The sequence below is a fragment of the Silurus aristotelis genome (genome assembly GCF_946808225.1).
Source record: "Silurus aristotelis genome assembly, chromosome: 22".
Classification (NCBI taxonomy): Eukaryota; Metazoa; Chordata; class Actinopteri; order Siluriformes; family Siluridae; genus Silurus; species Silurus aristotelis.
In genome coordinates this window covers 5,368,677-5,440,765 of record NC_139595.1, presented here as the reverse complement: position 1 = coordinate 5,440,765, position 72,089 = coordinate 5,368,677, and the positions used below count along the sequence as shown (strand labels likewise).

Genomic DNA, 72,089 nt, shown 5'->3' with positions numbered 1-72,089 from the left:
GTTACCCCAAGGTTGCGAGCAGTGGCTGAAGGGGTGAGCAGAGTGTTAAGAGTTATTCTGAGATCCTGACCTGGAGATGAATCACTTGGGATGACCAGCAGTTCTGTTTTGCAATCGATATATATATATATATATATATATATATATATATATATATATATATATATATATATATATATATATATATATATTAATATATATATATATATATATATATATATATATATATATATATATATATATATATATATATATATATATATATATATATATAGCGAACACTTGATTTTTTTCCTGCCATATGTGGTTCTTCTCTTAACTTTTACCACAAAGCTGGAGGCACACAATTGTACAGGACATCTTTTCCAGCATGAATTAGAATACTGATTGCACCCCAGGCCTCCTCACATAACCTACATCAGTGACCTGACTTTACTAACACCCTTGTGGATGATGAATACAAATGTCCACAAGCCCACTCCAAAATGTAGTGGAACATCTTCCCTGAAGAGTGAATGGAATTATAAGAGCAAATTGGGACTGAATGTGAAATGTGATGCTCAAAAAACACATACCATAACTTATGACCAGGTGTCTGCAAACGTGTGTGTGTGAGTGTGTGTGTGTGTGTGAGTTCCATCTTTACTAGAAAGAAGCCCAAGATAACTAGCAATACTTGACTGGGAGGCAAAATAAAAACAAATAAAATAAAAAAAATACAGTAACATATTGTAATACTGCACTAGAGCAAGGATCATGGAAGGTGTTCAATGGTGCAACAGTTATTTTTTTTATTTTTTTTTTAGGTTGTTTTTCTTGGTTTAGAAATGTTTTATAATGGGACTCAAACATTATATAAGAGTCTGGTCATTTCTCATGGTGAAATTGTGGTCAAAAACTTAACAACCTGTAAAAAAAATGTTTTTATGTTGAAGATATCCTGGACCTGCCACTAACTCAAGAATTAGTAGATTCTTGTTAAATGATTCAAATACTGGTGTTTGATGGAGTCCACCAGGCATATTTCAATTAGACCATGAGAGTGAATTTATTTTAATTTAATTTAATTTAATTTAATTTAATTTAATTTAATTTAATTTAATTGTATTGTATTGTATTGTATTGTATTGTATTGTATTATATTGTATTGTATTGTATTGTATTGTATTGTATTGTATTTAATTTTATTTAATTTTATTTTATTCTTATCTTTAGTAGGAATATCAAAGACAGTAGATATGCATAGTCAAAGTAGGAAGTAATTAATTATTATTTTTACATTATTTTTACAATGAATGATTTCATAAATAACGACTGAATTACCACTGAGGATCTTCGGCTGGATGGTGCAGTCACACAAACCTGCCATCTCACTCTGGTCTGCTTTTATTTTTGCTACAGCCAGCATGCTAATTAGCTCTTAGTTACAACTGACTGTATATGATGCGTATCATGGCTTAATTTTAATTACACAGAACTATTTTGAAATTCTTATTACAGTTTCTTTACAAATCTAACATGGCTGCTTTTATAGTTTGAAGAATACATTAATTATTATTATTATTATTTTATTTATTATTATTATAATTTTTTTTTTTTGTGCATCTACATTTCTGCCATTATGTTAAATTCCACTTCAAAGCATGCCAAGGTTTCCAATACAGAAATGATGCTTGCTTTTGCCTTCAGACCTGTCATGTCCTGGAGAAATTTCTGTTTTGCCTTTTTGGCTGCTTGAAGTGAATCTCAAAGCTCATGAGTTATAAATGTGCTCTGTGAACTGTCACCTATGACACACGGGAATAAATGGTTTTATACAATAACCTTGTGAGAAAAGCCTGATAGTTCTCCATGTTAGGTGATGTATTCCTTCTTGCAAAAATTCTATTCTTCTCTGTGATGAATTTTCACACTTCACTACCTTCCCTTTCCTCCCTGTTCTCTCTGCATCAAAGACTATTTTGCCTTCCAAAGTAAATTATCATAAATCATAATTTTCTGTACTTTTTAGGTAATTCTGCTTCAAACTTTTTAACCTCTCCTGTTTTTTATGTATACAGTTTTACCTTCAGACCGTAGGCTGCAATCGATGAATTGACAGATATGAGAGGTTTGCCTTCGCATATCTGACCTCTGCTTAGCAATTTTGTGGAAGGATAACGCCACCTTTGCAATCGCTCTGGCCATCATGTCCGCCTTGCTTGTAACAGTTCTGCCTAGTTATATTCAATAAGTCTGTCTGCAATATTTTGTGCTTCATCAGAATAAAGATGATGCATCAAGGACAGATGTGGAAGCAGTTAAGTGGATGGAGGTGTCGAGATAGATGGGAATCAATTCAATCCCACACTCCCACAGGCACTCATACGATCTCATGAGCACTTTGAGGTTTTCATTCCTTTTGATGTCCTTCATGTTAAATTAATATAGTTTGATTTCATTCTGTAGAGAGGACTTGCCAGTGCGAATCACTTCCATAAGTCAAGAGACAATGAGTGATGGCTGTTAAAAATGGCTCGGTTGCAAAATATTTTAAGGTGAAATTGACTTCTCTGACGTGATTCATCGTGAAATTTCTTCATGTTTGAATCAGCTGTAGTTCTTTACTCCAGCAGTACTACTTCTAGACTTTAATATATATTTATTTATCTAAATAAGAAGGTCTGTATTATTAAAATATGGATTTTATCCCACTGGGATGAAGAGCTGTTCTCTGAAATGAATGTCTGTGAATCATTTCATTACCCTCTCTCTCTCTCTCTCTCGCTCTCGCTCTAAAAAAAAAAAAAACAACACACAGCACACGCTCTAAACCTGTATGAAGGTGTTTCGGGATGCATTATGAAACGGTTGCCATGGCTGCAACCTCATCTGTGCTAACAGCATACACCCTGAACCAAATTCAAAATGACAGGCTTGATCTCTTGCACTTCGAGCTGCTTGCGCTCCTCTGACCTGCTACATGTAAGTCTTCTTTCAATCCTGTCCATCCTCGAGATGACGTATAGCTTTTTTTCTTTATTTTATTGCAATTGAGATGGCATGAGACAAGGTGGTGACTCTTGTCTTTTCTCCATCATCGCCTGAGCCGCGCGGTTTGTTTGTGCCTCTTGACTGGCGTGACCTAAATCATAGGGGTGGTGTGATGAAAGTGACAAGCTTTCAAACATTCTTATCATAATAACAGAAATGACACAGAGTGAAGAGAGGGAGGGAAAAAGAAAGACACAGAAAGAACGACAAAGAGAGAGAGAGAGATAGAGAGAGAAAGAAAGAAAGAAAGAGAGAGAGAGAGAGAGAGAGAGAGAGAGAGAGAGAGAGAGAGAAAGAGCGAGATAGAGAGAGAAAGAAAGAAAGAGAGAGAGAGAAAGAGAGAGAGAGAGAGAGAGAGAGAGAGAGAGAGAGAGAGAGAGAGAGAGAGAGAGAGAGAGAGAAAGAAAGAAAGAGAGAGAGAGAGAGAGAAAAAAAGAAATAGAGAGAGAGAGAGAGAGAGAGAGAGAGAGAGAGAGAGAGAGCGAGAGAGAGAGAGAGAGCGAGAGAGAGAGAGAGAAAGAAAGAGAGACAGAGAGAGAGAGAGAGAGAGAGAGAGAGAGAGAGAAAGAAAGAGAGAGAGAGAGAGAGAGAGAGAGAGAGAGAGAGAGAGAGAGAGAGAGAGAGAGAGAGAGAGAGAGAGAGAGAGAGAGAGAGAGCACGCAGGGAATTTAAATAAGCTTTTATTGTTCATCATGCAAAATGCTTGACTGATAGAACTGGGAATTACAAATACCCCAGCTGTGGTAAAGAGAGTGAGAGAGAGCGAGAGAATGAAGAAAAGTTCTCCATCTGGAACTTACTGGAGTGGCATAGATTAGTCTGAGCTAAAACAACGCACATGTCCAACTAAAAGCTCTGCCATGTTCCATCTCTTGACTGAATACACAAACGACTGCTCGATGCAATAATATCACAATCATTTATACATGAACCATATGTGCTCTGCTGTCTTGACTTCAAAGCTGAAGCTGGCCACAGCAGGATAGACGGCTTGTCCAAAGCAGACTACAAACACGAGCAGGCTTTCATGCTTTATTTAGACATGCAGAGTTCAAAAGGAGGAGTATCGTCGAAAAGCGCACGGCCTGTAATCCTTTTAGGAAGGAAGAAACCCGAAAACGCCACAGCTGTACTAATAGTTATAATCATGAGTTTAATTTGCATACCAATCTCATATAGATTTGGATTGAAATACGCATAAAGTGTCGAATTGGAGAAGCAAAAGTATGAAATAAGTCCTTTTCACCGAGCTGCTACTTTTAAACATACAATTTTTGTCCTTTATTGTGTATCTTTTAACAAGATGCAAATAGATGCATACACATAAAGCATATAAAAACTCATTATAATCTATTTATATACCTGAATCATTTTTAAATATACTTATTTGAAGTACAAATTATTTAACTGCAAGGGTACCAACAGAGCAACAAGAAACCTCCAGGTGTTAAATATCACTTAGAAAAGCAAATCTTTGTGATTAAGCATTTTACTTTTAAAAGGGGATTCCTCAAGGGTAGTTTGGTTTGATAATAGTTTTAAAAAATGATGCCTTGATAGTAGGGTTCTACACAGACTCTTTCGCAATAGCAAAAATAAACATTTATAGTGTTTAAATTGAACCTTTTTCTCTAAGACTGTTATTTGAATTTGAATGGTTTACTAGTTTATGATTATTGAAATTCACGTGTGGTTCATTTAAAAATTTAATCGCTTAAGATAACCATTAGCGTTCCAGTTTTGAGGTGATATGAAGATCTAAACCAAGTTTAGATGCTTCGATCCTGAAGAAGCATACATACCTAGAAGAACCATTTTTGATTGGAGAAGTTCAAGAAATAGCACTTAGGAAGTGGTGTGAAAAGGGAAAAAGGGAAAACGTGTGAACGTCCATTTAGACGTATAAGTGAAAAGTTTGCCGTGCCTTGTACGCTATTTGAATGCAAGAGAATTATAATGAAATTTAACTAAAGAAAAGGTGCAAGTAACCAGAAGATGCCGATCATCATTCTTTGTGATCTGAGAAGACCATTTACAGAGCCTATGTTCAGGACAGAAGTTCAGAATGCAATATTTGATTTATTTTGCGGTTATCATTAAATAAAGATGGATTACCATGACATCAGGATCTCATCGGTGCTGCCCGATGGTTTTAACAAGATCATGACTTTAAACCTATCAACCCCTGAGTGCTTATCAAATGAGCTGAGATCAACACACACACATACACACACACACACACACACACAGAAGGAAGGGTAAAGAAGGTGAACATGGACAAGCTCACCAGATGTTGCCATTGCAGCAGGTGTTCTGGGTCATTAAAGGGTACGGAGTTTCGTTCTCAATCTTTCTCACTTACTAAATGCATTCTTCCATCTCATCTTTCTTTCTTGGTCCAGTTCCTATTCTTTGCACAGTGTCAGAGATGTATTATAGCTCTGCTAGAGCTTCAGAGAGGAGATCTGGTTTTCAAAATATATATGAGTCTCTACTGCTAGCAGTATTTTGTTAGTGAACAACTTCCAAATCGTTTCCTTTTGGAAGCATAATCAAAAAGGTTTAGCTTAATATTTTATTTATTACACAAAAAGCACTGTTTGTTCCTGGCATATTATAGAATGGTGGTTTCATACCAGGCACTGACATGCTTGGGCTTGTTTGTACCACTTTCTGTAATTAAAGTTTGTATGAAAAAACATCAAGTGCTGTTGGGAATCCGTCTGAAAATACCTAGAGTTCAATCCTAATAAAAATTCTGGTGAATATAATTAAGTGCTTAGTATCACAGATGCATTAAAAGAATACAAAGATTTATTTTACACTTCAACATGACTGTCATGACTGTACTTGAGTTAAAGTAAAGATACAGGAGGTCAAATATTCACCAGTAAAAATGCTCCCTTTAAACTATTATTTGATTAAAAGTACAAAAGTATTTGCTTTCAAATTTACTTAAGCATCTTAAGTATACTTTAAAAAACAATTCAGAGGATCTGTTTCAACAATTTAATAAAATGTATTTTTGCACTATAAAAATGTGCAAACGTTATTTAATGCATTACATTAACACACATTTGTTGGTAATAAGATCAACATAATAGTGTTTGCAGAACAAACTGAGATTTTTGTGTTATTTTATATTAAAACAAGTTTCAGGTTGCAGTAAATTAATAGGATTTAGTTGATAACCTAATTTTTCTACACCTGGTGTTAAATTAAAATCTCTGTGGCCTCGCCTACTGAACATGCCTGGACAAGTTCTGTTAAGACGAGGAAACGCATGGCTTGAATAATCTCGATATAAAGCATGGTTAGAGGCGAGTATGACTTTGTTTATAAGTTAAATATGTAAAAGCAATGTAATTAGTAATTATTTCAATTGTGTAACGACAATAGTGTGTAGTGGCTACAATGCAAAAACATCTATTTGAATATGTGATTGTTAGTGTTGTAAAAAAAAAAAAAAGCCAATTACTTGACTGTATTATCTAATATATGCATTTTCCTCTCCTGCCTTTTGAAAACATTTGACACATCAACTGATTATCATCTGTTACATTCTAGCATTACTGAACAATAATAACAAGCCAACCATCAATTCTTTAACAAATATTGACCTCTTTTAATCTCTCACTCCTGCCAGCGTCTGTCTGATCAGACGTCTTTAGTTGAAAATGACGAAACGACGAAAATGACGCTGGACATTTCCGACCAACTCCATCCCCTAACACAGAACTGACTGTGAATTCCTATTACAGGATTGTCAGGGTGACTCACAGCAGCACACCGTATTGTAGAGTATTTTTTGACATGTGATGCAATAATCGTGTTTTTATTTTATTTTCAACCCTATACTGTAGCCTAAACTATCCATCGATTTCTCGATGCCTGCCAGATTTTGGCAAATCCGACTGACAAGCCACGAATCGCATTCCTGTGAAGGGTCCAGAGTTTTCCTGAAAACCGATATTTATCCCATCCACCCACAGCAGAGGCTGCAGGTGAGCTGTCAGATAAAGATGAATCCTGCATGCAAAATGATGCGGCCTGAGCAACCTTGATACAGTGTCGAATGAAAAACTGCTTCGACTGGAGGACAGTCTGTGATGGAAAGGCTGCATGTAGTAGTGAAAGAGAAAAAGTTGGATTTCACAATTGGCTCCACACTACCACCGTTTTGGCAAAGTTGCATCCAGAATCATACAAGATTAAATAAAGGGCCAGTGCACTGAACTGTGATCTTTTCCGTGCCATAGTCTAATATATATGATACTTTAATATATGGAACTCTTTATGAAATATATGGTGTGAACCTTATTTAAATAAAATGACATCAGCAGGCTATATTTCACAAACAAAATGCTTTAATATCTATTGTTTGACTTATTACTACATAACAAATGAGTAGCATAGTTTTAAAGTTCGAATTAAAGTTCGAATTTTTAATCTATTCAGAACTCCTCTCCATTAAATGCAGTCGGGTCTTTCCTCATTTGCAATGACAAAATAGCAATGGTTTTTCATACTTGAATGGCTTTTATGAATAATGCAAGCTGTGGGCATTTGCTAAGCCATAAAAAAGTTTATTTTAAGTGTATATATAAATAATTAATATCCCCAAGATTTTTAAGTCCCATTACCAAAAACATTTAGGAATTATTGATAGCAATTGAAGTACAAATGTTTTTCATTGACCCTCTGTATAAGGTAATTGTATTTATTTATTTATTTATTTATAGTTTATCAATGTTTTGGATGAAAGATTTTTGGATGAAATACTCTATATGTAGCTGTGTCAGGTTCCACTTCGCAAATGTCTGTTTATATTTGGAGAACATGCTACAACTCATTATATACATGTAGGTTTTTTACAGATTACTGTAACTAGTAAAAGGTTACTGTGGTGGAATCTTTCAATTGAAAAATTAACTGTTTAGTATGTTTTTGTGGCAACATCTGTATATTTTATACTATATATTTTATACATACACATAGACCAGCTGAACTCAACATAACTGTTAGCAATAGTGAAACAGACAAATTACAAACTATTTTGGGCTGACATCTCTTTTTATCACGACTCTGAAACATTTCTGCTACCTAATTTCCTTGGTATAACAGAAGTAATGAGATTTTTTAGACTACAGGTCCAGGTGCCCTAACACCTGCTCTGTCCAATAAATGACCAGCTCTTCTATAATGGTAGAAAAGATTAGCCCATGACTCCTCTATTGCTCCCAGATTGAAAAGAATAATGAATTCTTACTTTTTTCTCTGCTTGGATATGAACACTCAACGAGGGGGAACAGGTGTGCTGTGATTTTAGCCACCAGATCCCATTTGTAAAATGTCAACTCAGGGACTGGGGGAAATCGTATGCTGGTCCCAGACCTCATTTGCAGAGGAAGAAGGTAGAAAGAGAGAGAGAGAGTCTAGACTGATTTAAGGAATATGCTGAGGTATGTAGGTTAATACCAGTTGTGCAAAATAAAGTCCTTGTATAATCAGTATGCAAGAAATTATAAAAGGAAATGGTCTCCATGAAGCCCATCAGTAATGTACAGAGAAACTGTACCTAATGAAAAGAATTTAAATATATCTACTTGAATCAAAGTAAAGAAGTATCTAAATTTAAACATATTTAATGGTTAAGATGCTGGACTTTTTAATCAAAGGGTCAGAAGTTCCAATCCCAGCACCACCAAGATCTGCTCCTGGCCCTTCAGCAAGGCCCTTAACCTTTGATTGCTCAATTGTATAACTAAGATATTAAGTCTCTGGATAAGATAATATTTGCTCTAAATGTTAATGAAATAACTAATAATCCATCATGCCCAGTGCATGCAGTCAGGTGAGTTAAAGTTTAATAATCCATTTGGAACACTAAAGGTGCATTATTAACAACAACATTTAATGAGCTAGCTAATTTAACCTATTAAATATTGTTTACAAATAAAAAAAACTAATTAGCTCATTTTAAAAACCCTAAGATAACTCACTTAGCAAGCACATTTACCAATTTTGACTTACTAATTAAAATTACAATACCGTATGAACAATCTAAATTTAGAAACTAATGTATACAATTTAACTAATTTATTTACAAAACTAATGCATAAAACGTAACTAGCAAACATACTGAGCATGTAAACTTCTTACCTAATTTTCCAAACCAAAAAGAAACCTACTTCTTTAGCTTTGATTATATATTTTTTATGTTAAAATTATATATAAAATATATTTAAAAAGTACTATTTTCACATACAAGGCATGTGAGACACCTCATTCTGAATGAATTCAGCGAAAAACTGTCTTAGCAGAAAAGAAAAATAGAAAAGAAATGGCCTGGAGTCTGTTTTGCTCAGCTAGACATATATGAAAGATTTTTCAAACATTTAGCAGTAACTTTTTGTAATTCAGTTCATTCATAAGAAACACAATAAAGCCTCCCTTGCCTGTTCCTTTCTTTTTGCCGCTACATTTTTCAGTTGACGTTCGTATGCGTATCACCCCAAATATAGTGTGTTGCACCACTAATAGCCCTCAAGTGTCTTTCCAAGTGATAGGGAGAGCAATAGAGCAGGTGCTTGGTGCTGAACCTCATGCTGTGAGCTGTCACATTGCATCCACACACCTGTAATGATCTGTCATTTGGGTCAGGTCACTGTCCTGTTAGTCTGTCAGGATCACCTTGGGAGATCGAGTCAAGTTGCGAGCGAACACTGCTGCTAGATGTTGCTTTCATTGCTGAAATAAAAAAAAAAAAGCCCAGTATAGCTCGTTACAAGCATGAGCCCTATAATCCATTCTTGCCGCAAACTAACTAGCATGATTGTGCTTATTTTCCCCAGCAAGGCCAGTGTTTCCAGTTCAACATTTGTATGATATGCTAGTGTTGATCATGCATCGTGACTGTAAAACAAGGTTGCTTTATTCTCAATGTTTTGAAAGAATGCTTGAAAAATTATTAACCTTATGTTCTAGTCGTATATCTAAATATCGTTCTTTCTGATAACAAATGCTAACGGACTAAAGACAAATTTTTAGGGATGTAATAATATTTCAGACAGTTTTTTTATGTGCAGATCAATAAAATACTGCAAACTGGCTGATGGATCAATCCCTGCAGTTCACTGAAAGAAATAACTGTCAGTCAACCGAAGGTTATTCTTAGTGATATTCTCAGCAGTCCAGCAAAAAAAAAAACTAAACAAGCCCATGTATTTCAACAATAATGGGCTGCCTGTGCTCTGTCATGGCCTTCTTGTCTGCTCAAAGTCAGAGATTATTAATATACTATTACACTCTAGTAAAAACTGCCATGCGTGATATGCATATCTGTCATTCTTCATGCTCTCAAGCTGAACCCTTACAAAGTTAGTCAAGCACATGATCAGAGAAATGCTCATTATCAGCCAAATGCTCATCAGCCAAAAATGTTAAACATACCTTTCTTTAGTAGCCTGTTCCTGTTTGGGGTATTAGCTTCTCACTATCCAAACACTATGAGACAAACTAGTCCTGGACTTCATCAGGCTTTGCAAAAAGCTTTAGAACAGCCAGTGGTGGAGATGCTGTGCAATTTGTACTCCATTCTATAAATTATTACTTTTGACATTTAAATTCTAAAGTATTTATGAATCTATTGGAAAGGCAATGTGCTCTGCAGGCTCTTAAATCCAACGTTTGAGGTTTAAGGGTTGCCAGATTGCAGAGTCAGTTTGTAGCTAAGTCCCAGTTTAAAACCCCGATGAGTTCAGTTGCTTGTTTATTTCCAAACTTTAGCTACCATTCCGAATACCATTCCAGTTTTCCAGCACTGCATGATCTACTATAACAATAGAAATAAATAGCCTTTTTTTACTGCAGAGTCAGAGTCAAAGTCAGACCTGACTCCAATGTACCCATACCTTAAGCCAAATGTTTCTTAAATGCATTGGTGGGCCATGCATTTGGTACATGGGCCTTCAATGGGGACTTACACGACTTAAACCAAAAACACGATATAACAACGCATGGCATTACAGAGAGAGAGGCATTTCACATACGGAGGATGAATACAGTTTTACTAAAGCAAGCGCCAAACCTCTACATTACAACCGCAGCTGTGCCACCTATATCATCTGGAGCAGCTCAGAATCAACATTTGTCTAATAACATGACAAAAACTTAAAAAATTTAATAAAATACAACGTACTCACCAGAAATGCAGACTCATAATTTGCACCACTTCTTAGAGTCTGTAAGTCAGTGGTACCGCTTGTAGGCACTGGTCTGGAAGTGGCGATCAGCTTCGGGGTTGGCCGACTTCTCCTCACAATGTCTAGCTTTTCTTAAAAAAAATTGTCTGAGACCAAATCAATTTCTCTTCCTTCGTAGGCAAGAAAAAGTCTAACTCAGATGTATTTATGTGTGCAGGACACTACAGATGTGTTTTGCCAGTCGAACTTAGCTGTAACAGTTTCCCTCTGACCAACCAATCAAAGAATGGAAAAATGCTGACGCTATTCTGGGCCAGCTAGCTGCCCTGTGAGGCGAGTTTGAAAATCTGATTGGTTAAAGAAACAGACCTAGTGCTAATAGAAAACTATGGTAAAAAGGCCAGCAGTACTGACTTTGAAGGCCCTGGGCAGATTAGATTGACATGGCAGCACATAGAGGCTGAAATCTGATTGGACAAAAAATCTAACATCCACATACACGTACTGGAAGCAATGCAGCCAAGAGAAATGCTACGAAATGAAGAGAATAAAACTGTTGGGAATAAATTATTAAAATTTCAGGAACAAATATTTAGGCCAGAAGAGAAGGCTTTGCTGGTCCTGACTACCCACCACTGATTAACTGCTTTATTGAGTTCTGTATACGTTCAGTGCAGATGATCCAGTGTTTAAGTGTAATGTAATAGTTACATATAAGAAATAACTGTTTTTTTTCATTTTTTCAAACAATAAATTTGTATCACCACATCAAAACTCCACTTACAGAATTCATTGAATTTTAAGAGAAAGGACTATTAAAGATGTAACCGATGTGCTTCCTATGTAATTTCATAGAATTAGGAAAACCTTTTCTACGGGTTTTATTCATTCATTTATGCAATTATTTAATAAGCCAATCAAGATAGGGTGATTGCAGTGACTTTGGTTATGGCATTGGTTTGTGCCAGACACACTGTTTTACTGAAACTGATGAGCTTTTAGGATTTCCACATACAATGGTATGCATTGTTTAAACACACTGATGCAAACAAAATCTTTCAGTTCTGTCTGAGGATTAAAAAACATAAGAGGAGAATGGTCAGGTCAGTTGGAGCTGTCTGGAAAGCTACAGTAACTTAAATAATGACTCGTTTCAACAAAGGTGAGCTGAAAAGCATCTCATAAAAGAAAAACATGAGGCTACAGAACACTGTATTTGTTCAGCTGAGTCTTCAGTGAGCACAGAGGTGAAAAATGGTCTTTCATGGAGAACACTAAGATCACAATTCTTTTACTTTCATGGAGATCACTAAGATCACATTTTGCGATGATCAACATGTATTTGCATGTATTACACTGCTACCGGGCATCGCCAAGCTTCCACTCTTGGGGCCCTTTAGCAAGGCCCCTTAATCCTCTGTGCTGCAGGTGTGCTGTAACATGTCTACCCTGAGCTTCCTAACATAGCATGAATATGTGAAGAACATGTGACAACTATAACACAAGTGGTCAGTGTGTGGATGTGTGTGTGTGTGTGCTTACTAGTGATTTTACTGTAAAAACTGTGTGAGATTAAACATTTAATTATACCATGATATGGGAGGAGCTAGATCATGTGTCAACTCCACCCCTTGAAGTTGGTCTGCAGCTATAGGAACAAGAACAATTGGATCGGAAGTTGCATGATCTGGCAACACGTTTAATCAGCAGGACGCGCGTGGGTTCCACCCGCCCATTTTTGACGACTAGATCTCCAGTGTTGGTTCATTCCCGAGGCCGGTGAGGCGCACGAGCGCGAGCGATCCTCCCGCGCCATGCCTCGTTACTACTGAAGCGGACGCGCGAGAGCTCCCGAGGTAAGGTGCGCGCGCAGAACGTGGTTGCTTCGTCTTTTGATGGAAACTTGGTCCAGATGAAATCGGTGCGCACTCCGGCGCCTGTGTGCATTATGTTGCATTATTATGTTGCGTATATTTTTATTAATAGGTTAATTGAATGTATTATTGCGCGCTGACCCTTTCAGATCAAGCATCAGGCTTACATCAGGGTTGTCTCCGATACTTAAGTGAGCGCGCATAACGGCGATATTATCGCGCAGCACCGTGCAGCACGCGCTCGGTTTTATTTCTATATCACAATCATTATAATGCTATGTAATCTGTCTGGTTCGTGCCATCACATGCATCACAGTGCTTGGATTTCTATGAATCCACAGTATGATCAGCTCCATATAAAAACACAGCACTCATGCATTCTATTCTCTACCCCCTAAACTCGGACTAACTGCTCACACAGAAGTCTGGAGATGATCTGAAGCAATCAACTAAACATTTTTTTAAATAATAATTAGCTTTTTTCCTCTAGTCGTGCAACTAGGCAGTCTGTTATAAAAGGTTATTTTACTCCAGTGATGCAGGCGCACGAGTCTGGCGCAGCTCCGTCCCTCTCTAACAGAGCCTTCTATATCATAAAATACGTTTTAATATCCTCATAAATTGTTCGTGCATTCAGTGTAAACCGAATTATTCTTCCAAAGCAAATGCACTCACTTTTCTACATTATATCCGGTATTGTTTTGTAGGTATGGCTACTGCTGTAGCCCATCTGTTGCTAGGCACAGTCTGTAATCCAGATTTTATCCCATGCATCAGTGGAAAGAGATCACATTAGGACCCCTGCAGACCGGGGATTTCAGGTGGTGGACCTTTAAAAACACTGTACGATTTGTTTTTGTAGCTTATGATCTCCATGCATCAGGAAAATGTACTGTATGTGGTGCACTTGTAATGGTGTTTAAAGAGTCCTGTGAAACTGAATTATTATTAAACCCACACCACAGTCACTTTTTCCAGTTGTAAAATAACATACTAACCATATCCAGCATGTAAACGTTATGGTACAACAAAAAGAACAACAAAAGCTTTTTTATTTCCTTTCTTTTCAGTAATTATACTGAGATACTGCTGGTATGAGTGTATGTGTGTGTTATTAAACACTTCCGTAATGTTTTATCATGCACTATTTTTTGTTAATTGTCCACTGCTTGTTTATTAGAATCAGCTTTTGATCACAGAAGGTGCTTAAAATTTCCAGTAACGCTGCTGTTCCTGATGAGCTCTCATCTCCCCATTGCTCACAAAGCATGCCACTATCATGTTTGGGTCGCTGCTTGTCTGAAAACATAATAAGATCTGGTCAGCGATGGTCCTGTGGTCAGGTTTTATTAATAATCCGAGTGGATGGAACAGGCACCTGGAGGATGCTGATGAATAAATCAAAGCTCAAGGGGTAAGGCACGAACTGCTGTTTCATCATTCAAGAATGTCACATGTGTGGTTCTGTGTTTTCAAAAAAGGCCTAGGAGCTACTAACATAAAAATAGAGCTCAAAAAAGACTTGAAGAATTATTTTCTCAGTAAGCCTGTGATTTTCGATTCAAAAGCCAAAAATGTCTAATGAGGTAGAATGTGTGACTGTGTGCATGGTGTTATGCTGTGTTCATAAAACTGTACAAACCAGGCATTTTCAATCGAGTCCTCAAGGACTACAGGCAGGTACATGAGTCTCAACGTCCTTCCAGAGTTTAATTAGCCCTCCAGGTGTCTTAACAGCAGATCCTAATCCCTTGAGTATGTGTGTGTGTGATTTGGGTTTGTTTTGTGCCATTCAACAGAGCCATTTCTAATGTTTTTGCTTAAGTATACATTATAAATAATGATGGAATGATGTTCAACCATCTTAACGTTTCATTATTGCCCTATAGGTTTGGTCCAGCACTTCTAAATGAATATCCAATCATAACAGAATGCCAGATGTCCACAATGTCAGGCTGTAATGTATGTTTAAAGCAGGGTTTATGTTTATCATCAATGCAATGACTGCCAAGCATAATACATCAGCACCATGGACAGAGCAAATGTTTTTTAATTTATAAAGAAAATGTTTTTGCTGTTTATAATGATTTAGTATTTTAGTTTCTTTTTTTTCCCATCAACATGAATCTCTTTTATTAAGTGAAAATCAACTAATTATGCCTCTAAAGCAATGCATGACCCCTTGTCTTTGATTGGTGAATGTTAAACATTATATTGAAACACTGACGTTATGACTCATAACTTAGCGACCGGGTTTTGTACAAGATTAAAATCACCATTCCACAATTGTGAAATGACACTACTCAAGATACACATTCATGCAACGTTATGATGAGGTGCCAGATTTCTCATACAAGAAATGTTTTCTGTGCAACCAATACACCACAAATACCACAGTCCTGTCTCAACTTCGATTGGTCAAAACGTGATCACTATTTTTTTCTAACCCTGACAGAAATGCTGGTTGTAATTCAGATCACAGGTTTATATGAAGGTACTCTTTTAGGTTTGTTCCAATAGTCAAAAATTAATTCCTTTGTCTGACCTGTCTGGTGCACAATCTGTATACAAAAAACATTGTTTTAAGCAAATAAATACCTATAATCATTGATACTTTTAAGGTTTCCTAGATGTTTAGGAGACAGTTATTAAACCTTTATGTATGTAGTCTCCAGGGTCAGTACAGACTTCAGAAGAGAGGATTTGACTGTTTGATTTCTGTTTCTTATTAATTTGATAAGAGAGAAGAAAAGAGAGACTGTTGATGAAGTGGCTGTTTACAGTTGCTGTAACAGAACTCTGTCTTGTGGACGTTCCACAACATTAAATGTAACTATAAATGGATGAAAAGCATAGTGTTTTATCCATTTAGAATATTCAAATTTTCAGTTGTTTGGAAATTGCTATGGTATAAAAGAAATAAAACCTCACCTCATTACTAGATGAAGCCTTTGTCCATAAAAGCCAATACCTCAATCTTTAGTATTTTATCTGGCATCTTAAAATCTGGTGCATTATGTTTCTGTGCAAATAGCCTCAGTAATACATCCATATAATGAGTGGAAGTATATTTTTGTATTTCGTTCTTTGATCTTTGTGCTTTCACATGCATTAGGCCCAATGAGAGGTGTCCTTTCCAGAGAGGCTACTCTTCAGCTCTTCACACAAGGAGGTGATAATGTGTTCCCTTGAAACATCACGCTTCAATGCAGCCAACTTATAAATGGCCCATAGATGAGGACAGAGTCTTTACTGACCCTTTGAGGGAGGCATATGGCATTTTCAGGGTGTGAGTGTGGGAGTATGGATGCCTGTACAGTTTGCATTGTTCTTTCAGCTCTGCTCAGTTTAAAAAGAAGGCGAGAGAAAAAAAAGATCTTTAGACTATCACTAGCATTAGCTGCATTTAGAGCCATATCCCTGCATGTTCTAATGTACATGTGTGTGTCTGTGTGTGTGTACTATGTACATATATATTAAGGTTTATTTTATTATAATGTATGTATGTATGTATGTATGAATGTATATATAATATATTGCACCAGAGAGAAATTTAGATAAATCTAGTCCTGTGTTAAAACTGCATTCAGTCTTTAGTTTGATCTGAAATTAGCATGGATAAAAGTGGCAAAGCCATTGTCTGTACCTTGCTCAAAGCATGGTCTGAGAATTCTGTTTCTGACAACTTCATTATTCACGTTCATAATTGTTCTCGACTGCATGGACTTCGGGCTCGCATAGTTATTACTCATGTTTGTACTTGTCTGCAGTCATTTTCATCAAAATTATTTTCGAAAACCACCATGACCCTGACCAGGCAGTTACTAAGGATGAATGAATGAAGACTGTAGAATGTAAATTAATGCTATATAAAAGTAAAAAGCTTTTGTGGCTATTTTTTGTGGTTTGGTACGATTTCAGTCTGAATGCACAAATGCCCTGTGAAACTTTTTGGCCTGAATAGTGTACCTTCTAATCAAGTCTGTATGTGAAGATGATCAGTTTATTGCAAGTAATGTATTTGTATACAATACCATCTCTAATGAATAACATTACAGTCCAAAACAGTACATAGATATACCCAGTTCATGACTGTGTCTCTAAGACCTTTAAGAATAGGGTGGAATACACATTATGCTTAGGCAAACTGACTATTAAACGTTACTATTAAAAAATAAATACCTTGGATAAAAACGCTGCACATTCACTGTAATTTGCAGTTGTTTGTGTTGAGGTCTACTAGAATATACAGTATATGGCTATCATGAATACGATTGAGCTGTTGTGCTTTTTGGCATTGAGATGCATTGAATGGAATCTCACTGAAGGTCCCTGACCCTTGGGCTTTTTAAAGAGCTCCAGCAGGGGTCTCAGCCAGCACATTAAAGCTGATATTCCCAACAGGCTGCTATTCTAAAACCCTGGCATTTCCAAAAAAAACTGTGTGCCAGAACAAACATTTATGAGATGAATAATTCATAAATTCGCCCTAAGCCATACATAATTATAAATTATTAAGCAAATGGATCACCTACCGTCAAAGTCGGGGAGTGATTTGTGCATTATTCAGGGCAATTAAGCAATGGAATCTTCTCACATAAATTGGTTTATATGATAAGACAGCCTTTAGAGATATGTGTGTTTCTAGCTGTCTCAGAGCATATAGCTTTTTCAAATCTTGAATTTTCATTTCATGGGTTTTCTATCTATACATAGAATGTATACAGCATACACACACCAATTGTCTACTTACACCTGTACACACACATCTCAGACCAAAAATGACATTCATACAGATGAAGACCTTCATTTAATGTCTATGTCAAAACATCAGAATAAAGAAAAGGAATTTTTGTTGTAACTTTGTTTGTACAATGAATGTTGGCATCGGATGGGTTTGTTTAAACGGTTTCCAACTGCTAAACTCCAGAATTTAAGTTTAGACAAAATGGTGTGAATAAGAAAACAAACAAACGAAAAAAAAACATTGCCTGATTGACAGAGAAGTGCCTTGTTAATAATCGGGTCAGAGGAAAATGGATAAATAGAATAAAACTGCCAAAAAGGGTTAGGGTTATATATATATATATATATATATATATATATATATATATATATATATATATATATATATATATATATATATATATATATATAGCATCTTGAATAATCACTCTGTACAACCATGGTAAGTAGAAAAGCATCTCAACATGTATAATAAAGAGAAAATTTAGTTGGATGAGCTTCAACAGCAGAATACCACATCGGGAGCCCCAACAACAGGATCATCCTGGACAGGCTATCATGGACACAGAGTCTTTGTCTTTATCACTTGGTCTCAAAGCAACTGAAACCAGTCTGGTCATTGTTTTTTTATATTTATTGTAACACCAATAAAGTATTTCAGCCTGCAGACTCTGCACACAAGGTTCTTCACACCGTTCAGTGTAAACTCTCGAGAATGTTGTGTGTGAAACTCCCAGGACATCAGCGGAAATACTCAGACCAGCCCATCTGGTACTAACAAGCATGTCGTAGTTGAGTTCACCAGTTAATGTTTCATGTTTGTTGTCAACATTAACTTGACATGTATCTTCTGTGTTGTATGCATTGTACTGCTGCCACATGAATTGGCTGATTAGATAACTGGCTCAATGTGCGGGTGCACAGGTGTTCCTAATTTAGTGGATGGTGAGCATAACAACCAGACATGCTGCTGAATCTAAAATAAGTGAAATATTAATAGTAAAACCAATAAAAGCATTGATAAGATGTTGAGCCACCATGGACCATTAAAACATTTTAAAAACATGTGTCTATACAAGTAGTTCCACTGTACTTTAAGGATGAGCACTGTTTTTTTTTTTCTCATAAGATGTTACCTTTATTTAAATCCAAAGTTTTCATTGTGGTGTTAAAAAACACTGGTTCATATGTTGCTTTAAAAATTCCCGGGCGTGATCAATTAAAATTGAGCTCTGGTGACAGGCAAGGCATCATTTAACACCCTCATCAAACCATTCAAATGAACCATTATGCCCTCAGGATGGGGGCCAGGGCCAGCATGGGTGACAACACAACTATCAGGAGAAAGATGTTTCATTGTAGACAAAAGGTCAGTCAGAAGAGCTTGTATTGATTTGTAGTGTCCAATCTCTCTAAGAAGATTAAAAAACAATGTCTGAAAGAGGCAAGACAAAATGTATTTTACAATAAAACAGCCGTTCAGCTTGTTACTTCTCTGTATTAACTTTAAGAGGAGTGTACAAAATTGTAGAAGAATGTACCATATTCATATTTATTAATATAAATATCCAGAAAGCACCATTATAGTCTTTAAGCCTGATTAATAAGTGGTAGGTGTATAGTGCAGGTGCTTATGGGACTGTAATACTATTGTATTAAAGCATGTCTTCATGTGGTCTGTTTGTAGAGATGGCAAAAGTACACTCATTTCTCTCACTCAAGTAGAAGTACAGATACTCGTGTTAAAAGACTCGGGTGAAAGTTGAAGTATTGACTACGCTTTTTTACTCAAGTTAAAGTGAAGTTTGGGCTCTGACATGTACTTAAGTAAAAAGTAGCCATTACTACTACCTGTTTTAGTGTCACGCTGGTAACTGGACCCTACATATTATTAATATAATAATATATAAGAATTTTAATTTTGATTATCTTATAAATGTATCCTGGCTGAACAGCCACCATATAGAACACAAGCAGAGAAAAGATGATGGTGATAAGAAATGTCTCTGTTCTCAATCATGTTTACATCACTGTCTCATCCACGTTAGCCCCATACTTCTTGTTGCCTTCTGCCTTGCTTGTTGTTAGCTTCATAAACTAGTCTATGTCTGTGGTACGTGAGAGCCAGGAAATGATACACCAGGTAGGTAGGTTGAAAAAAACGTGCAATGACAAGAAATAGGTTGATGGGCGGAGAAAAGCGCGCAGTGAGAAGAACAATATTGATCATGTCACCGAATAGATTGGAACTGAAATAAAAGCGCCTGGATTGTAAGTGTAAATGTAAGAAGAAAATACAGATATTTGTGTAAAAATGTAATGAGTGAAAGTAAAAAGTCAGAAAAATAAATTACATACTGATACCAGAAAAATCTACTTAAAGTACAATAACAAAGTATTTGTACTTCTTTACTTCCCACCTCTGTCTGTTTGTATATGATTTCGGTATACCTGTTCACCGTTTCTTTTTTACTTGTCAAACTATCAGCCAGTATGCCATTGATGTGAAATACATCTACATTTCTGTGTCTCCTGCAGGATGACTGACGGATCCATTGTCTAGCAGTCAAAATGATAGCGACAGGTGGGCTCCTGAGAATCTCGCGGCGGCAGGACTCGTTGCGCACCAAGAACCGAGCAGAGAACAAGAGGAGAAGGAAAGCTAGGAAGAAGATGAAGAACAATGTGGTGGTGGTAAAGGGCAAGCTGAAACTGGTCTCTGTATCTGGAATGGTTGCAGCACTTGGAGTCTTTGTCTTAATGGTGGGAATTTCGATGGCTGTTCTGGGATACTGGCCCAAAGAGGCCGCAGCTTACACAAAAGTCTTTCCAAAAGAGAAACACTCTATAAAACAAGCAACTGATTCCAAAAAACCTATTTGGTCAGCCTCAAACTACACAGGTAATTCCAAGCTCTGGATGAAGCCGCACTGGAATAGTAGCGATGGGATGATTAATGCTACCAAGCCTAATTTCAGGCCTGATGGATTTTTTGAAGGCCTGTTTTCCACTTATCTGTATTCCGACAACCTCAAGGTTTTTGGACCACTGGTCATGGGTATTGGTATCTTCCTTTTTATTTGCGCCAATGCCGTGCTCCATGAGAACCGTGACAAAAAGACTAAAATCATTGACCTGAGGGACATTTACTCTACTGTTATAGACATCCACAGTTTGCGCTCCAAAGGCCATGTACCTCTTAATGGGCTGTTAGGCTGTACGCAATCCAAGGAAGGAGATCATCCATCAGCCACACATAAGACAGCCATGCCTTCAAGAGGTTCCTGGCCTTCTACTGTGTCATGTAAGGAAAAAGATTACAGGAGATCCTCATTCGCCAGAAAGTTTAGCTGGTCTAGAGAAAGACAATCCCTTACCGAGACAATCTACACCATTTACAGAGATCAGAACAGGCCCAAAGAGCTGACACCTGCTCCCAAGGAGTGGGAGACATGCTCTATAGTCACTTCATCAGTTAATGCTTTTACATTGCCTGTAATTAAATTGAACAACCAGGAAATGGAGGGAAGACAAGAAGAACGAGAAGAAGAGCAGGCTACATCATACAATCCGACAGAGATACTGCAGCCAGAATGCCACAGCTCTGGCTGCTCAGAAGAACTTCTCAGCACTGCCATACAAACTAAAGCTGAGGTATTGAGTGCAGGTATGTTGGTATCTCGGGATTCCAGGCTTTCAGGTGAGGTATCCAGTTTATGCCAGCAACAGCTGCAGCTGCCCAGTTCTGGGTTTAGGATCCTGGGCTCCCACCTGTCCCTGAATGCCCTTTCTGACCCGGGCACTGGACGGCATGAGGAAAGGTCACGCAGATTCAGCTGCCCGAGGCTGGACCGCTTGGGCAGTAAGGGCTATATAAAACTGGCAGCATTAGGAGGAGACTCATTTGAAGCCCCAGATGGGGCACCAGAAACAGGTGTGGAGGGACCAGAGCAGACGGAAACACAGAGTTATGCTATCAATGCACATACATTCCCCAACAATTCTCTCACTCAGCTGCACACAGAACCTATCATTTGGAACTCTCATACAAGTGATGTAGATGTGGACCAAAAGGTAAATCTCCAACAGGGAGGGCAGGTCTGAGCATGTTTGAGCAAGTCTGCATGCTCGGGCATATCAGAAAGATGTACTTGTTAATGGCTTAGGGTTCTTTGGTGGAAAGACTGTTTCTTAGTTTGTAGCATAAATAAGATAAGCTTTTGTGCTGAACACCACACACATAAAAGAACATGAAAGTATAAAAAAACTGGAGGTACAATCAAACTTTCGAGGAAACCATTACTCACTTATTTGCAGTATTTACAAACAAGTTGTTCTTGTGCCTTCCACTGATCTGTTAGGCTTATATACTGTTCTTGTCCTGCATTGTGTCACCTGTTAATTAGCTCTCCTTGTAAAAAAAAATAAAAAATAAAAATAAAAAAGAGCAAACAATTATGTTATTGATGTATTTTCTCCCGATTTATTAACTTTCCACACAAATGACTCTTTCAGCTCAAATCGAAGACCTTTAGTTGTTAGTCAAACCTCTGTACTGTGTTAATGAAAGAAACATCATCTTGCTTTGCATATACATCAACAGAATATAATTATGCAACCTCATGAACTTTGTTTTATTGTACCTGGGTATTGTTGTGCAATCAAACAGCAATAACTGCTAGAGATGAATCCTCAGGTCTCACCTTGGCTGGAAAATGATAAAGACGATAAATGAATTGTTCTTTCCCTATAGACTGTTTTGTGGTTGAATGTATGTCATGTCCATGCACAATCGTTACTGGTCAAGAGTCAATAGATGAAATAAAACTATACAAATGATAGAATTTATGGCTGATTTTTTTTTTTTTTTTTTTTTTTTTTTTTTTACTTCTGTATGGTAAGTATGTTTTGGTTTGTAGTGACCTCTGTTGGTGATCAACGGTAGTGAACCTTTTAACAACGTTTCTGGATTCATTGTGGAACACTTGAGTACATCTGCTATATCTTTGATTATGTTTCATTTTTGCAAGTAATGTTTTGGTTTCTTTTACATACTAGAAAAAAACAGTACGTTATTTTAATGTAGGTAATTGAATTGTCGCCTACATTGAATTGTGAATTTTTCTTTTTCTATGTATTTGTCAGTACTTCGAATTGTATTTGTAGAATATTTAATTTAAATTCAATTTAAAACCAATAAAGTAAATAATACAACTATTTTGACTATTGTTAATATTGAAATACAATTTCAGGATGAGGTACTTTCACTTTTATTTTAGGGGGCATTTCAGGGGTCTTTCCCATTCAAGCTATTTACTCAAATGTTCAGCCTAAGGTACAGATACAACCAGGCCAGATTTTTTTTTACTTTTGTTGTGTTTTTTCTTTTCATTTATAATTTGTTATAATACATATACTGAGTGACAAATTTTCATCTTTGGTGTTTTGACTGGTTTAAAAGGTGTAATCTTTTTAAAAACATACACAGATCAGGCATAAAATTATAGCATTATGACTAGTGAAGTGAATAACACTGAAGCCCCTGTTAGTGGGTGGGATATATTAGGCAGCAAGTAAACATTTTGTACTCAAAGTTAATGTCTTAGAAGCAGGAAAAATGGGCAAGGGTAAGGATTTGAGCGAGTTTGACGAGGGCTAAAATGTGATGGCTAGACGACTGGGTCAGAACATCTCTAAAACAGCAGCTCTTGTGGGATGTTTCCGGTCTGCAGTGGTCAGTATTTATCTAAAGTGGCTCTAGGAAGGAGCAGTGGTAAACCGGTGACAGGGTCGTGGGCGGCCAATGCTCATTGATACACGTGGGGAGTGAAGGCTGACCAGTGTGGTCTGACTGTAGCTCAAATTGCTGAAGAAGTTTCATTCTCAAGTTTCATTCTCAATGGGTTACGACTGTTTTGGCAGCAAAAGGGGGACCAACACAATATTAAGGAGATGGTCATAATTTTAATGGTAATGATGTAAAGTTAAACTGATCGGTGTATTTCAGGATGAGGTACTTTCAGCCTTCCAATGAGTGTTCGGGACTCAGACACACTCTCAGTGTTCAAGTCGAGGCTGAAAACATATTTATTGTTTTTATTAGATAAAGGAGCAGATATGGAGGTATCATGGATATAGAGTGTCCGGTGAACTGGTATATTTGTATGCTGATGCCCCCGGAGTATGAACAGGAGCTTTGAGAATGGATTTGGACTGTACTTAATGTCAACAGTCTGCTAAACTGACTCAAGACCACAGTTTGCATTTGATCACCATCATTGCACACCTCAACATTATTTAGCTGTAACAAATAGACATTCAGTGCCACCCAGATGACCATGAGTTCCCTCTTGTGTCTGGTTCCTCTCAATGTGTCTTCCTTATGCCATCTCAGGGAGTTTTTCCATTGCTCAATTGCTCACACTTCTAAAGAACAATTCAAGTTTATTTCTATAGTGCTTTTTTCACAATGGACATTGTTTTTAGCAGCTTTAGAGAACTTAAGAATTAAAGTGAATTATGTGTATATATCTCTGATGAGCAAGTCTGGGGTGAGTGTGGCAAGAAAAACCCCCCTAGATGAATACGCAAGAAACCTATTGTTATTAATGAAATACTCAGGATATTTCAGGATGAGGTACCTTCATGCTTTCACTTTTATTTTAAGGGGGATTTCAGGGGTCTTTCCCATTTAATATATTTACTGTTATATCCAGCCTGAGCAACTGTTGTACATTTGTTGGCTGAAGTGTTTTTTTTTTTTTATATATATATATATATATATATATATATATATATATATATATATATATATATATATATATATATATATATATAATTTGTTATAATACATATACAGAGTGTCTGGGAACTGGAAAGCAGCGTTAGAATGATCAACCTGTAACTGATTAAGCAACAGGCCTAGAGTTGAAAGCAGTGGGCGGGGTTTAATGGTTTACGCTGACATACAGCATTTCCGTCCAATAGCGCGGACGGGGCGTGGCTTAGTGATCCCAGGAAGCCTCCTTCAGCAGATCCGAGTGGATCAAAGTGGATTCTCAAAAGGTGCGCGCTCGAGTTTTTCTTTGGCGGCGTTCAACTGTACAGTGCGTCGTGCCGGAAGTTCCTGAAGCGGCTGTGTGCTGGTTATGTGAGTTTAGACTCTTTAACTGCTTTAAACGGCGACATTCATCCGGGTTTGGTGCGTGTTTGTAACTTTGTAACGACTAGAACCCAAGTTTGCTTTAATATGGGTTCAGTCTATTGTGCACAAAGACAAGAAAACAAAAAAATCTGCTTCTGTATAAATGTGCTGATTTTGTATGCAATTAATGTTGTGGACATTTAATCAAGTCCAAATTCTAAATCTCTCTCTGTCTGTCTCTCTTTACTGTATGTACTGGATCTGTGATCCCATCTTTCCCAAACCACTGGGAATCTGTTCTTCCAATGTTGCACCCTGGTGTGGGTCATGTCCTCATCTGCTCTGGTAAGTTCTCCTTTCCAAGAACCTTCTTCTTTTGAAACAGACTTTCTTCGAATGCTCATTATAGACCCTTTTCACTCATTTACTTTGAAATCATTCGATAATTTTGACTCAGAAAATGTCACTGTGTTCTTGGAGTGTGTGTTTTTGGAGTCAGGTGATCACTAGCTGATGTGTCGGAACTGCCGGCTGTGGTTCGAAAAGGGGAAATGATCTCTCTTTTGTTCCTGGCTTTCACTTCCCATCTGAAGTCAATTGCTGAGATAATTGTTTAAACTTTCTGAAATAATATCAAGAGGAACGTTGGACTAGAAGGTATCCTCTGAAAAGTTTCAGGCTGTATTAATGGTCCGAGTCCTCTAAACCAGGGGTCTCCAATCTTTTCCAGAAAGGGCCAGTGTGGGTGCAGGTTTTTATTCCAACCAAGCAAGTCCACACCAAATTCTACCTGTTCAAATCTTCATTTTCAATGACTATCAGGTGTGACCATTGATTAGTTGGAATGAAAACCTGCACCCACACTGGCCCTTTCTGGAAAAGATTTTAGACCCCTGCTCTAAACGAAGTGCTGCAATCCTGATGACAGAATGAGCCTTGTTTGAGTAGTCCGTTATTTGTTTAATCACTACAAAAGTGGCGATAATCATATATGCATTATATCACTATATTTGGCAAGTCTAATATTGTAAGTGTGATCAGGAAGTATTGTCAATTGTACCATTTCCTGAATAGGTTACCCAAAATGATGTGTTGCTGGATCTAGGGGAACAGTTCAGATAGCTTAAGATGTATAAAAATATCAGTTTTGTGTGATGATCTGCTCGGTAAAATACAACTAGACACTGGCTTTCCTTTAAATGAAACAATGACTATGACTTTGTCCTAACATCACATGGAAGGTATAAGATAATAAGTGTGTCCTCTGAGGATGAAAGGTCAAAGGAATGACACGTCAATGTATTTCATGCTTCGTTATCGGGCCTGCAAATGATAAGATGTTGCTTAAAGGTTGAAGGTAGACGATAGTCCTTGTTCCGCCATGTTGTCTTGTTCCGAAGATGAAACGGAGGTCATGCAGTGCAGGAAAGTCCTTTTCAGACTGGTCTGTTCCTCAGTTTCGACATCCTCTAGATCTCTAGACTTTGGTTCGGTCTTGTTGCTCACTCTGCACTTTTGACTTCCTCCTGAAGCCTATTTGAAGGAGGAACATTTGTGTCTTAACATATCCACAGGCACAGAAGTGATAAGGACGCTCTGATTGATACAGCTGACATTCAATGATGAGCTGTACTCTGGCTCAATGCTGATTTTGCCCATAAATAGATATGACACTATGGGGAGAGATAGCACCTTATCATTGGGTATTTATAGCAGAGAGGTGGTCTGTTCTGCCGTGAAAGGTCTTCTGAGTGGGGGTGTGTGAGATTTTCCCGGAAAGGAATTATTCGTTTTACAATAAAATGCATTTCAGCCATCGGTCGTTTTGGCGGTTGTTTACTGATCAAACTCAGATAAGGCACGATTAGAATTTTTTGAAATATTTTTGAAGTTCGGGTTTTCTTATCTTGTGTTTTGGGAAATGATTCCGAACGCTGATCAGGCATTGTAAAAATCTTTGCTTTGTTTTAAGAAAGCCGGAACTGTATTGCTGTCTGCTTTAATCAGTAAAATCTCAGTTATTGAGGCCATTACATGGAAATAAAACATGAGATATCAACTGTATTCAGGCTCACATGATTGATTTGTTTAATATTGAATGTAAATGTAGTGCTGAGTGCACCGATTATCAAATACAATAGCCTTTTGGGGTTTCCTCTAGAGCTCGGTCAGTATTGCATTTCATCCAGGCTTTTTAAACTCATTAAACTTCTCATATTGATTTGAATGCGCACCAAAGTAGACTCCCATTAAGCGTGATGCGTATTAGACGGAAGTAATAGATGCTTGTTCGTTTCCAAGCAGTTCATTGCACGAATTATAGTACTATAGAAGGTGTGGCGGTTTATTAAAGTGATCTAGATTTTATAATGGCAATATATTTTTCTACAAGTTTCACCTTACAGCACACAGGTTCTCCGGTTCAAATCTTAGCTTCGGTCCCACCTGCGTATGGTTCACTGTTTTTTCTTCTCAACGCCCAAAAACGTACAAACAGGTAGAGCAAGTAAGTGTGTATAGTGGGTTTATTCCCATGTCACAGCGAGTGTTCAGTGAATGGGATCCAGATCTAACCAGGAATACAGCAGTGATAAAAACTACAGTTTATAAGAGAATGAACTGTACAGGTGAATGGTTGCTCCCAAAACAATATAAATGTGCCCTTTAGCATGTGACCCCAAGCTTTAAAGACTTATACATGTGTTTTGTCTACCAGATACTCAAGTGCTTCCTTCGATTGATGGTCATAGTTGCTTAAATGTATGTTATGGCCAGTCAGAGTCGAAGATTTTTTCATTCCGAGTTTGAATGACGCCTTCCCCGTAGATCAGTCTGTTTCTATTAGAACTTGATGGTGGAACTCAAGGCTAGTTATTGATCAAATTCATTTCAAGATCTACATTTCATTCTTTTCTCTACAAATGCATGTAAATATAGACTGGGCATTACTGTAAAAAAAAAAAAAAAAAAACTCCTCCAAAATCTAAAAGTGGTGAATATTTTCCAGCTGCTCTTATCCAAGTTATCTGAGGTACGTGAGGTAAAATCTAATCCTACAGTATATCTGAGAGACTCAGGTGTGTAGCATTGCTTGATCAAGGGCTCTAACTTGGATCTGTGACTGTACTTGTAAGTGAAGAACTTCTTCACCTTGTTCCAAATACATGTCCTTCATAACACTTCATGATTGAATATAGATTAAGGATACGAATGGTTTCAATGACCATTTATTTTTCAAATTTTTAATTTGAATAGTCTTCAGAAATGTTATTTAAGCAATATGGCAGATTTTGTATAGAACAGGTATTGTATAACATTATTCAAATAATTTGTCATTAAGATATATTTAATCTCCATACATGTACTACACAAACCGCCACTGAAGAGACAGCGACTCAGGCTTCTTTTTCTTTCTTCTCAAAATTATGAAAGCGTGTCTTATGATCTAAGTGCTGATGTGTTAACTGGGACGTGCTGCATGTCTCATGATTTAATGAAAGTGCTGAGCCTATGTCAAGATAAGCACTGCCTGGCCTGAACAAGCACTCTGCACATGCTGTCTCATCATATCTTATTAAGCACATCCGGTTAGTGTGTGTTGCAGTATGGCTGCGAGAACGACCTTTTGACTCTAAAGTCGCTTGCAGCAGACGTCTCGGACAGCTTTTTTTGGAAACCCACAAACCTCACCGTTCGGCCCAAGTGAAATCGAGTGCATTCGATTCATGCTGCTTTAAAAAGTGAGTCAATCCGTATTGCGAAATCTCTCCCGTGCGTGTACATGCACAATCCGCTCATATCATTGATGCAAGTTAATGACTGCGGAAATTCGAAAACGTGAACGTTATCGTGACCGAGGTGAAGGTTCGTTCTGGCTGAAGTGTACCTGCGAAGCCCCCTACAGGCCTAAAACAACAAAACGGATGAAAACTAGTGTGGAAAGCAAAGATCAGCTGATGGCTGCTTTTAGTCATGCTCCTGATGAGCAAGCAGACATCTTTCCTCATTTCTTTGTGTTCTGAGGTGATGATTCATTGGCTTAAGATGCATTGAATGTGGGGCTTTCCTGATAGTCCATAATTATGCACAAAATACTGTGCATCTTTGAACATAAACGATATAGCTATGCTAAAATATTAACCTGTGTCATTCAGTTCAAGAGCATTGACTAATCCTAAAGAGATTAAATCAAAATTGATGTTTCCAGACTAATCTGTTTGATTAATTATATTTGGTGCAGCAAAAACAGTTGTCAAATTTGAGTATTAAATATTTATAGCTGATTGTCTCACAGTATGGATTTTTTTAAGCCCCTCGAGTTATAAGCTACAGATCTTAAATGCAGAACTTATCTATCATAAAGCACACTGTCCTGTGAAGTAAAAAAAAAAAAAAAAAAAAAAAAAGACAGCTAAGATATGAAGTGCAAGTGAGTCTCATGTTTCAACACAGCAGACGTGGAAGGTGGACAAATCTAGTGTTATGTCGAGATACACATGGTGACATAGACCTCATTATTTTTAGCTACTGACCAAATGTGTGATGTTCTCAGTAAAAGATGTTATCATTATTCTACATCAGTGTAATCTGTATTTCTGCACTCATACGTTTTGAATGTAATTCTTTAGAAGGATTGAGCACAGAAAAGCTATAGAAATGTAAGACATTAAGGGAAGAGGAAGGGCAAGCATGATTTAACTTCTCTCACCCTCACAATAACAGTGATCCAGGCTGTCATGGCTGTCCATATGGATTAAGATGTGTTTTTCCAAAGCTGTTTTAACTAAGAAGAGTAGATTTAAAGACAAATACCATGACTTTGCCCAATGACTCGTCAGACTAAACGTCTCTTGTTGTTTTTTCTTTTTTTGCAACTTCATCTTGTATGAAAGCTAAGAACTTCTCATTGAACAGTTGATAACCGCAACAATGATGGAACCGTAATGGAATGACATTTGGCTCACATCTAAATGTGGAGGAGTTTCCTTTTAAGTCTGGTTCCTCTCGAGGTTTATTCCTCATACCTCTGTGTCCAGTATGCATTTAAAAGTTATTTTTGCAATCTATTTAATTCTGTAAAGCTGCTTTGGGACATTAAGATGATATGAAAAATTTAATATAGCGACGGTGTCCACATTTAGTTAAGCATTTTACTTTTAGTTCTTAAAATCCTCAAAGAACATCCAATCCTGGATTAGGTTTTGTGTTCAGCCTTGTGTTCAAGTGTGTGATTGTAAATGACTCCGTTAATGAATGCCACATAAATCTAATGGTAAAGAAAATTGAGGCTGGAATGTAGATCAACTGGATCTGTATATATGTAAATGGCCAGACTATGCTATCATGGGGCATTTTTAATTATTTTCAGGGGTGGGATAACAGTAAATTAGGACAGATCATCAACCCTTATGCTTAATCTGCCCAGAAGACACTTAGAGGAATGGTTCTGTTTAATATTTAAATATGTAAAAATCATTCAAGAGCAAAAATGATTGGTTTTCTAGGCCACCGTTGGGGCTTTGCCTCAGACAACTTTGCAAGGGAGGTTGATGTTGGCAGGTTTTGTGTTTCCTTCTAGTGTGTAGGTATGGGATTAGCATAGATTAAATAACAATTATGTTTTTACTATGTGTAAATAAACTGGTCTGATGGTGATGGTGCTGTTTAAGGAAGCAGGTTCTTTTTTAAACACTGCTTTAATAAGTGTAAATATTGCAATAAGGATTGTCATTTTCTTAAGGCAGAGTTGAGCCCTGGGCCAGATTTTGCATTGCCTGCTGTTGGCAAGCAGATCCGGAAACCCTGCCATGCATGAACTGTGAAACTCACTAACCCTGTCCTGTGTTGTCTCTGCTTCCAACACATGGACTTGGTCTTCAGGGTGGATTAGCACTTAATTACCTGGTTAGTTTTGGAAGCAGGGAACACACCATTTGACCTCAGCACTCATATGTATCAAGTTAATGCTCCAATCTGGACCAACTCTATCATTTCATTCTTCCCGCATGCACACTAGTGATGGGTCGTGAACGAATTGCTCATTTAGAACGAGTCGTTAATGTGACTCAGAAAAACGAGTCGTCTCAAAGAGTGGTAAAAAAAGATAAAAAAAAGATTCGTTCGTTTTGATTCAAAGAACCGAGTCACTAAAATGAACCGATCTTCCCATCACTAGAGATTCACACACTCTAGATTTCGTGCTTCCGCGTTCTTTTCCCGCTGCACGTCTGACGCTGTATCGGCGCTCTATGATTGGTCAGCGTTTTGCGTCACTACGGTGCGTCTTTCGCTCGTCGGTCCCTCCTCAACCCCAGCCTAAAGCTCGCGCGCGGATGATAAGGGGAGGGTCACGGGGCGGGGCTTAAACAGTCAGTCAGTTATTCAGTCAGCCAGTGAGTGGAGGGTAAAAGCGCACCGCTGGCTGCGGCTCCGTGACGGTGGAAAAAGAATCCCGAAATCCCGGTAATGTCCCTATTGACCGTATTTAGAGAGCGCTGTGTTTGACGTTTTCCTCTCGTATGTGTGTGAGAAGCAGTACGCGAGTGTGTAGTACCGTGTCCGGGGCTTGTTTTGAATCCGAACGTGGAGCTAGCTTTATCTTTCCGGTTTGCTCGTGTGGAAATGTATTTAATGTTTGTTATCTGAAATGTGTTTTTTTTTTTTTTTTTTTTAAAGTTATTTTGATGTGCTGTTGTGTGAATAAACTGGGAATAGAACTGACCGTTTTTCAGCCTCATTAATACCCGGGATAAAGCTCAGGCTCTGACTATATTAGTCACGTGCCAAGTTCTAAACCTGTGCGCGAGAGTAGAACAGCAGGTCGCTATTGGTTACTGTAGCTATAGTTACTGTAGGGGGCGTTCCCTTTTTGAAGACCGTACAGTACATTGACTGGTGCGGGTTTACTCCCGCTATTATCAAACGGCTCTTGTTGCGCATGCGCATGTGCACTCCTGTCATTCCATGCTTCTTGACGTTTTAATGCAGGAGCTCATTAATATGTTCCCGATATACTGTGCTGTGTAAAATAAGAATGCTTTCAAAAATAGAAACATCAATAGTTTAATTAAGTTAATAGTTGCCTCAAATCCTTCTGTCTCTCCACGTAATCCGAGACAGACTTGACGATGTTGAGCTTGGTGCTCTGTGGGGCCCAGAATGATCACTTCCATGGCCTCCTTGTTGTTCTCTACGCTGAAAAAAGTTTTTAATGATATTGGCTGTTTGGGGTCATTGTGCTGCTGCTGAAAACATTTGTGGGAAGAATCCGATGCTTTCTGATTCCTGATGGTATTGCATGATGGACAAGTGTCTGCTTGTATTTCTCAGCATTGAGGACACCATTAATCCTGACCAGATCACCAACTCCATTCGCAGAAACGCAGCCCCAAACTTCAAGGATCCTCCACCCTGCTTTACTACTGCTTGCAGACACTTGGTATTCAACTAATCTCCAGCCCTTCAGCAAACTAGAGGCTCATAACAGGCAACAGCTAAAAGCAAACTACAGGCACATATATTCGTATTCATATATTTTGACTCATCAGACCAGGTTTTTTGATAAAGTAGACAAAATTGCCCACGACATCCCAACCCCAATACCACTTCCTAGTACAGGCTTCCGAGCAACCTGGGTTAAGCGAAGAAAGAATTTCACTGTGCTGTAATGTATATGTGACAAATATAGTCTATTCTATTCTACTGATCACCTGCCAACATCGTGACAGTATCCAAGTCAAGCCTGTACAAGCTTTCTCTTTTTGCAGATTTTGCACTGGGCCATTTGGATGGTCTTTTTACCTTATGTCTTTCCCTACAGTATAAGATCATCTCAATAAAATATTCTCAGAGTGCACGGTAACACGTGTTCTCCATGTCTGATTATACACCAAATGTCGTCCAGCGATTAGATCTGCGGTGAAAAGGGCATTTCATAAACAAACTTTCTTAAAAGCGTGGCTAAAATTTTTGTGTAATCCTCAAATTGTCATTTATATGAGGGTCATTATAGCAGTCTCGGATTTTAGTGTGTGTGTGTGTGGGGGGGGGGGACATTTTGCCATGCAAAATCAATGTCTTGAGTCATAATAAGACCACGAATATTGTGCGCAAACACACACCCCCACCATGCATGCATGTAACAGCTCGCACATTGTATAACATGTCTTTCTGTGGCTGCCCCTGGGCAACATGAATAGTTGGCATTTTTGTGTAGCTGGATGACATTTCTCTGCAACAGCCGCATGACCTTTTGACCTCGCATACATGGCCGCTATTCAGTTAAACAAGCGTTTGCGCAGAATGAAAGTCGGGGGATAAACGAGGAGCTTTGTCTCTCTTCTTTCTGTTCCATGCTTCGAGTTTGAATCAGTACCAAGATTAGCTTTTCATCATTTTACATGAGTGTCGGATCCCAAACATGCCGAATTCTCCTGAATTAACTGTTGGATTTGAAGCAGATATTTTTGTTTGTGATTTAGTTCATGAAATTATGCAATGTGTTTATTATAAAGACTCATTATAATGACTTATAATAATGAATAACAAATGCAATTAAATAGTATAAAATGCTGCTACCTTAGTTGAATGATGGAGAAACTGAATTATCATTACTATTAACATTATTTAAAAAATGGATATTTAGTTATTTTTTAAGCATTTAATTCATTGTGTTTGTAAGGCTGCGTGTTTTGTGATCGGTGGAACTGCAGAACAGTAAAGGGACCTCTGTGAGCCACAAAAGCCCTGTAATTCCCTTGTGACACCTCACTTATTTCAGATGGGAAACACACACATGCTTCCAGATGTGCCTGGAAAATACAAGCATGCAAATGTTTTCTGGCCCCCTCTTTTTTTTTTCTCTCTCTCGTTCTCTGATTTTTCCTTTTCCTCTACATGACGATCCACACCGGTCTTATTTTAGCAGCATGGCTTCCATGAAAAAGTGTCATAAAGTTGTACAGGAGCTCTGAAAGATGTTCCAGTGTCTGTTTGACCGCCAGGGACACGATGGCAATTAGTGCTGATTGAGCAACCAGCAGCCTTCTGCCAGGAGTCATCATTTATGAAGCTTTTAGGCATCAGTTGCTTTTTTATCTTTTATTTGATTTAATTTTTTTTTTTTTTTTTGTAGAAATGTAGTGTGAAATGAGTATCAGTTGCTCTGGTCAGCATTTGTATGTGATTCATTAAGGATGGTTGGGATTCAGAGACACAGTGGGTTACTATAACAACGTGGTGTTTCTCTGGTAACAAGCATGAGCGCTCTGTAATTGTAAATGGATTCTGCAGAGAATATACTCGGGGAGGAAAGGAATGTCGAGGGAAGAGAAAAGGAGGTCAGGTTTGTACTTTTGATTCATAAAAACCGACAGAGAGGCTGGAATTCTATATAGTAAAGGCTTTATATCTTTATGTTCATGCACAGTAATGATGCTGAGGAGCGGACTTAGACAGTCTCTCTCTGATGCTAAGACTAAACGAATAAAACTCTGTGCCCTATTTTGCTGCCCTGTGGTTCACACTGACCTGCTTAGGATGTACTCAGGCTCTTTCCCACTTGGAAGGCTGCATTACCATTGCTTTAATACACCAAAGCCAGACAAGAAGGGGAGGGACTTTATTTCAGTCATTTGAAATTTAATGTTGAGATCTTGTCTTATATTTTGATGATTCCACAATCCAAAGAATCCAACAACAAAATTGTCCATGTTGTCTGGGCTGGTGTGATGTTATACTCTCACCGTTGACGGAAGGTAATCATTGCTGGCTGTAAAATGAGCAAGAGATTTTCTTAGCTGTTGTACGATTGAGAATCCTGAACTGGTGGGTGGAAAATTGGTTTAAAAGTCTGTCGGTTTTAATCTTTCACTTGTTTGCCAACAAATTTGAATAAATTTGTGTGCACAAACTTTTTCCCAAACTTTTTTTGTCCCTTTCTTTTATCCTTCCCCCTCACTGTGTTACTGAGAAATCGGGAAATCCCTCTCCTGATGCCTTGTGGCCGGTTGTAGAAAATGAATCACCACCTTCTGACAGGTCACAGTTGAGAATTTAACAGTGCTGTGGTATAAAACCAATATTAACCTTTTATATTAAAAGGTATATTTGTTCCGTGGTGTAATTTCAGGCCTAGTATTAGCCATGATATGGTTTAAATATCCTAACGACACTATCGTCCAATAAATCGTGTTTTAAAATGCATTTCAGTGCTCGTTTTTAATGACCCATCATTGCGTAGGAAGAGAAGTGAAAGGTGGCTTCATTCTTGAGGTGTCATTTTGATGTCTCTGCACTACCCTTTAACCCAGTGGTGACTCTTTGGTGTTGCATACCTTGGCCTGGTGTTGACATTCCCACTGCAATCCTGAAATCCCTGAGCGCTGAGATCCTGTCCTGAGCACACACGTGCCCAATAGCTGTCCTGTACACAGATTTCGTGTGCAAGCACGGCTAAAAATAGAGCTCTGTATGTGCGAGACAGAAAGCGAGAGAAATGGGAATTATTCACTTTGCGAATTCCCCTCAGAGACCCCACTGTGTGTGTGGAACTGTTAGTGTTCCTCAGTGTAAATGGACGTGTTTGTTAAGGTGCTTGGTTAGCGAGGCGCCTGTTCCAGCACGAAGAGTTTCACTTGAACTGAACCTCAGCTTGTATAAACATTTCCCACTGTTTAGAGTGTGTTTTTTTTTTTTTTTTTTTTTTTTTTTTTTTTATTCTTCTCCAGATTTGGGGCATAAATGCGTTTTATTTGTTAGCCTGGCTTTTTTTGCACGTTGGACACAAACGCGTGCCTATGTAACAGGAAAGATCTGCATTGTGGCTTGTGTGCTACTAATAGTCTAAAAATAAAGACGATTTCCTAGTTCTGGATTATCTGACGATGCTTCAAGATGGTAGTATCTCCACAAGGCATATATAAATATAATCATCAAGGATTTCATGGCAGCCTGTGAAAATCCTTCACATGGGGAAACTTTGACTTCGGCAGAATTACAGTGTATATAGTATACTAGGATTTGATTTTATAGTTTTTTTTTTTGTTTGTTTTTTCTTTTTATAAAGAAATGTCAGATAAAAATGTGAAATATACCACCGGGAATAAAGTGCATGTCTAAACATTTGATGTTAATATTATAATGCGGCTAAATGAAATTTAATTCTATTTATTGTTGGGGTTTTTTTTTTTTTTTTTTTTTTTTTTTTTACTTCTTCTTCTAATTCCTGTCTCTCTTATTTATAGTGTGATTTGCCATGACTGCTGATGCAGACTGGAATTCAGCAGCCAGGCAGAATCGCATCCATACCCAGCGGCTCCAGCCATCCCGAGATCATCGTCCATCAAGCATTCCACGGGTAATAGGCAGAGACACAAACGCAGCTCTAGGTAAGCCTGTTACGCATACATACTCGAATACGCACTCGCACAAATGCACACGTACCTGTTATACGCTAGCTTTTTTCCTGTAAAGCAGAGAAACAATAAACCACCATTATCAGATTGGCACTAATGATCCTGGTGTAAAGAGATTTAAATCTCATACCTGAGCAGGATTTGACTGATTCTTGTAGTACTGGCGCAGCAGTTGTGTCTGTGGTCTATTGATCTGAAGATTGTATCAAATGTTGAGAAAATGCTTCAGAGAAAGAGAACCAACGAACACGTTTGCACTACAATAGGTGTTCAAAGATCTCGACTTTCTTCACAGATAGCATCGTGTATTTAGTCATAGCCGCCTGTATGGGGAAGTGATGTAATGCAACTAAACAGTAGAGGTTTGTGAGGTTTTAAAAAGGCATTTGCACAATATCGGTCACTAAATCCACGTTCCCTACCAACACTAAGGCACTTCTCTGCTGCTCTGTTGCTGAAAAGATTGAGGTTAAATAGGATTAGCGGTGATGTGCTTTCTGGCACAATAATGTAAAAGGCTGTTGAAGATCTCGAATAGCACTTGAGACCGTAATAAATCTGACTGTTACTTTTGAAACACTTGACAGTAAAACTATCATTTTGCTTCCGTTTTTGTAGTCATTTCTCCAAAAGCTACTTGTCGACTTTATGGCTTAAGAGTAAAGCTCATTACTGTCTATTCTTTTTCTGTACCACTCAACAGTTCATTGTGATGAATGTAACTTTCCCCTAAGCGTTTAATAAAAAATTTATAAAAAAAAGCAACACAGCCTCAAGTATTGAAGCAGAATTAGTTCAGCATGTCAGCGTTTTGTTATCAGAAATGAAAACATGTTTTCTGTATCTTTTCACCCTTTTTTTTTTTTTTTTTTTTTTTTTGTGTAATTAAAATGAATTTGCAAAACGGCAACGCATCATACTGACCCTCTTTAACTCACACTGATGGGATCGCTTTGGCGGATTTTTAAAAGATTTTTTTATCACGCCAGCCTTTTAAATTATTTATTCATTTATGTATTAAATCACTTGTTTGTGTTTGGTAAATAATGAAATCATAAAGATACTTGCTTAAAAAATTTGGAAATGTTATCTGATTGTTTGATTTAAAACTTTTTTAACATTATAACGTGTCTTTATAACAATCTACCCACCATTGTGTTTTCAGCTGAGTGGTGAAGAGGTCTACATAGAACAGAAGCTTACAAGCAGCACCAGTTGAACATCATGCAGTGCAGGATCACCCTATTGGATGGCTCGGACTACACCTGTACAGTGGAGGTGGGTGGGACCAAGAGGTGCCACAGTGGGTGTGACTAAAAGGCACTAGTAAATAACAAGTGTGACCTGGTAGCAACTCTTAAGGCCTTGGTACTGGGGGCTCGATGGTTGGGGACCTCTGATTTGGACTACTTGAGAATTTACTCAGCAAGTGTTAAGATTTGAGTGTGTTGGCGCTGGACAAACCACTAACCTGTACAGCACCATGAACCTATTTGTCTTCTACTGAAACATTTCCAAGCTCGCTCTGTTCTTATGGTGCAGTAGGGCTTAAAGTGTTTATGCCAAATATTTTCTAATTCTCTTTCTTTGTCTGACTTGATCAGAAAGAGATTGCTGGTTTTGTTTTGAGAGTCAGGGCTTTTACAAAAGACATTTGTCCTTTTAGTTGCTGTGCTTGGCTTGCAGTTGAGATATTAACTGTTGATCTGTAACATTACGAAACGTTCGTGTGTATGATGTAAAAAGCAAAGCGGTTCGCTTGTAAATTTCCAGGCCATGTATTTGTTTCGGATTGACTTGAATTATCACATCTCTTTCTTACATTCTTTACAAGTGTTCGAATGCTTTCCAAGAAAAAAATAAAACAAACCAAGGGAATAAAAAAAAGTTGGTGTAATTTAAGATAAGAATAGAGGCATTGAGAACTGTGTGTGATGTTAGAGGTCTGGCAGAGTGAGTATATTCAGGCCAGCCAAGTCTTGGGTTTTTCCTTTCCTGGACCCCAATAATTTTCACTTGCTGCTCTCCAAATTACAGCTTGCAGAATTACATGCTGCATAATCTAAAGCATGTGCAAACGATCATAGTGCTGCGTTTCACTCTTCGATGACCAATTTAAAGGAGAAGAATCGAGAATCTGGTGCTTGCTCAGTTACTGGTGTTGTATGCCTCAGATGATAATTATTATTTTTTTTTTGCCTATAACATTCTCTGTCCTTCATTGTCATCGACAGAAGAAAGCCAAAGGCCAGGTCCTGTTCGATAAAGTATGTGAACACCTCAACCTAATGGAGAAGGACTACTTTGGGCTGACGTACCGTGACGCAGAACATCAGAAGGTAAAAAAATAAAAAGAATTTGCACTTATTATTATTGTGCATAAGCATCGCCATGAAAATTATTGTTTGCTTCTTGTTTGTGATTTCTTTCCAGAACTGGATGGACCCTGCAAAAGAACTGAAAAAACAAATTAGAAGTAGGTCAACTCTGTTTTTGGTGCAGCGTCTTTGTTTTCTGAGCAGGCGTCTCAGTTAAAAAAAATCTTTTGTGTCTCTGTGTGTACAAGGTGGTCCCTGGAACTTTGGGTTTAATGTGAAGTTTTATCCTCCTGACCCATCTCAGCTGTGTGAAGACATCACTCGGTAAGATGCAGAAAAAAGTCTTTCCTCCTATACCCATGTTTAATATTTCTATAGATATTCACACCCGAGTTTGTCTCCACAATAGCTTGTTCCCTATTGATGAAGACATGTTTTCCAATAAACGTTCTGAGATTCCACAGCATAAAACACAGATGCTCAATCACATATATTTTTCTCCTCAGCTGAACTGAGGGAACAGTCAGTTTCTTATACAACTGGATTGATTAAATGTTATTAAATAAGGAATCAAGCATGTCAAGGTGTGCATTTTTAGGTGGAGAAAGTAAACCAGTTCATGCCACCCTGAAAGTTATTTTCCATTTACATGTTAATGTTACTAAGGAACTGCAAGGTCCTCTGTACTAAAGACTTTCAGCTGGCAGAAAACATTACAGGTTAAATTATTTACAGCTTTACTTTTGTATTATCACCTTCCGACACGTTCATCAATGAGAATCAAGCATTCGGCTTTGCTGTGGTACAATAAAACGGAAAATGACATTCTGAAAATGTTGCTGTTCTCGTCACTTCCTGTTCCCTTTTGATTTCTTTTTTTTTTATTGTGGCATCACCATTTTTGTGGCGAAGCTAACTTTGTGCTGATGTTTAGTTCAATGTGGTATATGTCTTTTTGGAAATTTCACCATCATAAAAATTCTTTCTCTTCCTCAGGTACTACCTGTGCCTTCAGCTGAGAGATGACGTCGTGTCGGGCCGATTGCCGTGCTCCTTCGTCACTCATTCTCTCCTGGGTTCATACATCGCCCAGTCTGAGCTTGGAGACTATGACCCTGAAGAGCTGGGCAGCGATTACATCAGCGACCTTCGCTTAGCTCCCAATCAGACCAAAGAGCTGGAGGAAAAGGTCATGGACCTGCATCGCAACTACAAGTGAGCAGAACTCTAAGACAATAAAGACCTATTGCTTTGATATTGACAATCAATAAATGTGTTCAAATAGTGACACTACTGTAGATGACTGTAGTACGTACACTGATCAGGCATAACATTGACATTGTAACATTATGGCGGGTGAAGTAAATAACACTGATTCTCTCTATCATGGCACCTGCCAGCGGGTGGGATAAATTAGGCATCAAGTGAACATTTTGTCCTCAAAGTTGATGTGTTAGAAGCAGGAAAAACGGGCAAGGGTAAGGATTTGAGCGAGTTTGACGAGGGCCAAATTGTGAAGGCTAGACGTCTGGGTTAGAGCATCTCCAAAACTGCAGAGCTTGCGGGATGTTCCCGGTCTGCAGTGGTCAGTATCTGTCGCAAGCGGTCCAGGGAAGGAGCAGTGGTGAACCGCGACAGTGTCATGGCCGGCCAAAGCTCATTAATGCACGTGGGAAGCGAAGGGTCAGGACGGTTTTGGCACCAAAAAGGGACCAACACAATATTAGGCAGGTGGTCTTAATGTAATCTCTGATCGGTGGCCATAAAGTTAAGCCTGGTCGGTGTACACGTATTGTATACACAAATATTCCAATACATTTATTAGATTTATCCCCTGTAAAAGGGAAAATGCTTTTAGGCTTACAACAGTAACACTAAGTGCACTGGATCCATTCCCATCCAATTTGATTGTTTATACTGCACATCTTTTCACAGCAGCGTATACGCTTTTCGTCTATTTAAATCATAAAATAAGCCCTTCTTTTATTTATTCATGAATACAGAAATGTAGATGAATATCTGTTTACACAAAGTCACACTGAAGCTTTTATTGCAGTCTCATCTCCATCTCCACATCCCCGCTTTATACCAAGTCTATAAAATCTCACACACAAGTGAGTACTGTGTGTTCAGTCGATTCATTGTTAGCTGTTACACCAATTTAATGAGCTGTTTTACCGATTTATCTTAAACTCTCAACTGCTAGACAAAGGCGGCTTTGTTCTCACTAATTTTAGAAACATTTACTGTGTTCAGCTCTGGATATTTTTACCCACGAATTTAGACGCTCATTTCTTTTCATCTGATTTTCCCGTTCGTTACAGAGGGATGACTCCAGCTGAGGCAGAGATGCTCTTCCTGGAGAATGCCAAGAAGCTTTCCATGTATGGTGTAGATCTGCATCATGCTAAGGTAAAAAAAAATATATATAAAATTGAGACACAATTTTTTTTTTAATGTTCTCCGGCGGTTTTTAAACATGCATCATGATAACACAGTGAGGTACTATTGTATTAACCCCTTTTTAAATCAACCCTGTTCTATAAAGATTTTCATGGAAAGAAAATTGCGCACGCATACACCCAGCTATATGTTCAAGAAAACTGTCCCTATTGCTATTTTCTTTTATTCATAATTACAAATTTAAGTACCGGAGCACAATATGCAGGATTATTAAAAATGGTGATCTTCCCCCAACTTTTCCCCAAATGTAGACATTGCTTTATTCCCAATAAATTGCCCTTTTTTTTTTTCTTTTCCTAAGATCCTGTTTTAAAATTCAATTAAAATATTGAACAGTTTGTATTGTAGCACCATCTAATGGCAGTCCTATTAATAACAGCAATTTTATTAACAATTTTATTATCTGTGCAATGTTTTTATTTAACTCTTTTCATAAAAAACAAATTTAAGCTTGTACCTAAACAAAGATTTTACTTACTGTTGGGTAGTGTTGTATTTTTTATTTTATTATTATTATTATTATTATTATTATTATTCTTTTTGGGGGGGGGGGTAAATTTGTGTAGCATTAATTTAAACATTGCAGTTTGCAAAACAGATGCTATAACTGATTTTGCTGCTGATTTATGAATATGCAGATTGAGTGTATGAAGGGAGAGTGTTGACTAATTGTAATGCCAATGAATATGCGCTCTCTGTGGGTACTGTGCTGACATTGATCCTGCTCACTGCTGGTCTGCTGCTACTTCAGTGCTGCACGTTGATTTCTGATCTCTGCTTGCATTCTGTATGAAATCTTACAAACACACACATACCACTGGCCTTATTGTATATTAAGCTGCTGAAACATCGAAAGTGGTTGCATAGGACAAATATTTGTTTAATCAATGCACAGCTGGCATTATAATTTTTTTCATTCTTAAAATAATAATATAAAAAAAATGATTAGCTTTTATTATTTCCAGGAAACACATTACATAACAATGTTTTGTGCTGTGGGCAGAAAGAATATTGAAAATAAAGGATAAAATTGAGTAGAAAGAAAAAAATGTAATAACTGAAAGAATGCAGCACCTCTAGCTTTATAGTTCTGCTGTGTTGCCCCCTGAATGTAAATAAACCTTTTTTTTCCTATGCTGCTATTGGCTCAGCTTGCACTGCGTGTCTCTCTCTCTCTCTCTCTCTCTCTCTCGCACTCTCCCCCCCCCCCCCCCCTCCCCTCCTCTTCTCTGCCTATTGATGACGTAGTTAGTAGGGAGGCTGTCTGAGTGCTTAGCTCGGGCTAAGGAAGAGGTAAGCTACAGTGACGTGCTGTGTTTGATGCGTGTATTTACATACGTGTGTGTCCGTAACGTACAGTTATTGCATAATCTTACTGTTGATGCATACTCCTGTGACGTGATTGACGTTATAAATGCCTTCTGCTTGCATGTCCCAACCCTGTTGGTTTAGTGCATTGATGCAAGCAAATGTGTACATCATCTTTTGGTCTGTGTTTTCTGCACGTGCATGCTTGCGAATAGAATTTATTCACTACATGCTGCAATGCAGTGCTGTGTGGGATTTTTCTGTTTTCTGCACCGTAGCCCTCTGTTTAGTCCTTATATTTTTGACAGCTTCTTTGTGTTGTAACCGATTGTGCAGTTCTGCTGTATTTTCATCACGTTTATTGTTTTATTTATTTATTTATTTTTTCAGTATTGCATTTGTTTGTTTTTTAAGCCCATTAAATAGGTAAATATTTATCACCTAATAAAGCCCACTACCCCCATCGTCACTCTCCCGTTCCGTCCTGTGTGGGATGGTGGTGTAGGTCATTGTGATTTATTACGTCCCCTGCTGGCCTTCTGTTTCAATCTGTCATGGATCTAATTGTTTTGATTTCTTTTCCTTATGTGTTTTCCTTACCTTCTCTGTGTTTTGTTTTTCTCTACAGGATTCGGAGGGAGTGGAGATTATGCTCGGTGTTTGTGGCAGCGGCCTTCTCATCTACAGGGACCGACTGCGGATAAATCGATTTGCCTGGCCCAAAATCCTCAAGATCTCCTACAAGCGGAACAACTTCTATATTAAGATACGCCCTGGAGAGGTGACGCTTGGCTCATCATTTCATGAAACAACCATGAGATTTCTGACTAGATGCTGGATATTTGCTAGAGAATAGAACAAAGTTCTTGTGTCTATCTATCTATAAAAATATGATCATAACTGAAACTATATCTGTGATGAATCTTTTGTAATTAAGAGACAATTTATTTTGTTTTTTTAGTTTGAACAGTTTGAGAGCACCATTGGTTTCAAACTTCCAAATCACAAATCAGCAAAGAGATTGTGGAAGGTGTGTGTGGAACATCACACGTTTTTCAGGTAAAAAAAAATCTCTGGGAAATTAAAAGGGTTATTAGTAGCAGCAAAAGACTATTTATTAGGGGTGTAACGGTACACAAAATTCACGGTTTTGTAATAACCTTGGTTCAGTTCGATTTCGTTACAGTTAGGGGGAAAAAATGCGAAATAACAAATTGCTTGTTGTTTTTGTATTAATGTTTATTATTAATTATATTCATTAAATTCATATTTATGAATTGTGAACAACATTTAACATTTTATTTAATACAATTGCAAATAAAATGCCTGTTTGGTTTAAATAAAAAATATAAAAAATACAAATAAATTATTCATAATATTGAAAGTAAAAAAAAATCTAATGCTGTACACTTTTTTTTCATATAAAAATTAAATTGACCCAAATTAAATTGAGTAAATAAAATTAAAGAAATGAAAAAATGAAATTATAGTTAACATTTGTCCCCAAGACCCTATTTTGCTGGGTGTGGGTGTGGGTGTGTGTTATTGTTTTACTTATCTGTTCTACTTATTTCAGCATGCTTTAACAAATGTCTGCATTAAAGAAACACACGATATTCATTCGATTCATTTATTCATAAATTAATTAATTCCTTCTGTCCTTCATTTATTAATGTATTTATTAATAGAAATTGTTGACACTATACATAAAGGCAAAAGAATCCATATCCAAAGACATGGCACTAATTTGGTGCATGCACAGTACAAATCGTGTTCTGGTACAGATCGAGTGTCCACAGTGACACTGCGCTCAAAGTGCAAGGCGGAGACTAAACAAACTTGCTGTCTGCCACTTATGTTCGTGAAGGAACTCCGATTTTAACTGTTTCGCACATGAAAAGACTTGTATTCAGTGTACCGTACCAAAAGCTCTGTCCTGAAACAGCTTAGTACAAATACATGTACTGCTACACCCCTACAATGCAAATTAATGCAAATTATGCAAATTAATTATGGTAATTATTTATTCTATGGTCAAAACCTGTATAGTTGTCTCAATTCATCTGATTTTATAACACTGGATTCATTACTGTTTTCTTTTCTATAGATTGGTGGCAACGGAACCTCCTGCTAAGAAGTTTCTGTCACTGGGCTCTAAGTTTCGCTACAGTGGGAGAACGCAGACGCAGACGCGCCGTGCCAGCTCTCAGATCTCTCGGCCTGCACCACAGTTTCAGCGCTCCTCCAGCAAACGGCTCACCACCACTCGCAGTCTAGACATAGGTAACATTTGTATATTAATCCAGCAGGTAAACGCAGAACCCCGACAGTGCATCTAATGTGAGAAAAAACATTGGGATTAATGTTGGTTCATTTCTGTTTAGTTACTTGACAAAAGTCTCAGAAATTGGTATTAAATACATTTATAGACCTTAAAATGTCTCTTTGATGTACTAATAGAGATTGAACATGCTGATGCGTGAGCTAAGCTGCTGCTATTAGTTTTGCTGAGCATGGTCTGATCTTGTAAGCAATTGTACAGCATGCCATGTTTTAAAGACTGTTTTGTAGGTGTGCACTACAGATTAAACTTTAATGTCTATAGACAACATAATTAAAATGATCCTATTATGCTGTTTGGAATAGTTTGACCAATTCATGTTTTTCTGATTAATAACCTATTGTTGATTGCTGGATATATTGGCTACCGGCAAAAATCTATACCCATAGTTTTTCCAGCTTGCGGTTTGCTGCCATCACAACAGCGGCCTCTAGAGGCAGTGTTTTGTTTTTTTATCCAGTATCCATTGCTTGATTAATCAATTATTGGCAAATAAGATCCACTCACTATCAGTCGATCTATAGTTTCGAATTAGTACCTGATCTCACCATCTGTTTGATTCAAAGCTGTACACTTTGCACACTCATCAGTATGCAAAGTCCTCGTGACCTCTGTCCCCTTTTGCCGCTATGAATGTTTTCACACCGCTTTTTTCCAGCTCCAGCCATGGCCAACAACGACAACTTGATGAAGGACTCTAAACCAGCTTTTGCCGCAGGGACCCTCATCACCACAGTAACGCCAGAGAAAAAGGTGGAGGAAGAGAACGCAGTCGAAGATGAGAGCACTCCTGCGGCAGAGACATCCGAGCCTGACCCTCCTACTCCTGTTACCAAGGTAACCAGACTTTCAGACAATTTCTTCCGTTCCTTAACTCACTCTGTAGTTTTGTGTTAAATAGCCATGCTTGAACACCAGCACTGATTTAGAGGATCTCCCCAGTAAATTAATGACTTGATGACATGGTCTTTGACTCTCATTACATCCAGGCCAATTCTCAGCAATTCTTTTTCTTTTAAATAAGCAGTAATGTTATTTCTATATCTATAAGGTTTAGATATTAAGTTGTAGAACTAAAGTTCTGAAATAAAATCCTTGCTGGAGTTAAATTTAAGGTTGGTGGGTAGCCCTGATTTTCAGGCTTTTGTCACGTGTGTATATTTATAATATATGATTTATAAACACACGTCTCATACCTTTGGTGTTTGTACTGTGCAATATTTGATCTTTAAACTAATTAGCTCTTTCTCTTTTTACCCTTTTTTTCATCCCTTATGCACGTTTGTTTCACTTGTTCATACACAACCATTTGCACTCTTTCATTGGACTTTTGGCATTATCCACCCTTCATTCCTTGATTTTTTTCTTCACTCCTACACCATCATTGCGTTCCTCAATCCTCTGAGCAGAGCGTCCTTGCCTCCCCGCTCTCCTCCACTAAAGTGCGAAGAAGAAAACGGAGAAGAAGCAGTTCCGAACACGCCGCCTCAGCAAGTCCAGCAAACGGCAAGCAGATTTCTGACCAGAACCGGCCCAAAGCGGGAACGCTTTTCTCCTTCTCCCTGCACCTCCCAGACATGTCTTCTCTCCTGGATGAAGATGGTTACCTGAGCTTTCCTGACCTGTCTGAGATGAACTTCTTACCTGAGTGCTTCCAGCACTTCCTGCCTATCAAGTCGCCATCTCTCGTGCCCTGCTTCCTCTTCATCTTCTTTTTTCTGCTGTCTACCTCTTTCTCTGTACCCTACGCACTTACACTCTCTTTTCCGTTGGCACTGTGCCTCTGCTATCTGGAGCCCAAAACTACGTCACTTTCCACCTCATTTACCAACAGCTTTCAGGACAGTTCAGATGACGAGGTGTGTGCATGCATGCGTGTGGGCATCATGTGGCATCATGTCTCTTCATTTTGATCTTTGTATCACCTGTCCTCATCTTTTCATGTACCAAACTTGCCTGCATGAACAAGAGACGGCTACATCTTCATTATTAGGTGGGCACAAAACTTTTAGCAACATTTTGCAATATTAATTGATGTATGATCTATGGGCAGTCTGCTAAAGGCAGTCTATAAAAACAAAACCTAAAACCCTTTTTTTTTTTTTTTTTTTTTTTTATACCAGACACACACATTTTGATGTCGGAACAGAGCAGCAAGTCAGTTACTTACTATTGCCTTAAAAAACAGAATCTGTAAAAAAAAAAAAGAAAAAAATTTTTTTTTTTTTTTTTATTTTATTTAATTTTTTGTGCGGCAACGTGAAATTATATGTACTTCTGAAACACGCTTTCCGTAACTGAAATGGATTGGATTTACACGCATCTTAACCACAAACCACTGCAGTGCAGAGTTTATTTAAACATAAAAGTTCTAGCCATTTATTTATTTTAGTTTTTTCTTTCCAGATTTTCTGATTTTTCTGCTACACTGACCACCTACACATTTTTCCAGACCACTATACGGGAATGAAAATGTTTATGCAGAAATCATCATGTAATCAAAAGTATCCACGATCCATTTCCAAGATCATAATCTAGTGAATGTCACAAATGGTGCCTTGCTTATTTGTTTTATTTAGATGGACATCAGTATAGTCATTTTTTCACATGGTACTCCGTTTTCATATTCAGTACTTTCTCATACCCATCCTGTTTCCATCACTCCATCTGTATCCTGTAGCATAGATTCATATTGAGAATCAGCAGTCTTATGTGATGGACTTTTTCCCTTCTCACTGTTGCTTTCCAATGGAAACTGTCCATCTGTTGACAAATCCGAGACAGACAGACAGCGAACAGACTGATGAGACAACAGAGACTGAGGTGTGTGTGTGTGTGTGTGTGTGTGTGTGTGTGTGTGTGTGTGTGTGTGTGTGTGTGTGTGTGTGTGTGTGTGTGTGTGTTGGGGGGGGGGGGTGGTCTATATTACAAAACCATAACGATTTACGTTTTTGTCACTTGTTGTCCAAGGCTCCAAACTAGTGAAAGAATAATGTTGAATGTGGGTCAATGAAAAGAATAAAGCCTTCTCTGAGTTTAAAATGATGTCAGATAACCATTGTTCCTTTTTGTTTTGTTCTTTTTCCTTCACAATGATGTTTACTTTGGCTTTTAGTCTGAGTCGGAGGATGAGTCGGAGCTGGTAAGCCAGGTACTTCATTGCAGTGTTCTCAGCAATCGTGTTTTTTTTAATTCCTCTGTAATGCAACATGATCTCAAGCTGAGCTTGCCATGCTGTCATATCACCCCCCTCCACACACACACCATCATGCTGTTTGCAAAGTCATTTTTCTATCAAGCCATCAGTGTTTGTTTATTGTTGAATAAAGTGTGCAGGTCATGCAGACACTTGGCTGGTGTGTGGTTCTCACCAGTCTTATACATAAGGTGAAAATGTACCACTGTTAAAGTTTGAGTAGTCCATAGATGTCTGGTAATTTTCTACAGTAGCAGCTTTGACAGTTTTTACCCGGTATTTTGATCATTACATGCCTATAAAGGTGTATTTATTTATTTATTATTATTACTAGGGGACATTTATCAAAATGTATCTTGTTTTTCTCCTCCTAGAATATTCTCATAAAGCCAATAATGGGAGACAGTGTGTTTATCAGACACAGTAATCTCATGTTGGAGGTTTGTGAAGCGATGTGTGGCATGTTTGTGTGGGTTTTGCACATGAAAAGGCATAAAAGAGAAGCTCACAGGTGTGTTAAACTAATCCGAATTGTTCCTAATCAGACACCATCAGCATAAATGCTTGTTCCTGCTTGAGAACAATGGTGTGAAAAGGAATGCTTGCATAGCATGTTTTGGTTGGTTGAAAAAATGTGACTTGTGTGAGAGTCACTCGGATTCCTAACCCCCTAATCTCAGTGTGAGAGCGAGTAATTTTAACACCATGTTGAGAGTGTGATTAAAATGACAGTCTACACTCTCAGTGCTCTATGCCTCTTGATTATGTCATCTCTGTCTTGATTGATGTGTCAGGAGAATGATTCCACAGAGGAGGTGCTCAAGAGACAGACATACCTCAGCGATCTGAAGAGGTTGTTTTTGGAGATGCGATCCGAGTCATCAGGAGGCAGTGAATGGGAGAAAAGGCTGGTCTCTTTCCCTGATCACTGTCCACGGCTGAATGACATGAGCGTGATCGAACCTCTATTACCGTTACAGGATGTAAGAAAGAGGTTCTGCGCATGCATGCTTGAGTGAGAGATTTTCCCAAACCAGCAGCGTGCAGGAAGTGGCCTGGTTTAGAGTGGCTTGTTTATGCATTCTAGAGTTTGAATCGCTGTGGAACGTCAGTCCATGCTATTTATGTTGAGTGAATACTCAGAATTTGTTGACTTGGCTATAATTTACAGCTGTGACTGAGGGTCTGTCAATTTCTTATGCTGTTAATCCTCTAACAGATCTGTTGTTCTAAAAGTAATCAGATTTCCATAAACCTTTTTAAGTTCCATTTGTTTTTAGGCCATTGTTTTCTTTTTTTTCATTCCTGCTTGCTCAAGTCATTTTTTCCTTGTGGTTTGCACAATCCAGTTCACATCTCAAACATGCACACCCTCGCCCAGTCTTTATATACTTCTGGTTTTCAGTATTATAAACATGGTGACCCTCTCTTTGTTTTTTTTTTTTTTGTTTTTTTGTAGACTGCAGAAGATGCCAAATCTGAACCTCAAGAGGACATTTCAGAAGAAAAAACAAATCCTGTGGGGGCTGACTCTGCTGAGGTAGTTTTAAAATCATCTGTTCTATAATTGTTCTGTCCTAGCATGATCAGTACCAGTGCTTGTTTCAGTCGCTTTGAGTTTTTTCAGATGGTTGTGTTTTGATCTTTCTATTTAATGGCCATGTCTGGAAAGGGAGTGTTGTCCAGATACAGCGGTTATGGGATGCTGGTAAAATATTGTCAGTTCTTGGTTGCCCACTATCCATTGGGTTCCACTGCTTAAACCCACAGAATGTCTGTAGCATGATGTCATACATACGTATGAAGTTGGTTGGGGAAAAAACCATCAAATGGATTGTGGTCTGGTTAAATATATTTTAAAATTCAGGGTAAACGTTCGCCAAGAATTTTTTTTTTTTTTTTACATTTGTACCAAACTCTAACTCTTAGAAAGAAAAAGTGTTTCTTCTCATGCATATGCTGCTCTGTTATTTTAATGAGTACTTGTTTACAGCCCTCTATTAACTGGTATGTGGTTAAAAATTATTCGTATACATTCTTTAGGTGATTTGAAACAAAATCCCAATTGCCTGTTTTGTATACAGTGAAACCCCGTTGTACGAGCAACCTATTGTATGAGCAAACGGAGATACGAGCAAACTCGCTCGCAAAATTTTACCCTGTTTCAAGAGCAAATTTCGAAGGCATGAGCAAACCCACGCTGCCGGTTCCCCGTTTTCGGCGGAGGGTCGCATCAGTCGCTTAGTTGATGACGCTTAGTTCAAGTGATCGGAGAGTGCATTTAAGGAGGAGAGCGTGTTTGTGTGCGCGCGTGTGTGCTGCGTGGGGCACTAAGTAGACCGACACAAAAAAAATAAAAGTGGTTCCCGTATTCATACGCTTTCCCACAGTAACTTTTTTTTTTAGTTTTATATTTTTATTTCACTAGAAATCTTGAAAAATGTCTCCCAAGAAAATCAGTGATGGTGCTGTGAAAACAAAAGTAAATAGAATGACCATGGAAACCGAGGAGTTAACGAGCGTGGTGCGTCTCACACTCGCAATCAACCACTACCGCATGAGTAAGTGTTAAATTATGTTTATCTTACGGTAATTTGAGGTGCATTTGTTTTTAAAAATAGGCTACAAATACTTTTTTAAGTGCAGAAATAAGCGTTCGAATGACATCTCGGAACGGATTAAATCACTTTTACATTCATTCCTATGGGGAAAATCAGTTCGAACATACGAGCAAATGGACACACGAGCAATTTTCAAGATTGAATTATGCACGTACAACGGGGTTCCACTGTATACAGTAGATTTGCGCCTGCGAGAAAATGACCCCTCCAGGTTTTGAGAATAAGAGATTGGGTTTGATGGAGAAATGTTCTCATTTAAAACACCACATGCAAAAGCTATTATGAAAACAAAAGAGGCCTGCAGCAAAAGGCCAGATCAAACACACACCCTGACATTCCTTGACCATTACAACATATGTAATGAAATTCTGATGAAAAGAGCATCCCGCTTCTCTAAAAGCAGATCAAGCAGTGTGGTACATCATAATGTCCACGATGTGCTAGGCAATGAGCTCAGGATGGTACCAGCTACAGCTAATACTTGCCAAGAGATTTGCACTCATAAGCAGGCACACTTTCAGGGATACGATGAGACAAAAGGACCAGGCCATGTACAATATTGGGACTCTACCTTTTTTTTTGTTGTTGTTGTTTTGTTTTTTTTGTACACTATGGTCAAAAGTATTAGGACACATTACATACGTACACATTTGGAAGAGTAGAGCTCTGATCTCATCCCTACTGAACACCTTTGGGATGAATTAGAACGCTGACTGCACCCCAGATCACCACAAATGGCAACAAGCACACTCCAAAATCTAGTGGAACATCTTAGCAGAGGAGTGAAGAGAATTCTAAGAGCAAATTGGGACTAAATGTGGAATATGATGCTTAAAAATCACATACCGTACATATGACCAGGTGAGATCTCCTGCTAATTTTTGGCAATGTAGTATAGATTTAATTCCGAGAAGAACATTTGGGTTTTATTTAATTCAGATACCTGTTTAGGACACGAATGGAAGTTGTAGAACCACCACCTGAACTATCCCTCCAGTCCTTCGTGTTGATCAGGAAGTCTCTCTTTTGACAACTATAAACTCTTATAAAACCATTTGTATTAATTAAAGAAACAAAGTCCAAAACTATAAGACTATCCTCATTGAGTTGCTTTATCTCAATCAATAAATGCAGATTAATGTGCCCTTGGCAGCAGATGGAAATATTTTTAAACACAGTCCATCACAGTTTTTCATTCACACAATTTATCATCCTTGTCCTTACACTTATCACTTAAATTATTTATTTATTTAGAAACTCCATTTGTATAAAGCATTATTAATGACTCCCTGTTCTTATTTATGTGAGCTCACGGAGACTTTGACACGTCAAGCGTTTATTCAGAAGAAATATTTCTGGTTGTTAAATATGAGAGCCAAGTCTCAGCTCGTCTATTTCTCAATAGGGTGATGGTTCAGGCAGTTCTGTGGTGCCTCTATTCCCCCCATTCATCTTCATATTTCAATTTGTAGTTCTTGTAAAAAGTGATTGTCTTATGGTCTCTCTTGTGCCCCTGGTTTATTAATCAACCCTTAGGGTTAAACCAGGGACTCAAGAGAGACAATAAATTCTAATTAACTCAAAATTAGATTTGCTGTCTTGGTAGGACTTTCTCTTTAATTCCTTTACCCGACATGCTCTTCCTTTTTCTGTTTATCTGAAACATCCCACAATATTCTTGCTAATGTGTATAGATCTTGTCCAAGCAAGGTGACAATTTGAAAAATACCGCTGATTTACTTTGTCAACTTTCATTCATGCATTGTGTAGTTACTGTGGGTTCTTCTATATGTACAATCCGTGTCACTCGCAGCTCAGTCTGTAATTGAATTCCATGGATGATGGGTTGAAAAGCTATTTGTCTCTTGTAGAATTCAGGTGGCCAACAGGACACTACAGTAGTTAAAGATACAGCAGAAGCTACAGAGAATATTCTGACTCCTAAAACTTCAGACAATGTTGTTATTGAGGAAGTTAATACTACTGAAGATGGTCCTCCAGCTCCTCCGTGTTTGTCTGATAAGAGAACCTTGGTTTCTGGAGGCATACATTCAAAATCAGTCGGTGAGAGCACAGAAACGTCATTGTGTAATGATAAAGAAATGTCAGTACTGCATACAGTTGAGGAATCTGGAGACTGGGGAGATAGTAAAGACACTGCAATGGCGTCCTCTACTGGTGAAGCTCAGGAGGTAATAGTAGAAGCGTCTTTTAATACACTCTCATTGGACACCGTGCCAGTGTTTTCTACTGGGACATGTACAGAGAAAGAAGAACCTTCTGTTCAGACTCTTTTTGGGGAGAAAGGATTTACTGTTCAAATTTTTAATGAGGTGGAACAAATTCCTTTTCTGATCCATATAAAGGAAAGTCAATTTTCTGCTCAAACTCAGACTGAGGATCAAGAATTTAGCATTAATACCCATATTGTGGAAGAAGAATCTCCTGGCCAGATGTTTGATTATAAGGAAGACCTTCCTGCTCAGACCCATACTGACACAGAAGAATTTTTGGTTCTGACACTGAATTGTAAGGAAGGGCTGCTTGCTCAGTCTTGCATCGAGAGTGAAGAGTTTTCTTCTTCACAGAAAGATGGATCTTCTGTTCATGTCAGTCAAGAGAAAAAAGACCTGCTTAATCGGACCCCAAACCCATTTCCTATTCAGACCCATACAGAGGAAGATGATTCTCTTGCTCAGACTCCAGATAAGATGGAAGCACTTCCTGTTCAGACCCCTAGTAAAATTGAGAAATTTCTGGTTCTGTCTTCAGCTATGGAGGACAGCCTTCCCAAAATAGCTCTGGAGAACATTGAACTTTCTACTCGAACCCATACTGAGAAGAATAGATTTCTGGATGAGGCAGACTGTTCTGCTCCTATTCATATTGAGGAAGTAGAATTTTGTCATGAGAAAGAGTTTCCTGTTCAGACACATGTTGAGGACGTTTCTATTCCGAACCACACTAATATGCATGAAATTAAAGATAACAAAGATGTTGATTTAGTGGTAGTTGAAGATGTTGCTCAGATTCTAGAGAAGATGAACAGCAAATTAAATGTCGAAGGAAAAGAATCCGCACATAAAGCAAGTCCGAGCTCCAGTCAGGAATTTATGACACCTGTAACTGAAGACGAATCTAATTGTCTTGGTGAAAAGATCCAGTCCACAAGTTGTGACGGCTGTACCCCCAAGAAATCCGTGTCCTTCTGGGAAGATGTTCAGAACGTTTCTCAAAACCCAAGAGAGAATATCAGGCCAAATGTTAATACTTCTGCTAGCTCACCTATCTGTGAGCAGGAACAAGCCAAACCTGATGAAAGCCAACAGACTGCAGCTGTGCAGATATTGTCAACCTGTGAGGAAGTTCACAATGCTCAGCAAGTTTTGAAAGAGGAAGTGGAAGAGATAAACGCAGAAGGCTATGAAAATTCCATACCCTTAGATTCGTCGCACTGTGTAACCAGCGAATATAGACAGGAGGACGAGCGCGACGCGGAAGAGGTTCTACAGGAAATAAAGCTGATGAAGCGAGAAGTGAACACAGTTAGTACCACTGCCTTGTTTGAAGTGACTTGAATGCTTTAACCTCACAGTCTTGGATGCTTTAACCTCACAGTCTTCAACATTGATCACGAACTCTGACTAATTCAAAATGGACCTTTCCTACTGGCTTATTTCTTAAGTGATGTGTTTAATCGGGGTGCAAATCGTTGCATGATCACTGGAATGATTCCCCATGTCATGGCGTTAAGAAGATTTGACAGTCACAGAATCCCAGTGCATGTAGTTTTCCATGGTTTCATGGACTTTTGATTTTTTTTGCTTTTAAGCAGCAACAAAAAAGTAATGAAGAAGAGTAGGACAAAAACATTAGTGGACAAAGTACACAAACTGTGTAGTGGAGTTAAAGTAGATATAATATTACTCCAGTATGTAGAGGAAGAAGGAAGCACTGCCTCTATTCCTGTTTTTATTAATTAATTTAAAAAATTTGTGTTGTACTGTGTAGTCTGTGTGCTACTTTATCTGAGTAAGTAGAGGCGCATACTATATGTGGCTCTGTAGATCAGTTTACCTGCTAACCAGTGGATGTCAGTACTTCTGCCATGTAGTGGTTTTTTTGACTGCTCGTGCACTTCTCATTTTCCAATCTCTCCAGTCTGTGCAGCAGTCGGAGGAATCTGCGGAGCCAGCGCAACCGGTGACCAACGAGGTGCCTGTAGTTCATACTGAAACAAAAACCATCACATACGAGTCTGCCGAGGTACACAACACTTCACCGTTCCTGTCTCTCTTACATAATGAATTTTCACATCATGTCCTAGTTTGTAATGTCCATTACATTGATAATTACTTCCCAAATATGAGGATTCATCTTTTCCACTTGTGCTCTATTTGTGTACAAATGTGAAGGTGGATGTTAATGGTGACACAGACCCCGGAGTTCTGATGAGCGCTCAGACCATCACGTCCGAGGACAACAGCACCACGACCACCACGCAAATAACAAAGGTCAGTGGGGTGAAACAAACTCCATTAGAGAAGCTCCTTTCTTTCCTTTGTGCTTCTGCATTTACTTGTGGCGTAAAATAAAATGTTTGATCTTTTTAAAATTTGAAAACATCAAGTATTTGAGCACCATGTTAACTGCTTTTTTTTTTGTTTGTTTAGTTTTTTTTTTTTTTATAAGCACCTAGGGTTTTTATGATGCCATTTCTCTAAATATCCAGCAAATATCACTACTTGCTTTCTATTAATTCAAGTAATTTTTACCTTGAGATTATTTGACAGAGGAAGATTTTTTTTGTTTGTTTTTTCTTTTGCTTTTGAACAAACAAAACTGTTTTTCTTCTAACTCTATATAAAGGACGTGAACTTCGGCCTTTAACTATTTCAAAAGAACCAAAAGTTCTTCAAATTCGGTTATTTGATTCATGAACTCTGGTCAAATGTATCAATTTGTCAATGCTGGAGTTTTGAATTTTTTAAGGGAAAAGTACACTTATTTGCAATTAAAAGCAAGAATTCAGACCCTCATTCATTACTTTGAACAAGATTTATTGCTTATTTGATCACTTTTTTTTTTTTTTTTTTTTTTTGTGCTGTGGAAAAGATAATACAATGCTGATATTTTGTTTATTTTTGTGTTCACAAATGAGTATTTGTTTTTTTTTTCAGCAAAGTTCACATTGTTGCTATAACACAAATCAAACTGAATTGGAAACTAAGACTGCACTGATTGTTCACTACATGCCTTGCTGGCCTTCTTTCTCCAGTCGTCGTGTCTTTCTTCTGATCACTTGGCCCAAACCGAATGTTGTATTCGTGCGACACTATAAAACTCTGTTGTTTGCATTTTTTTCCATCATTAGACAGTGAAAGGAGGCATTTCGGAGACACGGATCGAGAAGAGGATCGTCATCTCCGGAGATGCCAACATCGATCACGATCAGGTACTGAGGCAAACAATTCTTAAATTCTCACCTACACACAAACTTTTATTTCAAACTAAATGTTGAATGTTTTGGTCAGGGCTTTAGGGCTTGGGGTGTTTTGCTTTGTTTCTGTTATTATAGATTTAGAAAAAAAAAATCTATACTTTACTAATCACAAATGTAATTATTATTTTTTTATTTTTTGTAAGTAATTGTTTAAGCTTTAAATCACTGTCAATGAAAAAATGTAATGTTAAACATATGAATCCAGTTAACAGGCATTAATTCACTGACTGATTCTTTCTTCTAATTGTGATTATTTTCTTGTGTGTGTGTTTGCACCCCCTGGTGGCATTTCTCTGAACAAGGCTTTGGCTCAGGCCATAAAAGAGATCAAAGAGCAGCATCCAGACATGTCTGTCACCAAAGTAGTGGTTCATAAAGAGACTGAGATCTCGGCTAGCGAAGGTGACCAGTGACACAGGTAATGGTGGGAGCGTAGGTGAGCCTTCATTAGAAACCATAGTGCTTTCCACTACGCTAGTGCTCTCCACTACCGGACACTGTTCGGATCTGTGCTAGTGCAAGCTGTGTATGCGTGTAATGGTTTCCTTTGTGTGCGCTATGTGCCGTGTCGTATCAGCCTCATCAACTTTCTTTATATAGTGCTTTGTATCTAGTGTGCATTTCATCTCGTGCCATTTCTTTTCTGCTTTCACTCTGCTGCCAATGTGGCACATGGTGCTTTATAAAAGTTCGCTTTATTTTAAACTAATTCACAGCTAAAAATCCTAACTTAACCCAATTTGAGAAATTTGCTACATACATTATGTAAGCTGCCACTTTAAGTGTAATCGTGTAGGATTCTGGACAGCACATTAGAGCTTTTTTTGAAGAATTTGTCACAAAGCATTTTGACTTTTAACACATGGGTCTTCTGCTTTTCCATCTTGTTTATAAGTGTTTTGTTGATGCTTTATCAGAATTGTGTCTTTGTGGAGGTTCGTGTTCATTCACTGGCTTTAGAGTGAAATCTGTACTTCGGTCATTCTCTGACTCTGAGACTTCAGTTTAGAAATGATCAGAGAACAGAAGATCTTCCACCTGGCTCTGTCCTCTTCTCCTTGTCTGGCATGTGCTGTACATAAAAAGCTTTGATGCCTCTCAGTGCATGTTGAAGTCATTTGCTGCTGGTCTGGTCCTGGCTCTTGTGTTAAAGAAGTTCTGGTATTGCTCTTCAAGCACTTGCAGCCTTTGTCCTGGAATGTGTCATGACTGAACCAGCATAAATGCCATCCTCTGATTCGTTTGTGTTACATTTTCAGTTCATGCTACAACCCTTACTCTAGGGGGTGTAACTGTACACAAAATTCACGGTTCGGTACAATTTCGGTAGCGTTCGAGGGAAGAAATGCGAAACGTTAAATTGCTTGTCTTTTTTTTATTTTTATTTTATCAATGTCGTTTAATTATTATTTACATTTGTAAACATCAACAGTTTACAATTATAACTATTTTAAATAAAATGCCTGCTTGGTTAAATAATCTTTAAAATTATATTTTATAATATATAATAAAAAAATTTAATTGTATAAATCAAACTAATACAATACACATTTTTATTATATTAATTACATTTAATAGTTGATTAAATTGGCACAAATTTAATTGATTGAATGTATACATTAAATAAATGAAAAATTTAATAAAGTTTATATTTGTTAGTTCTAATTTGGGGGGGGTGTGTGTGTGTGTGTGTTACATTTAATATTGAATTTTCTAAAGATACATTCTACTTAACTGTTGTGTGTATATACTTTCAGCATACTGTAACAAATGTTTTCATTCCTTCCATCCTTCATTCATTCGCTCCCTCGATATGCGGAAGAGAAATTCTCGAAGTAAACACTAAAGAATCCATATCGCGAGACTGATAAAAAATAGAAGTGGCCGCGTTTTAAAAAAATAGATTCACAACGTAATACAAATCTAGTAGCCACAAAGACACTGCGCTAACTCTAGGTTTTATTTATTTTTTATAATACCCCTGGCATTTTGTTTTCATGTTTTATGAAAGAAGTAAGAAAAAAAGTGACTACACAGCAGTGCAAAGTGGAGACTAAACAAACTTCATGGACTAAGCCACTGATACGTTCTCATGGGAACTCAGATTTTAACTCCGATAAAAAGGATTGCATTCGGTACTCGTGTGCACCGAACCGAAAGCCCTGTACCGAATACGTGTACCGTTACACCCCTACTTAGCACTGTGGTGTGTAGTGACAATACATCACTGGATTATAATACACAAATTTACACAAACTGACTGATCTGTTTCTCTGTTTCTCTTGTGTTTAGGACTAAACATCTGTCTGACAGAGGACAGTGCCATGTTCTTCACTCTATGGCCCCATGGGCATTCGGCTTCTGTGATTATTATTTTTTTTTTTTATCTCGGATCCAGACAGCTCAGTGGATAATAGTGGGGACCATGAAGAAGCGATGATTTCTACGACACCCCCACCCTCATTCAAATCAGCCCTGCAGTCCGATATTACCAAAAGCTCAGCATGTTATTGGGCGTATCGTTTTACTGTAAACAGCAATAATCTGAGCACGCCATGGATGCATGAGCGCTCTAAAACATGAGGGAATCTTTAAAAAAAAAAAAAAAAAAAAAAAAAAAAAAAAAAGAAAAGAAACATTTGTGCAACTGCCTTAAAGAACGATTTTTGTAATCATTGTGTTTGATTTATGTACCTTCATTTTATTTATAGCAAATACTTTAAATTAGCGTGGCAACAGCAAAGCTACGAAATCAATTCATCAGTGTTCCAGAGAGATATCGAATTAAAGCCAGGTTTGCCGACACAGATCTAAGTTTGTCCAAGTGATTTACATGTTTTCTCTGATTGGCAGAGCAGTTTTGCACGAAGACTTGGATTAATCTGTACACAGCCCAGAGACTAGGAGTTAAAAGCATTAAATAAGTGTTTAAGTCGTGTATATACATTATATAAGCATATTATCTACAATAACAATTCTCTGTATTGCAACATTTGTACTTTGCAATATTTGTACTTGGTTTTAGCATTGAGTCCTGAAATCTATGCCACTATTAAAAGGGCTGCGGTTGGTTTACTTGGAAACTCATGAAATATGATCTTTTACTTTTTCTCGTGTTGCTTTCGGGCTGTTCGAGTTGTACAGCCTCAAATTTTAAACCGGTGAGTTATAAACTTTTTTTTTTTTTTTTTTTCTTCAAGATTTTATTCATCATCTAATGACCTGATAAAACGTGAATTACCCAGAATCCCGCTGTCCTTTTTTTCCTAAACACACAACATAGATTATTCAGACATACTGCAGAAATAAAAACATTTGGATGTGATTTTATTTTGTTTTTATTTTTGAATGAAATATTATTGAAATCAACGGTTTCCATTTTTTTATTACATTTCTTTAAACCGTGTTTTTCTTATTAAAATTGTTTCTTAAAAATGGTCATTAATACAGGGAGTTAATGGATAAACTTCTGTTACCGTCATTTAGAACGGTTTTCAATATGAACAAACTAATTAAAATATTGATACGTTGAGGTTCTTGTAAATGAGAATATAAACGCTACATAGCATAATCTGTGGTGTTGTATTGTTCCTCATCCCACAGCAATAATGATTTAATTTATTAATAAATACATAGAGAGAGAGAGATGGATACGATTTTGCACACATTTATTTCAGTGTGCATTTCATCTGGGTTTATGGTTCTTTTACTCGAAATGTATTCTTCCTTAGGGCTGTCATCAAGAAAAGATTAAATGACAATCCAGCAGGTGCTTTCTTCATTCTTTAACTTCCTAACTTGGTGGAGGTTGCATGCTGTTTTAATTGTTAACCACAAGATGGCGTCTTACAGTTCAGGCTTTTCTTAGGTGAGTGCCATCACGTACACTGAATGTACAAGTATTTGGACACCTGACTTTTCCTGCCATATGTGTTTCATCACTAAACTGTTACCACAAACCTGGAAGCACACAATTGTACTGCACCCCAGGCCTCCTCACACTACATCAGTACCAGACTTTACTAACATCCTTGTGTCTGAAAGATCCCAAATGTCCACAAGCACACTCCAAAATCTAGTAGAACATCTTCCCAAAAGAGTGGAGGGTATTATAAGAGCAAATTGGGACTAAATATGCAATGGGATGTTTAAAAAGCTCATGAACATGCAGAAATGATAATCTTTTTTTTTTTGCTCGCTGGAGCTTAAATCACAGCCATGAACAAGAATGAAGACTCCTGGGATCTGATGCTAAACTAATGCCTTATTAAATTGAAGCAGAGAGACCGAGGAAGGGTTTAGGGTCTGATGTGTAAGTAGAGTTTTTGTGTGGAAAAGTGAAGTCAGGGTCCGCATGCAGTAGAAGGGGTTTAGTTAATCAGAGATGGTGGTGTTGTGTTCTGCACACATTTTGGTTTTGCATTACAATATACAGCAAGTCTGCTTTTTGGAATTCTGATCCACTTACTCCCTAAATTGTCAGTAATGAAGGGCATATCCCGGGTGTGAAGTGTTCCTGGGCACAGTATTATGGGCAAGAACATGCGCACATTCTTGAATCATAAAGGTGGTGATAAAGTTGCTTCATCTGATCATGCGGCATCTTCATCAGGGAAGGACAACACATGTTCTGATCACTGTGTGTGTGTGTGTGGGTGGGTAAGTGAGAGAGTGTGGGTGGGTCGGGCCGGTTTGCATTAGCAGGCAGTGGTTCTTACTGGGCCAGACCACAAGCCTTACCCCACCTCCTCCTCCTCATCTTCCATCAGCAGAGAAACATTGTATAGCCTCACACTCGCCATAACAAATCCCTATTATAAGTATTCAGCAGGGATGTTATTAGCGAGTGGCGGATTTTCGAAGCCTGGCGCAGTTCTAATTTCAGGTGAAGATGTGCATCTCTGCTTGTGTCGCTTTTGTTTGGTTTGATCTCCTGCTCAGAGCTGCTGGGTCGTCACTGACTCCTCTGAACGATAGGCTTATCATTATTTTTTCAAACTATGCTTCTTGATGGATTAAGCATCATTTTACAGATGGAGAAATCCTGTTTCTAAAACGACTGACTGAACACAAATTCCTTCTCTTTAAAAACTTTTTCCCCCTCAAACATTTCACAAAGGGATTTAAATGCGTGTAAGTCGTAGACAAAATCTAAGGGTGTGACGTACATTCTAAAGGGTAGTGAGATGGAGGAACACATGATCCGTACAGCTATGAGGGAGGAGTGGTACTTAGATTTTATGGGGAGACGATGTTTTTCTGCTGGTTATGAACGTTACACTATATGGACAAAAGAACACTATTCCACCTTTAGCTGTTATAATTAACCTCCACTCTTTTGTAAAGATGTTCCTCTAGATTTTGGAGTGTGCTTGTGGAGATTTGTGATCTTTCAGACACAAGGGTGTTGGTAAAGTACTGATGTAGGTCAGCTGAGGAGGCCTGGGGGTGCGGTCAGCGTTCCGATTCATTCCAAAGAAGTTCAATAGGATCAGAGCTCTATAGCAGTCCACTCAAGATCTTCCACCTTAACCCATATGAAGCATTTCTCCATGGTAGCCACACAGATATTACAGATGTTATACTTGGGCAATACTGGGCTTTATCGTTTAACCTGTGTGCTCTTTCACCACACCAGCAAGCAGCATGTACACACACGTTATCAGGTCACCACTCCTGACCCTGAGAGCCTTAAGGAAATGCCTAAATCTAAACTTGGATGCTTCTCATTTTCTCTCTCTTTCACTCACTGTCTGGTCCTTGTCTTTTTCCTCCTGTCCTCCACACAGCTGCTTCATGTCATTCATATCCATCTTGTTATCATGAATAATCTTTTCCATCAAACACAAAGAGCTCTAATAAACTACAGCAGCAACAGACCACTAGTGAAGAGCATGTGTGTGTCTCTTTAGTGTGCATTTTGTTATCCCGTTATTCTTCTGTTCAAGAGAAATGAGCGCAGGAGTTTCTTTCTTTTCCTTCCTTCCATCCATTTCTTTTTTTCAATTTTTTTTCTTTATTCCTTCCCTTTCTTTCTTCCTTCCTTCGATCCATGTCTTTCTTCGATTCCTTCTTTTCTTCCATTTCTTTCTTCTTACCTCCTTCCTTCCATTTTTTTTCCATCCATTTCTTTCTTTCTTCGTTATTCTCAGGCTTTTCCGGGTTCATGGCGCACTCTTCCGGGCGCGCTGAGTGCACTTCCGGTTTCGTGAAGCTCACTAACTGGTTGGCGGCCATCTTCTCATTTCTCCTGTGTCGCCAGGAAGGACATCAAAGATATTATTTTAGCCAGATTATCGCTCTGCCTCAGGCCTCCGCAGAAGACGTCACTCCGCTTTAGACCTGGGCGTCTCTCCACTACTGGTGCGCACAGTGGGCGTTGCTCTGCAACAGTTCCAGATTCCCACCAAGGGTGCCACTCAACTTCCTTTTCCTGGCAAGGTCACTGCTGCACTCCCAAGCCTTGCTGACTACGCCGACAAGGTGTTCTCCCCGGCCCCCACGGGTTTCACTGATGTCGTGGTCTCCACAGAGGGCTTCGCTCAGTCTCATCACATCAGCCAGAAAACCAGGGTGTCTATCAGAGACTGGTCCCTGAGGGCAGCTCTGTTCGCTCTGAACTTCAAACTGTTTCTGAACTTTGTTTTCTCCGCCTGCTCCCTCCATTAAAGACCGTTTAATTATACTCTGGTTGCATCCTGCAGTTCGGATCCTTCTAGTTGCTCCCCTCCCCAGTTCCTTCCTTAAATTTTTTTTATTCTTCCATCCATCTGCCCATCCATCTTTCTTTTTCTTTCTTTCTTTCTAAATTTTTTTTCCATTTCTTTTCTTTCTTCCTTCCTTTGCCTCTTCAATGTCTTTATTTATTTCTCTCTTCCTTCTATTTCTTTTTTCCATTTCTTACTTTTTTCCCTTTTTTTTATTTCTTTCTTCCTTTCCTTTCTTTCTTCTATATATTAATTTTTATTATTTTTAATTATTTAGCAATTACTTTAAATGGTCAAAATGCTTATAAGCCAAATGCATGGAGGTGCATTATAGAATTGAGCAGGTCTGAGACTAGCTTTGTTCTCAAGAGGTCACAAAGCCACATGTGTCTAGGGCAACACACACACACACACACACACACACACACACACACACACAGAAAACTATCTATCACAACTATCTCCGTGTGAGACCGCGTGTGTGTGATCTATGGTGCATAACTCTGTCTAATTAAATTCCTCAGCTTCTCAATCCCAATCTTTAAATCACTCTGAGAATTTGCCTTTGTGAGAGAGAGGGAGAGGGAGAGAGGGGGAGAGAGAGATCCTGTGTTAAGTTATAATTCACTCCTTTATCTACAGTATGTCTTTTTAGACAGTGTGGTGGTGTATCTGAGATCTATACCATGAACACTGGATGTCAGATGGAAATACACCCTGAATGGACCTCCAGACCATCTTGGTGTGAAGACTCATTAGCACCACTATAACAATTTCATTAAATGCTTCATCCATTCCATACTATATTGTATTAATGGCTGTAGAATAACTGAACAATTTATTTTTTAATTATTATTATCTTGTTATACGCGCTCGCTGTGATTTCCGCACACCGCTGTGTCTCTGCCAAGGTTCACAGACTCCTCACTATGCAGCACAATCTGAAACAAGGCCTTCTTGGTATGAGCTTCAGGACTTAAATGCCCTCTGAATACAAACTTGATTTAATGCTTTCGAACATGCTGAATGACTCTAATGTCATTTGAAGCACTTTTGGGAAGAGTTCCTCTCATCTCCAACCCTCAGTCGGCACTAATCAGCTCCAGATACGACCCGGAATCGGCACGCCGAGCCTCCGCCGCTCTTTAGATCTCCTCTCCTGTTTCTTTCATGGTCTTTAACTGCTTCTCCATCCATAGGGTCCAATTTCTTCTCTGATCTCCTCTCATCCTCGGACATAGTGTTCAGATGGAATAAGTTATCCGAGCAGATGTCTGTCGAAGACAGGCACCGATCGAGCAACGTTAATGAATGTGACGGATTTAAATGAGATGATAGCTCTCTGTATGTATAATGTCTACACGATGTATGAACAACTAAAGTATAACGAAGTTCATGAGCTTGGCGTTAAAATTCGCCATAAACGCTATACAATCAGTGGTGCAGCTTTAAGGACCAATGCTGATAAACTTCTATATTATCAGTAGCAGATGATTTTTGTCTTATGTACAAAAATCTTTACAATTGAGCAATTTATTTAGGATAAATAAAAATAGTTTGTACTGTGACTGAATGGAATTTTACCAGTTCTGTAGTAATATACAGGAGAAAGCAATGGTCTATACAGAAAATTATGTTTGACAAGACACTAACCTAACAGCACTTAATGGGCTTAATTTGGGACATTCTGAGAAGCTGAACAAGAACTACAGCTACACGGGCTCAAGTTATACCACATTGGACATACCACATTGTTTTTGCACTGCATTGTGTTTGTTTACATATACTCCTGGTTATAGTCTTTATAGTCTTCGTTTTACAGTACTGTATATTCAGAGTATACAGTAGGTTTACTGGTCAGCGCTCTCTTATGTTATATGTATTGTCCCACACTCTCTTGTGTTGTCTGTCTTTCTTTCTGTCTGTCTGTCTACTGTTTTTCGTCTGCACTGTTTGCACACGGTGCACTTCATTTAGCTTTGTTATGTAGCTTTATGTTGTGTTTTGTAGCTCTATGTTGTTTAGTGTAGCACCAGGGTTCTGGAGGAACGTTGAAAAAACAATAAAAAGCCTCTTGACTTGAAAAGATAAGGTCCTAAAAAATCCAGTTTTTTGTCATTCTCGATCCTTGGCTGGAATCAAGTGTAATATCTGTTGCTTGTATGTTACATTCATAATAAAAAATAAAAAAAACAAGTTTGTGCAAATAAGAGGGCGTGTGTTATGATTTCATCACAGGTGTTTTTAGGTGTGAAATTATGGAAAATTCTCAGTGACAAAACATGCTAGAAAAAAACAGCATTCAATAAATAATATTAACAATAGACAACAATATGTTAACAGCAAAATAGTAAAGATTAGCGTATTCTACAGACCGCGTGTTGGTTTTATAAATTGGCACATCAATATAGAATTAAGTTAGGATGATGTTTACAGCTGTATTCTAAAGACATTAAAATGGCTTTATCAAGATTTTAGAAGCAAAAGTGTCTGTTTTATCAATGATAGCAATTTCTGGGATCAGTAATGTGTCTGGGCCTGTCTGTGTATATAAATGTCTATGAAATATCAGCTAACAGTGAAAGCACACATGGAGTTAAATGAAATTAATGAAATTCTTTTTTGCTTTGCTGCTGGAATTCATTTTCAGCTCATACTTTGAGTCGATCAAGCTGCTGCACGACTGAAATACTCCCTTGGCAGGAACTAAAAAAAAAAAAGAAGAGTTCCTGGAACTGCAGCTCAGAAACTAAAATCACTGACCATTCCTTTGGTGGAAAAACAGCTCAAGTTCCTGAAAATGTTCCAGCATTTTCTTCCAACTAGACTGATTTGGTGGAAATGGACCTAATTAGAACGTTACATGTGGATCAAACATTTCGGGTGTGTGGTGTATCGTTCTACACTCCGAGTCTCGGCTTGTGTTGGCCTGCAAAATCCCCAATAAAAAAAGATCTCAAAAAGTCCACTGAGCTACGCTCAAGATCAACAAAAAGCCTCTTTATTTAAAAAAAGAGGGAGAAGTAGGAAGTAGGTGCCGAAGAGATATTCAAAATGTTAATTAAGTAGTAAAGCAGTTCGGCAGTTATTGTTGGAAATGATAGGAGTGCTGATGAGAATTTCTTGCTTTATTCAGAAGCAGATAACATTACATAATGAACAACCATTGTTTCATTCTATTTTTCTTCGCTTTTGCTGTTTTTGTATCTGCTTAATATGAACCGCTCACCCCCTCCCGAGTGCAAATAAATGATTAAAGGTGGGTTCTGTCTCTGTCTTTACCCCTCTGCCATTTTTGATTTGTTGGAATGAAGAAATAATGATGTGACCTCTTTGACTTGCATGAAAACATAACATCCCACCTCGCTCCTTTGCTCTTTATCCTGGAACCATCTGTATCAACACACATTGTTTGAAGAAATTTAATAGGCTGAGCTTCTTCAAGCATTGAATCATTTAAATCATATTGTTGCAGGTCTGCTAGAAGACATATCCTTGGTCTGCTAAGCCTGTGTAAATAACCCTAATGGCAAAGAGATTTTTTTTTGTGTGTTGACTTGCACTATACAATATATAGAATTTAGTCGTTTGTCACGTCACATTTTCTAAGTAAGGTCTGTGCCAGAAGATTTTAAATACCCCAGTGTGCTCTTCGTTTCATACGTAATGAAATAAACCACATTTCGTTTCATCATTGTGTATATGTGTGTTTGGGTGCGTGTGTGCCAGCGTGCCTGACGTACATTAACATCAAGTCAAGGGTTTCAGACAGTTTGCTGTTTTTGAGCCGAGTTCGATCAAGACAAAGGAAAGGAGATGACCGACTAAATCATCTCAGATATTGTGCAGTCGTTGCTGGATAATGTGGTGAAAGCTTTAAACCAGCCTTCAAACCACAAAATCTGGACTTTGACAACATAGCGGTTAATTACAAAGCCTTTTGCTTGCTGGAACGCAAATTCCAGGAATATAAATGTGTTTATATTTAAACCATGTCACATATACAGAAGTAAATGCATTAGACGTGTATTGTTAAATAAAATTGCAATAGCCATCTAGCTGTACAATAGAACCTTCGTAGGTCATATCCATATTTATAGGTTGTGAGAGTCAATTTAAAGAAATAATCCAAGGTTTTTCAATTAAATCTCTCTCTCTTCCACATCACTAATCTATAGTTAGATAGAGCACCTTCACATCTCAATCATCAAAACTGCTATTCATAACACCCAAATACTGACCTGAGGTGAGTGTGATTTCCTGCTGTTCTTGCTGAACACACTTGCTGTTATGCAGTGTTGTGTATTCTGGGATGTTTTTTCTGCTCACCACAGGTGTAAAGAGTTGTTCTTTATTGTACCTATCAACTTGAACCATTTGTCTAATCAGCTCTGACCTGTTTTAAAAAACATTTTTGTTGTTGTTTTTTGGTTTCCACATCATTCTGTGTAAATTCGAGAAAAACCTGAATTTTTCGACTCAGCCCAACTGGTACCAACAAACATGCCACAATCAATGTTACTGAGACTAAATATTTCCCGTCCTGAACCTCTTGACCTGTATCTGCCTCACTATAAAAATGACACTGTATGTGTTAAAGGAAAAAAACACAGAAAACATGAATGCTACTACTTTGAAATGCAGTTATTATAACATCTAATGATAATATCAAAGGCAGATTGTTGATTACCAAAAATGTAAAATTCGGCCATGTATAATGCAATCTTAACACTCTAAATCAAAATGATTGGAGATGAAACAGACAGTTTAGAGTTGTAGAAAGTAATTATGGTTAGGTTTTGTGGTGTGTGTGTGTGTGTGTGTGTGTGTGTGTGTGTGTGTGTGTGTGTGTGTGTGTATACAAATATACTAATATACTTAAATCCAAAGTATTAATAAATGCATTCTACAATCCCCCCCTTATAGCCTTTAAGTATTCAATAAGAGTTGCCTTGTGGTCTAGTGGTTAGGATGCGGCGCTCTCAACGCTGTGGCCCGGGTTCGATCCCCGGTCAGGGAACCGACCCCAGCCATTAGGGTTGCACAAGCCTTAGTGCCGGTCCCAAACCCGGATAAATGTGGAGGGTTGCGTTAGGAAGGGCATCCAGCATAAAAACATATGCCAAATCAAACGTGCGGATGCTCCGCTGTGGCGACCCCAAATGATTCGGTGCACTGTATAGGACCAACGTGCCAAAAGTTTCTTCGATGGAATGCTGTATAGATGCGATAGAATAAGATTAGGTTTGAAAAACTACAACAACAAAAAAAATACTTCTGTCGGTTGAAAATCTGACGGAATATATCACATTCTACTACTTTATTCTAACTTTAAAAACTACACAGAAAAGTCTAGAAAAAATAATAAAATTGTATTACATCACACAGCCTGTAGGTTGTGTGTATTTCACTGAACCTGGTATACGAGTGTGTGACAAAGAGAACACGTGTGAGAAACTTCATTTGAGTGAAAAGATAGATCTTGTGTCACCATATATCTTAGGCAAGAAGAGAGGTGTTTTGTGTGTGTGTGTGTGTGTGTGTGTGTGTGTGTGTGTGTGTGTGTGTGTGTGTGTGTGTGTGTGTGTGTGTGTGTGTGTGAGATACAGAGAAGTGAAGTATGGGCCAGTAATAAATCACAGTTTGCAGTGCTGACAGACGGACAGGAAACACTTCAGATCAAACGCACAGGGTCACATACCTGAACATGTTGTGTGTGGATGGGCGTGCACCTCGGTGCGTGTTCAATAAAAGCACTGTGGGAGACCAAACGAAAGATTATACACCACAGCATGAACGCTGAGCACACAGCACAGTTCTCAGCGCTTGGGCCAAAGCTAATATTTCCCCTCCACTGTTTTTACTCATCTATCAGCAACCTTTGGCACGCTCTTACTTCGCTCTGTAATGTTTGAGACAATGAATATGTTCTAAACCTGCTCAACTTTGCCACTTTGCTAAGCCAAGCGTACCCTGTAAAAGTATATTTTGTAGTGGTAGCTTAGTGGTTAAGATGTTGAGACTTCTAAACAGAAAGTTGAGAGTTCATAATCCCAGCACCACCAAGCTGCCACTGCTGGGCTCTTGAGCAAAACCCTTAACCCGCAGCTGCTCAGTTGTATAGATGAGATAAGTGTAAATTACCCCGGGATAAGGGCATCTGCCAAATGCTGTAAATGTTAAAATCTTATATTTGCCAGAAATATCTTAGGGAGGTGGTAGCTCAGTGTTAGCTCAGTGGATCAGAAGGTCACAAGTTCAAATCCCAGCACCACTAAGATGCCACTGCTGTGTAAGCTTGAGCAAAGTCTTTAACTCTCAACTGCTCGGTTGTAGGTTGCTCTGAATAAGGGTGTCTGATGAAGGAGATACTTTAATATCATAAAAGATATATAATTATCTCATGAATGTTTTGGGAGCTGGCTAGGAGCGTAGCTGTGCTGTTAATCCTGTGCCACAACAAATATTTTTTTAAAGTCTAACTTGTGCAAATCAAAAAAAACATTTTTTTTTAAATAGAGGATATACAGAATAGTATATTGTATATTATATACAGTAACAGTATATTTAAATATAAACAGTATATTAAAATTGAAGGAATTTTTAATAGAAAAATGAAACCAAATAACATAATGTGTAAACCGGATTAAATTACATCAGTGCATGAACGTCACTCTGTTTTAATGCTGTCACCCTTTTTCTTTATTTACAAGGAGCAGAATTAGAGAAATCGTGTCCCTTCATTTGCCAAAGAGAAGCGCTAAATTATAGAGGTCTCCTTGAATAAAATGCATTCTTCATCCTATCATATTGAACAGAGGGAGGGACGTGTGAGAGATCAACGTCTTAGGCAGTCCTATAATTTAGTGAATTGGTTCCTTTGATTCTGGCATCTCCCTAATCATCTCCCAACAGCCATTCTAGAGTGACCCTGAGGGTGTGTGTGTGTGTGTGTGTGTGTGTGTGTGTGTGTGTGTGTGTGTGTGTGTGTGTGTGTGTGTGTGTGTGTGTGTGTGTGTGTTTGTGTGTGTGTGTGTATGTGTGTGTGTGTTGGGGGGGTTTGTAGTTGACACACATGTTTCTGAGCTGCCTTCAAGGGCATTGGCCACATGTCTTTCAGCTGCTATCACCCTGCTAAGTCTCTGTTGGAGACGAAATGCAGCAGTCTCTGTTTTCCTGTCAAAGAAAAAAGAATGCAGACACCACCGAGGAGAAAAAAAAAGTGAGCGAGTGATGGTGAGGAGGTTAAAAAAAATGGAATGCAAGTGTCAAGCTAGAGAAAAAGCGTTTCACCCTAAATTGACCTTTTGTTGTGAAGTTGACAGAGGCAACCAAAATGATAGCCAATTCGAGGGTGCTTCAGATTTTTAAAAATGTCAAATTATTAAAAAAAAAAAAAAAAGAGACAGACTTGGACGTATAGTTCTCGCACATCTGCCTGCGGACTGGCAAGACAGCACATTCATTTTGCACTTATAGATTCATGTACATGCATTTACATACTAAACACACACTCGCATTATCCAGTGCATGTCTAAATTTTATTTTTTTTTTTTTACTAGTAAGCATGAAATATCCATAAATAAGTAAATAAATATGTATTGAAAAATTATATTATACGTGTACAAGTGTATTATTACCATAGAAAGATTTTCATGTTTTACTTTCCTGAGAAAAAAACTGAAATAATCAATACAATTTTAAGCTCATTACTGTACATTGTTTCAATTAATTTTTTAGTTGATTGTGTTATAAATCAACTCAAATTTTTATTTTTTTTTTTTCATTTTTTGTGAGCAATGCAATTCTTTTTGAATTCACACCGGCTTTAAAACGTTCAACTATGGAGATTTCTGATTTCTGATGAATTTCAACAACTGGCTTTTGACTATTATAAATAGTTGTCAGGCAAACAAGACAACTTTTCTTCTCAGCTCTTTTCTCAGTCCAGATAAACATGTAACATTCTGGTTTGCTGTAATCTCATGTATCTAACAGATGCAGTTAAGAGAAATTTGAAGCATTTCTTTTAAACTAAGATTTAACGCAAATAACATTGGATTAAATTGGTCAGTAGGTCTACTTCTCTCACTTTTTTTTTACTTTCCCTCTTTTTTTTCCTGAGGAACAGATGCAGGCGATTAGCTGGGGCTCTGTCAGATTAGCCCCTGTTTGAAGTTCAAGTTCCTTCTCTTTTTTTTTGTGACATTTTGCTTTTCTCGCCCACTAAAGCGGTGTAATCCGAGAGCAGAAAGCAGCGAAAAGGCATGGGGGGAGAAGAGGGGGATTGAGAAAGGAGGTGGAAGGGGGTTCAATGGTCATACTGGGTGGTCTGGTCTGCTGAATGGGATCCTGGATGTTTGTGCTGGAGAGCAAGATAATTCTTTCAGCAAACTTTTACAATTCTACAAAAAACAGTTTCCTGTTTCAGATACTGTAGGTACCTGCTCTAACTATAGCAAGGAATCTCCAATTCAGTCCTGATATTTATTACAATTTTTTAGAATGCACAGTTAAATACTAAAAAAAATCACTACCCTGGAAAATAATGTTAAATATTATAAAAAAAAAATTATTATTATTTTTTTTTTTTATTTATTTTTTTTTATGTTACGGTTTTTAAAAAAGTCTGCCAAACCCCAATTCCATTCAAAATACTGAACAGCTCTGACCTGTCCAGACCAATCCCCCAGTGATCCCATATACACCTGAAGAGTTATTTTTCCTTTGTATTTTATGGAACACATGTGGAACTCTCTTCCGGGCAGGAGCACAACTTATTTCTGGGCTGGTCATTTAAAAAGGGAAGCTTTAAATGCTGAAATTGCATATATCTGCTGCATAGAAATATTACAAATGACCTTTTTTTCCCAAATGTTTATTTAAATTGATAGTTTTTAATAAGAAAAACGTCAAACATTACAGATGGCTCCTTTAACCATCTGTGCACTTGTCATACTTTTATGATTTAGTTGAATGTGACCTTGAATAAAAATATGGAGATGTTGGCTTTATTAAAGCCTGGGAGTTTTTCCTGTGTTTGAATATGATTATAGTATTATTAAAAGTTTGGTGTGTCAGCATAATGTGTTCATTCAGAAACATTTGTGTTGACATGGAAAGACACACACACACACACACACACACACACACACACACACACACACACACACACACACACACACACACACACACGCAAATGTTTATACAAGAGAAG

The 72,089-nt window shown here is 38.0% G+C and overlaps 2 protein-coding genes across 9 annotated transcripts; both read left to right on the top strand.

Annotated features, from left to right (window-relative positions):
- The first annotated feature begins 12,941 nt into the window (after window positions 1-12,941).
- On the top strand, window positions 12,942-23,074 carry LOC310717916 (transmembrane protein 200C-like). Its single transcript, XM_083526301.1, has 2 exons — window positions 12,942-13,116; window positions 20,396-23,074. Exon 2 carries the CDS (start codon window positions 20,429-20,431, stop codon window positions 21,959-21,961), a length of 1,533 nt encoding a protein of 510 aa, XP_083382427.1. The 5' UTR covers window positions 12,942-13,116; window positions 20,396-20,428; the 3' UTR covers window positions 21,962-23,074.
- Window positions 23,075-36,247: 13,173 nt separating this feature from the next.
- Window positions 36,248-59,490, top strand: epb41l3b (erythrocyte membrane protein band 4.1-like 3b). Of its 8 annotated transcripts, XM_083524864.1 has the most exons (22): window positions 36,248-36,388; window positions 37,581-37,693; window positions 38,650-38,754; window positions 38,849-38,891; window positions 38,982-39,057; window positions 39,730-39,948; window positions 41,058-41,145; window positions 42,445-42,489; window positions 43,133-43,285; window positions 43,466-43,563; window positions 44,612-44,787; window positions 45,504-45,682; window positions 46,255-46,704; window positions 47,630-47,668; window positions 47,961-47,996; window positions 49,501-49,581; window positions 52,534-54,207; window positions 54,824-54,928; window positions 55,078-55,176; window positions 56,037-56,117; window positions 56,468-56,583; window positions 58,458-59,490. In XM_083524864.1, exons 2-21 carry the CDS (start codon window positions 37,640-37,642, stop codon window positions 56,576-56,578), a joined length of 3,912 nt encoding a protein of 1,303 aa, XP_083380990.1. In that variant the 5' UTR covers window positions 36,248-36,388; window positions 37,581-37,639; the 3' UTR covers window positions 56,579-56,583; window positions 58,458-59,490. The 8 variants fall into 8 exon arrangements, with proteins under 8 accessions (XP_083380990.1, XP_083380991.1, XP_083380994.1 ...); XM_083524865.1 differs by lacking the exons at window positions 46,255-46,704; window positions 47,630-47,668; window positions 47,961-47,996 and adding exons at window positions 48,416-48,481; window positions 48,836-49,024; XM_083524868.1 differs by lacking the exon at window positions 52,534-54,207 and having other exon boundaries at window positions 58,458-59,248.
- The last annotated feature ends 12,599 nt before the right edge of the window (window positions 59,491-72,089 follow it).

Coding starts and splice junctions, on each gene's coding strand:
- epb41l3b (XM_083524864.1), top strand. CDS start 37,640: ATGCAGTGCAGGATCACCCTATTGGATGGCTCGGACTACACCTGTACA. Junction 38,892..38,981: donor ACTGAAAAAACAAATTAGAA/GTAGGTCAACTC, acceptor TGTGTGTACAAG/GTGGTCCCTGGAACTTTGGG. Junction 49,582..52,533: donor TGGGGGCTGACTCTGCTGAG/GTAGTTTTAAAA, acceptor TGTCTCTTGTAG/AATTCAGGTGGCCAACAGGA.
- LOC310717916 (XM_083526301.1), top strand. CDS start 20,429: ATGATAGCGACAGGTGGGCTCCTGAGAATCTCGCGGCGGCAGGACTCG.